At 34.1% G+C, this 72,089-nt stretch overlaps 2 protein-coding genes across 2 annotated transcripts in view; one reads left to right on the top strand and one right to left on the bottom strand.

The window, feature by feature from the left end:
- Positions 1 to 2,302, bottom strand: part of LOC113504082 (protein SCAI) — a 14,371-nt gene extending 12,069 nt beyond the window's left edge. The window contains exon 1 of the mRNA XM_026886180.1: positions 364 to 2,302. Coding sequence (XP_026741981.1) covers positions 364 to 1,293 — 930 coding nt within the window. The 5' untranslated portion in view covers positions 1,294 to 2,302. The remainder of the gene's footprint in view (positions 1 to 363) is intronic.
- A 35,680-nt stretch (positions 2,303 to 37,982) lies between these two features.
- LOC113504214 (succinate dehydrogenase cytochrome b560 subunit, mitochondrial-like) lies at positions 37,983 to 61,908 on the top strand. Its single transcript, XM_026886389.1, has 3 exons — positions 37,983 to 38,158; positions 49,877 to 50,097; positions 61,062 to 61,908. The coding sequence occupies exons 1-3, from the start codon at positions 38,097 to 38,099 to the stop codon at positions 61,346 to 61,348; spliced, it is 570 nt and encodes a 189-aa protein (XP_026742190.1). The 5' UTR covers positions 37,983 to 38,096; the 3' UTR covers positions 61,349 to 61,908.
- Positions 61,909 to 72,089: the final 10,181 nt, after the last annotated feature.

Raw genomic sequence — 72,089 nt, 5'->3', positions numbered from 1 at the left:
AGGAAATGATTAGGTAGGACAGTTTAGTTCAGTTAATAGAGATAAAACTATACCGTGAAATTTAAAGCAGACATTTCTGGCATCTTGTCTACTTTCCAATTTTCAATTCAAATTTCCAAATTTGCAAAAAAGCTATATAAATCTACTTAACGACTAAGAGTCGCATGTTTCATTTGTTACGTTGTATTACTTGTGTCAAAAAGGTCCTCTTAGTACAGACAAAGTAGATTAAAATTTATTTATATAAAATGGTTTATTTATTTTTTGAAACTTATGTGTCAGTATCAGTCAAGTACCAAATTGGGATAAAAATATTATATTAGCTGTTCGAGGAATTTCGTTGAATGTTAATTATTTATTTACCTGTGGCGGTTGTCTGAACGATCGATGAGATGGATCATCAAAGTCTGGTGATGGTTCAATGGATTCAAGTTTGCAAGCAACAAACTGTTTGTTTAATTGTACTAATTGACTTTCTCTGTGTTCTCGCGACTGAGATTGTTTGTTGCGGGCGTTGTCATTGCCTAGTTCTGGCGATTCCACTTCCTGATACTTCGTGAACAAAGTTTGAGCTTCAGTTGTTACACCTGGGAGATGAAAGTATGGTTGGCTCATTGTTGGTTTTAGGCGATAAGGAAAAGATCCAACGGAATTATTATTTTCCGTCAGACAGGCATTACCGAAAAATGCGTCGTTTATATATATGAGGTTCGGAAATTCGTGAAAAGGGTCGATTTTTACCGTCGGCGGCAAATAATCGTAATATGCTGGATAATAATAAGCTAAAAACTTATTATTTTCCAATTTTTTTAAATGACCCTCATCCTCAGATGTAGTTTTTAAGTGTTCCAATATTTTGGTCCAAGAGACCTTTTGCTTTTTTAATTTATATTTTTTTATTTTAGAGCCAACTATTGTTGTTACACGTAGAAGGAAATTGAAGAATAAATCACCTGGTTTAGGTGCGTCCCTCGTAAATTTTGAATATTCTCCTATCTGTTTTCTACGGACTTCCGAGTTTTCTAAATTCCTCCTAACTCTTGTACCTCCATGTTCTGTTACTCGTGTCAGAGGATATCTCTCTAGATCTCTGTTTTCTGAATGACTTCTTTGTCTCTGCAGATCACGTCGACTAGGAACTTGAGTTTTTGGAGTTTTACGTATGGCACCGGTTTTTGATGATTGTAAGTCAGTAGATATCGCTGAATTTAAAGAGACTGCACGCATGGTGTAGAGATCTTCGTCAAGATCTCTATGCGCTTGATGCCTCTCTGACGACGCATTGTAAGGCATAGAAGAGCTTTGGATTGAAGGTGCTTTTGAGGGATTTCTTGGTTGCACGGGTGAGGTGGTCTGATCAGCTCGCACTGGTACACCTTTCGAAATTTCTGTCAACAAAGGACTCTTTTCTTTTGCGTATTTTTCTATGTTTCTTCTCTGTAATAAGGTTCTGTCACTAACTGACCTTTGACCTTGGGTTCTACCTAATTCCTCATTTAGAGGTACAGGTGTTTCTGGTGGAGCCCTGGGTGTTGGTTCGTTTTGTGCTGGGGTTCTATCTCTTTGACGACTTGCTCTCGTTGATACCACGCCTTCCGGTGGTCCGTGACATGACGTAACCGTTTCAACTGGTTTTCTTCGCACTCCACGGCTAGGTAATCCCCTTACTGCGAGCTGTTTTTCTTTTGGTTCTTCTTGAACTGTGGGTCTACGTCCTGCATTATCTTCAGTTTTATGTGTCAAATCTACTCTTGATGTTCTTTTTTGAGATTGTGTTGGTTTCAAGACTGGTCGCTTTGGTTCAGTGTCGGAATAGTCCAGATCTCTCTTGTCTTTGCTTTTAGTTTCTTTATGACTTCTAGAAGTTCTTGTTTTGTGTTCTTTAATTGCGATAGAAGTTGTAACCTCTGCACGAGGGGTGGCACGAGTATCGGATACATGAACTAAGGCTGTCACCTTTTGGTCTCGGCTGGCTGGCAGGCTGCTGGTAATGTCGTGGATTGGCTTTTTTACTGGCTTTGTTATTTCGTCTGTTGTTGTTGGGCTGTCATTTACTTTCTTCAAGTTGGATGTTAATTTAAGAGCTTCACGTCGATGATGCTGAATTTCTTTTAAAAAGTCTTTTGGAGACCTTATTCTTTTTGTCGTTGTCCGGCAGTGCGTATGGCTGTCTCTTGAATCTTCCGATTTGGACAGCCTTACGATTCTAACTATTTTTGAGCAAGTTGAATCGTAAGGAGTCGGAAGGCTATTGCAACGACTACGCCTGGGAGATGGTGATTGTGTTTCTGTTGGAGTACAATCTCACAATTAGGTTTTGTAAAGCAAACATATTTGTATTATCAATGAGAACTTGTTTTACTTTAGTTTAATAGAGGGAATTGCAGGGAAGCTTCAGCGTCTTTAAAAATATTTGTAATTATTTCGAAAAATCCTAAGGCATTTAAGCAAACATGCATTTGCAAGCATAGTAAGCAATGATGTAACATACAATCTAGCTAATTTACGTCAGTCATTGTATTGCAGTGTGTGTTACAAGTGCTAGTCGATGGTGTCGATTTACATGCCAATAGCCAAAAATTATCGTGAAAAGGTGTCAATCAAAATCAACGCCATTAACGTTATCATTTATAAAAATTACAGTTTTATAATTTATAACGTTCATGGAACGCCTTTTGTCAAACAATAAATTGAGAAAAAATAAATCTTATTCAATAAAATACATATATTTTTGACCAAGCAGACAGTTTTCAAATTGCGATAAAGCAGATTCTATTCAAAGAAGAAGTTATACCTGACAAAGCGTTGACAAAAAACTTCAAAATAAATCTTGTCGAAGGACTTCGTGTGACCGACGTACTATTTAGAAGTTCTTCGTAAGAACTTTTGTAAAGAGATGTTAACACTCTGCTTGTTTCAGAACGTAATATTTTAAATAGAGCAAATAACGAAATCTACTCGAGGTACAGTTGGTGACAAAAAGTGACGGACGTAATAATATGTAGTTATACACCTCTAAACTACCTAAATCAGACAGATGAATATTTTTAATTCAAATGACCTTCTATATGGCCGCAAACCAAATGAAATAATCTTTGTTTCAATCATTTACTAACTACTAAATATTCAAAATATAATACAAACGCGAGATTTGTAAACGATTTTAGCATACTTTTTGCGTAAAAGCGTTTCGTAAATAAGAATCAGCTTTTTGTTTAAGACTGTACTTGCATTTATGGTTTCTATACGATTTTTTTACCTTCTGTAATGCCAAATTAAGTATGTGGTTTTGTTATTTAACATTTAAATATCGGGCAGGTAAAAAGCAAGTGCCTGATTTTTAAAGCTGAGCAATTCCTATTTAGTGGCCGGTGGTTATATAAATTGAAGGCGCGTGTGAGGGTTCATAGTAAACGTTGTTTTTTAACAATTTGCAGTTGCTATAAGAGTAAAGTACTGACAGAGCGTACTTTTTAGTACCTTTTGTGACTGGCCTGTCTAGTGCTTCGATTGAGCACTGAGTGCATTGAGTACTCACTTTGTTTAGATATTTGTAATTTATCTATAATATAATATTTTGTATTAAGAAATATATAAGTACTTTCATCAGTTATCAAGACTGTTGTTTGATATTGCGAAGAGAAAGATGTTGTCTAATATTACTATGTACTTAAAATTTTACTAAACTATTATTTAACTTAATTTTTAAGATCAGTCATACCTACAGTGAAAGTGGCAGCACACATAAAGCAAGAAAGTTATAATTATGTTAATGGTATCCAGACACATTAAGGAAGGACAATGAAGTTATTGATGAGACATAAGGAAAACACAACAACGACAGGAGGAGTAGTACCAACCTGGGATACAACATGTGCACTCGAGGTGCTCACAACAACATATACATGTGTTGAGCCTGTCGAGGCAACTCTCTAGCGACGACCGCCTTGTCGCCGCTAGCGTGGGTCACAAACAGTATGAACTAAAGTTTGCGTTTTCTATGCTATACATAGTCCGGTTTGGTGTGTTTTTATTAGACATTTTTATAGTTTAAAACATCACTGCAGACACTAGACACACATAAACATTCATTAAGTTCGTTTTATACTCAGACAATACTCAAATTTAATGTGATTATTGTTTTTATTCTTGGCTCCCATTTCGTTAACTTTAGACTAGACCAAAGTGAAGGTTTCATTCACTTGTGAAAAGCAAATTAAACTTTAGCAAGTTAAACTAGTTGACTTGTTTAACGACACGCTTGTTTTGTAGCTCATGTTTACGTGTCGTCAAATTTGGAGCCAGATTTCTTTAACTTGAATTCAATTATTTTTATATAAATAGAAAAGACATTGGTACTTACTAAAGTCACGACCTTCGTGACTTAATGAAAGCACTACCTCATGCTCTTGAGTATGGTTTGAGTATACGTAGACACGTGTAGATAATTTGCCGAAGCAAAATATCGATCGATATACTTCTTTTAACTCCATTTTTATGATCATTGTCACTTAGATAGAGTACTCAGTAATGGATCAACGAATTCACCACGAAATACTTAACTGGAAAAAGTTGCCGTTAATATGGTTATGAAATGAGTTGATACGTGAATCCTAACGATGGTTTGTGACGTGATATGGACAGACTATTTCTGATTCTTAGATCAAATAGAATATTTGCTTTGACTGAGATATTTAAAAAAATATATGTTTTGACCAGACAAAAAAGGCAAAATTAAGAAAAATGCTACCACAATGTCTTGATATATTTTATTTTAGACCTCACAAATCGCCAAAGGTAATAAATGTTAAGACAAAGTTTAATTTCATTGTTGTTAGTTTTCAAAATACTGAAAAATTCAACAAGTTTCTTTCTGATATTTACAATTACAATTTATGGTAAAAATACCAATAAGAAATTATCGAAAATGATTATGATGTAATAAATAGATAATAATTATAAAATATAGAGTTTTAGACTCACTTTTGGTAGGTTTTCGTTTACGCATTTTGATTATGAATAGAAAATTGCCGAATGAAATGAAATTGGCAACCTTTTGGCTTCGACTACTATTGGTGTTTAGTAACGTAATCTTATTCCATTAATGAGTACTGTTTTTTTTTATATATGTAGTAGGTTTCTATTGAAAATTAACTTCTTCTCCTTGTGCACTTTTTGGAACCAAGTTCCTTATTTTTTATATCTAATAGTTTTCTTCAGATTTAATGTCCTAAAACAACATTTTATTTAGTATCGGCAATTTTTTTAATCAGACTTTATCAACATTTTTTTATTCTTTTTTAAATCATTATTTTTATATATTTTGAGAATGTTTTACACGCGTTTTAACATTACGTTTTTAAAAAAGGTTTTTTGATTTTGCGTCATAGTTTTACATCGGTATATAGGTACGTTAACTTTTTAATTTGCTGTTAACTGAGGTTTGCTCTTAGTCAGCGTCGCCTCTCTCATATGTGTTAAAGTAATTTAGATGAGTAAATCATCGCGGCGACCTCAAATTCCTTTAATCACGAGAAAATAAAATAATGTAATTTAAGCTTATCGTCCGCTTTTATTGTTCAGGTCAAGACATATGAGTCTGGAAGCCGACCCCAATATAGTTGGGAAAAGGCTAGGCCGACGGTGATGTTAAGACATGAGTGTTTGGTCATTATTTTATGCAGTTAACATTTCTATCTCCCGACCTATGATATACTTCTGGACATCGAATTCTGTTGATGATATTTTAATTTTCAGATTCGATTATTGATTACGAAATTTAGTTAAATATTAATGTTTTAATTTTTTGGCCACATTATTACTCAGCGCGGCATTGAAGAATGTTCGTGATAAGCTATTGGTTTTATAAAAATATGTCGTCTGTTTGATGCCGATACTTAACAATTAATAGAATTATTTAGATAAGATTATTAATTATTTTTTTAGGTCAAAAAATTATTTTACTCCTTTTCTATTAAACAATAACTTTGTTTTTATTTATTTAGTCGTAATTCGTTTGTTTGGATCGATACATGATCATGATGATGATTGCATAATGTCAATGGCTGCCATGTGAGTGACGAAGAGAATGAATAACAAAATACATAGTATAGAGATATTTCTTGATTTGTAGAGAAAATAAAATAATACGTTGAACATATGTACTATAATGTAGGCAAAACACATTAATCACACTTTAGCTTAAGCGTGATAAATGTATCGTATTTCTATTGCCGTTTCAAGAATGCGGTTGATAAAATACTTTTGTTCAACCTGACGTCTTTATAGACAATGGGTTGAACAAGAGCCTAACTTAAGAAAGATGATTAAGACAATTATGCGTGTATTGCAACTGATGGGGTGGATAACATTTTTTTTAATTAATTTTGAAACTAATGACATTCCATTCGAAGTTTGAAAGCGAAATATGTTTATTGGCGTTCGTGTTTTTGAACAGACTTCAAAAAAGGCATAGGCTTTTATGCGTTTCTGCCCTAAAGGTAACTAAAGGTATGTTTTTTTTTAGTATACCAGTGTTTTGAATCGTTGTCAAATAAGCATCGAACGAATTAGAAGCGCGTTGTTAATTAACCTCATAAGTTTTAATAACTCCCGAATTACGTGAAATTGAAAATTGTTGTCGATATTAACTTGCCGTTTTAAATGCAGTTAGTACAAAAGCCAAGACATGATTTCAGCGCTAAGCTAAAACTAATCTCTGACTAATTAGGTATCTAATAATTACAGTTCTACTAATTATTAGTTTCGTTCTGTAGGGGCTTGTTTTGACTGCGAGGTAATTAAAACTGTCGTATTATTAAGACTTTATTGAGTATTCCAAAAGAGTTAAGAATTATCTTGTTTAAATATTTTGTGAATTTGAAGGCTGTCTTCGCTATTGAGAAGTATTTAGTTGCATCTTATTAAAGGTTCAAATTCACGTCAAAACTTTACCACAATTGATTGCGGTCTATTCAAAGTGCACAAAAACACAAGACTATTAGATACAAACTTCAAACTTCTTACGAAGAGTCGGGAAATCTCAAAGTTTCCAAAGATTATATCGAAGGTTATTATTAAAGTATTAGTTGCGTAAACTGAACATTGCAGTCGGCAAGAAGTTTAACTGTTCAAGTTTCTTAGCTGTCGTTTTTTGCCGGTAATCAACGCTTTATGTTTATATAATTGAAGGTTTCAATTTGAAAATTTCCTCTTTGTTCAGTTAAGACAACGATCTGAAGCGCTAAAGTTCTGTTTAACTATTGAAGAAGCTAATCGTTTGAATAGCTCGTAGTGATTTACAGTTTTAAAGTACTGCTTATCATATTTTGTGTAAGTACCTAAGTATGGTTCAATTTTTTTTTCTATTTCTTTATTTGTATCTGACATGACATGTTTTGAAGATGAGAGAGATATCAGGCGCATTAAATATGACTTATTTTATTATTATTTTTAATCGCTATCTGTTTTTTTACAGTCTTGTAAAATCTCTGATATTCATTAAACATAATGACGACTGATATAAATTAGAGATTTTGTTACGTTTTTATTTCTGTCTCAGTTTTTCACGTTTCCAATTATTTTAAGCTTCCTACTGAATACACTATCAGATTTAATTACGCTGCGAAAATAATTGCATTTCAGGTGTGCCTCAAAGTGACCCGATGGGTGTTAATTACCGAGTATGCGCGTCACACATTGTGTACATTTCGATGTGGTCCGCGTCCCCGCGCTTTAAGCATAATTATAATGGATGGCTCCGGTTTGGGATTTAAATTCAATTTGCGGATAAACGTGCTGACATTTTCCGAAATTACCTTTTATTTAACGTAAAGGGAGTGTACGGTTTTCCGTTTCATATTAGTTTGTAAACTCTTAATTTTTTATAAGATTATTGAAGATTTGAATTATTATGTTTTATTTTTTAATTATGCCGGTTTTTTTGATAAAGCGCTGTTATTTTTTTTTTAAATTTGCCATTGATTTGTTTTAATAAGAAGCAGAAATAATAACGCGTTTTTATTTTAGTTATTGCATTTTCGTGCCGACGGGATGACATTTTTTTGTTCAAAGTTTTCTTTTTCCTTGTATTTGACGCGGTTTATGAAAAATATGAACCTATTTCAATTCCAAATTAAACTTTCCAGGACTTTGTTGTTTTATTTATTGCGTAATTATGTTGTAATATGTTTTTTCGAAAAAGTCTTTTTAGAATGCGTTTTTCCGTCATTTTGCTTAAAATTACAAAAATATGTCGTTTTTACGTCATATTTTTATACAATCTAATTTCTTATCGTTTTGTGTAACTAGATTTTTCTTTAGCCAGTGTAACAAGTTATTTGATTGAAAACGTTTCAATTACATTCGTTATTCAGCACGATCCGCTTTTAAGAGTTGTTAACCAACGTTGTGGTTCAGCTTTTTGCTTTGCTGAGCTTCGCGCATTGAATACACGAATGTAGCATTGCCCCGTGTTATTACGAGTGTTCAAACTAAGCGTACCGCGTTTGTCGAAAATACGTGGTCGTTTTCTTTCCGTTTTTTTTAATTGAATTAAGTTTTTTTAATTTAGACTAGTGATTTAGTTTGATTATATTTTTTTAGAGTTTAAAAAAAGTTACGAAGTTATCCTTTTAGTTTTTTTAAATAGAAATTATTAGTTAAATAATTATGACATTTAGCGTAAAAATATGGATTTTGTTTGGTAGGTTTTTGTAGTAGTGATATTAGCATGTTTTTTTCAGAAGTGATTTTTTTCCGATATTTTATGTTTTAATGTAGCTTTTAGTGTTATTTTGTAAATCATAATGCATTTTAATTTGTTAAGTATATTTCGCAATAGCCATTGTAGTTTACGTTTTATTAACTTGCGTATTTTTTTGCCGACGGGAAGATTTTTTTTAATATTTCTCGCTTCGCTTCTAAAACATGTTAAGTTTAATTTACCTCTCTTTCTATTACATTCAAGTCTGTGGATTTTTTATTCAGCCATGTCAATTTGTTGATTAAAGGCATACGAGGTTTTATTTGTGACTGCACTTTTTCAAACAGACTATTGAATCATGTTTCCCTACTTAATCTCGTCGACGCGGACGGTTGTTGAAACCAGCGTTGCGGCTCAGCTTTCAGTATAAATGTCAGCACACGCTGAGCTTTGGTCGTTTAGTAGCGGTATGCCTTTGTTGTTTTATTCGCTGTACTTTATATTTATTGCCAGCGCGTCGCATTTGACGTAATCCTATACGATCCATTTCCTTTTGTATGTTATTTTAAAATGAACTTAGTGTTTTCAAATCGAGCTTGCGATCGGGTGCGTTTTAACTTTTTATCTTTTAAGTTACTTATTCGAATAGATTCAGATTTTAGGACGAGTTATTCTTGGACGAATTTGGTACCGTTGAATTATCATTTTTTAACTTAGGGTAAAATTCATTGATTTGAAAATTTTCTCTTTGGCCGACGGCGACGGTTGATGGTTGTTGATTTTACGTAAGATTTTTGAGTTTACATGTAGGGGTTAGTTTTTGTGTTGTAATTGCGTTCGTTTTAATTTACTTTTAAGTTGTATAATATTAGTTTGTAAAATGTGACTTTGCCGACGGCAACCAACTTTTTAATTTTACATCGCGAAATTTTGGCATATTTTATATTTCGCTTTATTTAATTTATTCCGTCTCCTAAATATATAGTATTGAATTTGTTGCGTTTAGAAATTTAGCTGATGTGTTAGTTTCTTTCTTAGGCCACGTATGTGTAGGCGTTCGTTGTATTTTGGTCGCGCCTTTTTCTCTAGGTTTTATATATTAGTTAAGTGATCGTGTAGGCTTTTTTTTACACGATTACATAGTATTTTATTTAATTTGCCGTATTTAAATCTTTGCGTTATGTTTAGTAATTACGATTTGCGAGATTTACTTTTTACGCGAGTTTTAAATTTTTGAGGCATCTTTTGAACTTTATAAATGTTCAATTTAGTAACTGGTTATGAACGAATAACATTATTATCAGTTCTTATCAGATTTTGGTTTTGTTGGAGAATTTCCCAAGTGTCAATTAAGTTTTTAGTAAATTTTGGAGCGTTATAATTTGTTAGGTGCATTGCCTGTTAGTTGCTTCTATTTATTTTATTTAAGTTCATTCAAATAAATTTTTAGTTTGTAGCTTTGCCGACGGCAACTAGTTTTTTTGTATGTGGTTTTCGCGTTGCTGTTTTGTGATATATGGGATTTTCCACTTCTTTTCTTTCTCCAATTTAAAGATTAAACAGTTTTTCAAAAAACCATTTATTTATATTAAATTAATTTATTTATTTATTAATTTATTTATATTAAATATATGAAATATTTAAGAATATGTTGTACTGTTAAGTTTTTAAAGAAAACATTTCAATAGGAGTTTTTTTGAAATTATTTCCATCACATTTCATAAAAAATCTATCTATCTCTCTTTGTAATTTGTAGATATTGCTTCTTTTTAGACATATAAACGATGTCGTTAATTGGAAATCGAGGGGCGATATACCAAATAAAAGACTAGTGTTCAAACTAGACATTAATATTCTTTAACGAAAGAGAAAAACGTTCGCTTTTTAATAATTTGCTTTGCTATCAATATTAACTATCACAAAGAAGGCGAGTTTGAAAAAATCGAGTGTTAGGACCGAACATTGCCTTTACCAATTAATTTTCGATTTTCCAGCGAGACCTGCCTTTGAAAATTTTGTAAAATTAAATTCATACTCTTCCGTTGTAAGATTTTATTAAAATATTCGTAAATTTAAAAATACGTGTCGTAATAAATTCAAGTTCTTTGAAAAAATGTTTTAAGCATTTGCAGCGCATTAGCGGCATTCGTCTTTGCGTTCTTGAGCAGTCAAAATATTTACTGATCAGATTTTTTTGTCAGGATGAATATAATTCTTTCCGTTTTCGAAGGAAAACGCTGGTGAAAATATGTACGTATTTTGTTAAAATAATATTATAGTACAAAAGTCGCGCAGTCAAACCAAAAGCCCTTACAGAAAAATTCAACGATCGCTATGCTGTTAACCAGTCTACTTTAAAATATTTGTAGTAAAATTATTATTTAGCTAAGAGCGATTAAAATTAAATATAGCTTAAATCTAATGTAAAATTATACGAAAATCTAAAAAATAAAATATGATAGAGAAGAAATATGAAATGTATGATAATGCATGATATTTTTGAACTGGAATTGTAAGACCAATTAAATAGCATTTTCAAACATTTTGGTACTAATCTATTATACCAATCTGTATCGGATTTATATTTTAGAATTAAAATTTAGAGATATACAGAAAAAACGTCTTACGTTTTCTGAGACAGGCCCACAGATCGCTCTGCATGGTCAGCTCAATGAGTCTCTTGGTTCCTCTCGAGACACAAACAAAATCAATGTGATTACTGTTTGAATATATCATTCGACGTTTCTTAGGACTGCGTTCCCGAGGAACGGACATGGATCTGTAACGTCTAGCCTTTCTGGTAGACATGGCTGAGCGGTTCTCAAACTTTCGACTTACTTCAAGATGAGTTTTACGCTAGCTGCATGATGGCGGCGGCGGGTGAAGGTGAAGATGAAATTATGAGTTTGATTGTGAGACCCTTCATCTTTTTTATTCTTCAGGAGCTTTTTGTTTTAGTTTTATTATTTGCGCGAGCGAATTAGTTCGGCATAATTTTATTTGACCATTTTTTTAAGTTTTAATTTTTAGTCGGAGTAAAATTTTTCTAAGTCGCTTAAGTTTTTTGAAACCTTCTAAAACCAGGAGATTCATGATTTAAAAATTCCAAATTTAATAAAAAGCAAGATTTTTTGAATTAAAAACCACTGAGAATTTAACACTTGTGATTTTAGGCAAAATTTAGAGAAATGATTTTTGGAGATAGTTATCACGGGGTGGGTAGCTGAGGCTAGCTCGCTAGTTCGCGCGCGTTCAACTCCGAAGTCCGCCGATGACTGGCAAGCCTCGGCGGCGGTGCAGCAAGGTAAGTGCGGCCGGAGGCGGGGGTTGCAGCCACGATCAGAGAGATATTGCTGTTGCATCCCCTCGCTCCCGCCTATAACAATCTGTAACGCCTTCCGCCTTCAAAGTGCGTCGTACACGTTACGAATTTACATGCGATTTATATTTTATTTTATTTCTTGCGATTTTTTTTTCAATATTAAAAAAAAAGAAATGTCGTAAGGGATGATGTATTTAGACATGTCTTTCATGTTTTGGAGGTTTTCTTAGAGATCATTTTTTTAAGTTTTTCTATTATGTTTTTTTATGTAAATCTATTAAAGAATTAGGTATTTTTCAAACCTTTATAAAATCTAACTTGTTTCTAGCTAGTTGTGAAATTAATTGGCTAATTTGTATAAAAAAGAACAAGAAATAAATAAAATCTTAAAATATAAAGGTAGACGTGCGACAAAAAAGTAGTAACGCGTTTTGTAGTCCAGTGTAAAGTCAAACTTATATATATAGTGGAGTAAAAGGCTTTATTCAGCCCCGAGCTCCCATTGGTCGGCTATTAAATGTTAGTGTTTCAGTGACCAATCAGAAAATTCCACAATATCATACGTATTTTGATAGAATTTCAGATTTCTGCGAATTTCCAATTACTCTGTTCTACCTAAATGGAATATTCTGGAAAAGCCGCCATGTTTGTTGTTAGCTTACGTATTGATTTCGTGTACATATAGAGTGCAGTAGGTATATTAATTAAATTAAATAAAATGAATAAATTTTTGACCAAATAGCAAAACTTGGCCCACACGAGGGCTGGTAGGAAGGCATCACGAAAAAAATACCTATATGAAGTTGAAAAATATTTTCTGAACATAAATCATGTTAAAAATGATCCTGACTCTGTATTTCTATCGAAAGATCGAGACTTTAAATAGTATCGTAATAGACTAAGTATCGGATGAATAGGGCATAGTTTTTTGAGCATAAGTGTAATTTTTGCGTTATTATTGAATTATATGAAGTTTGTTGAGGCCCGCGTCCTTCCCGGGTCCGTGTGACATAATTGAATCAAAATTGGACGTTTTTCGCAATGCCGTCGGCTTTCATTTTCCTCATCCCAAAGATTTGGATAAAGGCAAACTAGGATACTACAAAAACTGTTTCGATCCTGTAATTCATTTATATTTTGATTACATAATTAAGTATAAAGAATAAGACACACAACAAAAAGTACCACAGGTAAAAGTACTTTTTATAATGTTATCAAGAATGATTTTGGACTAAAATAAGTCGCGGTAGCTCCTTGTAACAAAGTTTGGCAGCTTAAAATGACTTACATAAAAGTCGCGGCGCTCTAGCGGTTCAAAAACTGAATATTATAGATTGGGGAAAAGTCTTTTCGCATTAGATATGCATGAACTTGTAATAAAATCTCTTTGACTACCTATTGAAAGTTTAAAACTTAAAGACTTATTATTTCAAATTCAAATTAATAAGATTTTCATACAAACGTAAATACGCAACTCAAGTCGGAAAAAGAATTTGCGAAGCTTGCAGTGTTTGTGAGAGTGTCATAAATTTGGTTTAATTGTTTTCAATCCGGAAATTTTGATGTCAAAGATGCATGTCGCTCTATTACGAATAAAATGGATGCCATTAAAAAAAAAATCGTAGCACGATAGCTGAATAGTTAGCTGAGCTAGCTGAAGAACTGGGAATTTACCACAAAATAGTTAAGGCGCATTTAAAAAGACATGGTTTACAAAAAGTTCGTTATTTAGGCTCTTTACGAGTTCATTAAAAGAAACCTAAGGAACCGTGTACGGTACGTACATTTTCGATTCTTAGTTACGACGAAATAAAACCAAACCATATTTGCAGAAGCTAATAGGTGATGAAAATGGGCTTACGTACAACAAGAACGTGTGAAAAAGGTCGTATCGTCGGTCAGGCAGTCAGTGTCGGATCCCGGTTTAACTTGCAACAAGGTGATGTTGTGTCTGTCGTGGGATTGTAGGGGATTTATTATGAGCTGTTATCACCAGGCAGGACTATCGATTCTGAACTCTACTACGAATGAATAATGAGATTAAAGCAAGAAGTTAAGAAAAAGCGGCCGGGATTAATCATAAGAAGGGGTGTGGTTTTTCGTCATGATAACTCTAGACTTCACACATGTTTAGCCATTCAGCAAAATTCAATACTGTTTGGCTGGAAGGTATTAATATTAATGCATGCGCCGAATAGTCCTGATTTTGCACCTTCAGATTTTCATCTATTTTCTTCCTTTTTTAGACAGTGTCAGGTTAACATCACGAGAGGACTTCCAAAACCGCTCGTTGCGGTATTTTGTTCATGTTCCTACCTATATGAAAAAAGTTATCGAATACTACATACTTAAGTTAAATGTTAATTAACTACTTCTATTAAAAATATATTGAAGTCTCTTAACAAATGCGAAAAATCTGTTCCCTAATCTATTATAACCATGTATGCGAATTTAAACCCAGACAAATACCAACAAAAGCGCGGTAATCAAGTCACTTTTTTTTTGTCCACACGAAAGCTGAATAATATTCACAGTGAAGTCGGGCGAGGCATTTAAAACCCGCATTCAGCCTAACTGCATTATTTCGATGAAAAATATACTTGCGCGCTCTAAATAAATGGTCTAATGTCTAACTTTTAGGATAAAGTCTTTTTGTTATCATTTTCTACGATTTACAGAACAAACAAAATTCTTTCGCGTATATTATAAGAAATAAGTTAAAAACAATAAACATTTTAATTAAATAACTGTCATTTTCGGCGTATAACAAGACACCAAGCTTGTGATTTAAAGATATCCTTTAAGGTAAAGTGAAAAGTTTCTCAAAAGTGCGAGTCGGAAGCAAAAAACACATATACGTATATTTATGACCACCACAAACTTATAGATATAAACTTATTTGTCACACAACAAATTGACGGAACAATGATTGCTTAATTTCGATCTTTATAAGTATTTGCTTTTAAAGCGGCAACATCCATACATCATCTGTGAACATTGTAAGTCATTTTAATATGACTTATAATGTAAATCATGGTAAATGAGCTGATATGAGTCTGGTGACGGAAGGATAGGAAGATAGTAGCGCCTCACTTATGTAAGTGAGGCGCTACTATGGAGGCGAAAGGTTGAAAACGGAACTACATATGTATGTAGTTCCGTTTTCAACCTTTCGCTGAGGAACTCTAAATACCTATAAAATTTACAATAGTGCAATGCTTATATACAATTCAGATTTTTTTTAACGCTCTTTATTCTGATTAGGATTTATCCTCTCGTAACAAAATCAACGTCGAAATAAGCGTTGTTTAGGATTTAAAGAAATATGTCCGAATTAAATGATTAAAGTATAAATATAATTATTTAGTAAATCTTCAAATAAAAATTAATAGATTTAGAAATCTAAACACCCACGTTTTAAAACTTTACCAAAATCGGTCCAGTCAGTTTTATAATTGTAAATTGCAGTGTCAACTGGTTTATAGCTACCCTGAAAATTTCATACCGCTAGCTTATCGGGAAGGGCCTCAAAATTGAGTTACAAAAATCTAACCGGTATCGCGGTACGGCAAACAAACAAAGAAGAAAAGTGAGTGTGTAAAAACGTGGGAATATAAACATACGTCGCGGACTTTTTCGTGAACCTTTTTATAATTCAATATTGTAGAATATAATTTAGATCTAGTTAAGCCTAGTTTGCAATTTAAGTGAAAAGGAAGAAATTATTTGCGATATCACATTATAAACCACAAAAATAGCTGTATTTCTCCATTATTTAATAAATGTTGCTATTAGATACATAATTAAAAACCTACCTTTCAATAAAATAATAATTAATATTAACCCTGTCGGGCACGTAAAATCTGTGGAGAGAGGAAGAAGGCTTAATAACTATTTAATCAAAACAATATTGTTATAAATGAAAAAAGTATCACTATCTTTTTAAAAATCACATCACAATTAGTTGCACAGTTTTAAAGATTTAGGCGTACATAGGGATATAGGGACAGACAAAGCGACTTTGTTTTATACTATGTACTACACATACACTTTTAGATACATAGACGCATATTACATAAAAGTTCCGAAATATTGTTGCCGTAACGAAGGCGCGTATCAAAATACTAGAACAACAAAAGGCCCAAAACAAATTCCTGCATTCTTTGTTTTTTGGTTCGCGGTTTGGTGTTTCAAAATAATAATTGTGTTCCACGGTCTATGAGGATGGGAATCATACAGAACCCCCACCTTGCATCAGATTACATACTACCTCAAACTGCGTGCAACTTTTGTTAAGCTCTTTACAGTAGGTTGCTGCCGAATACCCTCCGGTTATACCTTAAAAAACGTGCATACGGCACGAACACGTGCCTGCAAAGAGTGCTCTACAATTACAAACATACCGACTCTTTATAATCGCATATAAAGAACGAACGAACGAAGAATTTAAGTAAATAAGTACTTAAAATAATACCATAAAGATTAAAATTGTGATACACGTTCCTGCCTTAATGATTGTACCGATTTAAAACATTATTTTATCATTACACTAAAACATCAGCAATTAACAGGGTTTTGATTGAAATCCGTAACCCGACAAGAAGGGGAACTACGAAAGTGAACCGCGGAAAATGAAGCTTATTGAATCGAGACAAACGCACAAAAACCTCACTTTCAGTTGACAATACTAAAAAAGTTAATAATTTATTGTGATTTGATATGAGATATAATTATGTATTAATTTGCACGAAAAAGAAAACCTTGTTCCCAAAACGCAGCAAGCAGAGGTAGTAGTAACGACATATTGGCAACAAATCGTCAATCTGTTTTATTTATACAACTTTTACTTTTTTAATAAGGAGAAGTTTGATTTGTCGAAGAGAAAGAAATATATTTACTTTGAATACACTCAAACTTTAAACATAGAGCATTAGAGTTATGTGAGTATATAATTAATTAGTTGTCGACATAACGTGTCAGCGAAGCCAGCCATTTAGGCACCCTTGTAGCCGCGAGCGATGTGCAGCGTTAGTGCCGATGCCAATTTACAGGCTTTCACTCAGGCGGTGTACTGATTTAATGGCCCTCAATGCATTAATAGGTATTAGTTAGCAATGAAGGATGGGATAATCCACGCTCCGTCCATTGCTATTCGACAAGCGAAAAGCTGCTTAGTAGCCTAATTTGATTATCTAATTTGAATTTTGAGTTATTGATAAAGTATTATATTTTCTAGATAAGTAGGTACTCTTAGTAAGTACGCTTAGGTACTTAGCCTCTGTTATAGTCTTAACTTATATAATAAATAAAACAATTTTACCTACGCCTCAAGAAATGAAGTTCAAAAGTCTTTATTTCTCTCATATAACATTAAATTACTAAATTACATGCCCCGCAAAACCGTTTACATGGCAACTATTAGACAATTAGACGATATTAAAGGGCATCTTAAAAACAATCTGAACGTAATATAGTTTTTCGAAGGATCAGTCGTGATTTCAACCTCCGAAATTGATGACGCAAGTGTGTTGTACATAGCTACAGTTCTGTGACGTATGACAGTTTGATAATGATTGAGATACACTGCGCGTGTAGGCTGTGCTACAAGACCGGGCACAAAGACGGTGCGAGCTTTGTGTCACGTTAGCACTTAGGACCGTCTCGGTATCAAAGACTTTGCTGATAGTTTGTGATATGTATATCCTAGACAGTGTTAGGTCCGAAATAGTTTTAATGGAAGATGTATCTGAATTTACTGAATGTATTTAATTAAAATTACGCAAAATTTTGATGAGGCCTTTTGAATTCCTTTAAGACCTTAGACATCAATGTTATTTATAAATAACAATATTTTAAATGGTTTTCGTCGTCTATCATTTAATCTAATTTATTATATTATGTTTGAAGATAGTTTTTTTAGCCTTATAAATTCTTTTGATATATCTCTTTGATATATTGTACATACTCCGGAGTGTGTACAATATATAGACGGATTAAGACTATGTCCATGTAATATTTCATATCAATTGCTTTAAAGGTTTATGAGAAAACTTAAATGCCAGAGTCGATCGCACCTATATTCTTCGAAACCAATAGCTATTTTATGGAATTTATAATGATGTACCAACGTCATGTTATATTTTTATATCGGTTTCGCGTTTATTTGATAACTGATGATTTTTAAATCCGCGTAACAATGAAGAGGTATTTGTTTGATTGTCATTCGTAACTTTACATTAATACTAACTTACTGCCATGTAAAGTTTTACTATAGGAGTAGGTACTAGTACACGAACATACCTGTTCGGAATTCTTCTCCCCGTGACTTTTCAATGCCGATAAGATTGCCCGCAATTTTTGAGTGCTGTTAAGACTTATGTCTTTCCATATCATTTCATTTCGCTTACGTGATAAGTTCTCATACAATAAGTCGCGTTAACAAACTTTACCGATAGGAACCTTGCTTGTGTCAGCAATTATTTTTTGTGTCTATGCTACCGAACGGAGCTTACAAAAATAAAAGGCTTAGCAGTTGAGCTGCCAAAGGCGTAGGCTCCTGACTCCTGACTTTGTCTGGTTATTGTCTTAATTAGTGAACTAATGACTTGAGAATTTTGTTTGTCAATGACTTATTTTTGTATAAACTTGTGTGCAGATCACGATTTCTTTTACTTGTTTATTTAAGTAACTGTTTCGACAAGTTTAAAGATTTTTGTTCAAGAAGAGATGACATACCTTATTCTCTAGCAGATTCTAGAGAAGAATCGATGATCATGGTGATATCATAGGATAGTTTCATGAAGCTTACTCAATACTCGACGATCGATTATAATACGGGTACTACAAAAGTTAATTACCAAAAATAATGCACAGAAACAGAAAAAAGCTATTTTCAGGCTCTATTTTGTGAAAATGACATTCAATTGAAATTAAATTGTTATAGTATGAATTTATTCTATAACAAAAAATAATAAAACTCTCGTTCTTTTTCATCAATAATATATCCGAGGGCAACACAAAGCAAAGGCTACCTATCAATTGTGACGTCAATTTAGTTCTTTTCACAGGACTGTCAGTTACAATTCCGATACAAACAAAAGGTGAGACAAACCTTTGTAAATCAATCAAAACCGCAGTCCGTGGCCAAATGCAAACGCTAAAAGAAAAATCGCGAAAACAGGGAACGCACACTCCGACAGTGGTATCGATTTATAGACGCATTGGACGATACGCTTCACTAGAGCTCGGCAATTTTGATGTCAGTCTCAATCATCAATGAAAATTAACAAGAACAGCGGTACTTAGAAATTGCATTGTCCGTTTAAGAAATACACACTGTTACTAAGCAAGTTTGCTGTCTGTAACCAAATGTTAAACGATAAGTAAAGACGACCTCCGTGGTCGAGTGGCGTACGCACCGGTTTCAAGGTGTCGCCAGCTCTGAGGTCCCGGGTTCGATCCCCGGTCGGGTCAATGTAAAAATTCACATTTCTACATTGTCTCGGGTCTGGGTGTTTGTGGTACCTTCGTTGTGTCCGAATTCCATAACACAAGTGCTTTAGCAACTTACTTTGGGTTCAGAACAATGTATGTGATGTTGTCCGCATTTATTATAATTTATTTATTTATAAGTAAGTTCCACTTTGTGTTATTGTATTCACCTGAAACTTTGCTCGCGTAAGTATACTTTTACTAGGCGATCGCTGCATAAAATGTGTCTTTCCTAATGTCGGACTGTTTTTTTTTAGTTTCACCCTAGGTTCTTGAGTTTATGAATTAGGCACACGGCAATTCTTAAGACGTTTTCTAGTTCTGAATGTGTGTAGATGGAACAGTGTATGACCAGCTTTTTACTTCAATTTGGTTACAGTAAATAACCATAATAATATGAACTAGACACATGGTGTCTTCATTTCCTTATTTTTTATTATTAGCAGTAGTATTTACCTAGTATCTCTTTAATTTAACAGTTTACCTACACTATCAATAATTATAAAACAAGATTTGGAAAGATTGTACAAAGATACAGTGTATCTTTCGAGGTATTTTCAGAGATGAACGTAATTTCTCTTTTATTGTAAGTTACAAACAACGGTTTTGTAATTTGCCATCTACTACTTTAAATCTCAAACATTTCGAACGTAAATCATTGTCAGGAAAAGTTGTTTCAAATATCAAAAAGCTTTCAAAATTTGTACGTAATGCCTGTATTGTATGCATTTGAGAGGGTGGACGGGGGAGCTGGTTTAAATCCTATGTTCGGTAACGCACGTATTGTTGGAAAAGCCCCGTGTCCGCGCTCCTCGGTGTTCGCTATGTAAGCTTCACAACCTTACCAAACAGCTGTAACAACTCCAGTGTATCGAATTTATAAAGCTAGCTCTACACGTTACTGTACACCTCAGTTTCATCTCTACAAACTTGTAAGTGTGTGTGTGTGTGTGTGTGTTGTAAAACTGTACTTCTGAAGCGCATATTGTCATGGAAGCGTTTGGGAAAGTTATGTTTATATTCTGTTATGTAGTCGCAATTATGTGTTTTAGAATAAGTTTGTTAAAATGTATTGTTGTTTTAACGAATTAAATATTTTTTTTAGTTTTTAAATTCATTATTAGTTATTACAATAAGCGATTCGGTAAAACTTGAATTGTTAGGTTTCTCTCTGTAACTCTTAAAGTTTCTGTTTCTCGAATTTAATGTCTTGCACCGAGCTGAAATCGTAGGCCTCAGATAATTTTACGCAGAAAATAATTATATTAGATATTGTTGCACAGAAGAAGAGTTTGTCATATTTGAACCTACGTAAACAGTTTAGTTACAAATTACCGTTTTCGATAAATTAATAAAACTAGCAAATTCCTTTATTTTATACACAAATTACATAAAATAGTATAGTAAAAGGTGCTTGGCGAAATTGGCTGAGTTTTAAATTTGAGAGTCCCCACAAATGCATTTGCCGACCTTTATTTTTAGTACTTATTGATACGCAGATATACATCATGTGTGAAAATGTCAACTATGCAGCTATCATGGTTCAAGAATCTGGTAACAGATGGACGAACGAACAGATAGTGGTGCCACGATAACAGGGTTACAGGATTTCCCTTTGACTGTAAAACACTGAAAAAAAATACAAATGTGTTGCTAATTCCATAACAAATCTCTACCTACAGACCCATAGTATAAGTGTTGTGATACTGGCAGTCAACGGGGATTAATCCAAAGAGATTTTTTCCAGAACATTCTTTGCATCACAAAACATCGTTTGAGGACGTAATCGTATCGGTCGAGTCTGCATCAGTAGTCAATTAATTTCCTTCCTTTGCGAACCTTTGAATTATGCTTTCCTTGATAAGGATTGAGGTTAGAAATTCCTCTCATTATTTTTCCTACAGACGGATGAAATAAAGACAGAATTAGAATCACCTTCTCTTCTATTTGTTCTAGCATAAGGTTAAGAGCTTTTGACTTATTTAATTTGATACTTTGCTGGTACAGCTGAAACTAGTTCGTGATAGTTAAATTTGTTAGCCCTGGTTTATATCTTATACCAATATTATGAAACCGAAGAATTTGTTTGTCGGTAGACGCTATTAGAAACCATTGGACCAATTTGAGTGTTAGATTTATTAAGAAAACTTCTAAGATACTATACTATGGTTAAATGAATCATGGCAGTATATAATATGGAAAAACTGGGAAAATATGCGTGCACCGTAATAACATTACTCCTATTTTAAATATTCCCAACTTATATCTTCTTGACTAAGTCGCGCACAACACGTTATGGATATAATATACCTATAATGGACGATAGTAGAGGTTTACAAGTGTTAAGCTTTATGGATGTATTGTGCACTAAGAGGCACGGAAAAAATCTAAGAAAACAGTACAGCTTCATAAAGGATGACTCAATCTATACTATACTAGTATATAAAGCTGAAGAGATTGTTTGTTTGTATGTTTGGATGCGCTAATCTCAGGAACTACTGGTTCAAATTGATTTTTTTTTGTGTTAAATAGACCATTCATCTAGGAAGGTTTTAGGCTATGTGCCATCACGCTGCGACTAAAAAGAGCGAAGATACAATGGAAAATGTGGAAAAAACAGGGAAAATTATTCATCTTCGAGGGATTCCATTCAAAAATTCCTAACTTATATCTTCTAGCCACGAGGACAAAGTTCTAGTTTATCAGTTTTGTCATATCACAAAAAAATTTACAAATGTAAAAGCACAGCTTTTAAAACTACGTATTTTCTCTGTAAAATCTGTTATCTTTGGAATCAGATCTCAATCTCAATAACACAGATCTACTTTTTCTACGAAGCTTGTTTGTAATGAAAACTAAGAAATTTGTAGATCAACGAGCATTTTATGCCAATGAAACCGTTGAAAAGCTAGTTTGAAATAATTTAATCTCATCTATTATTTCCGAAGCAAATCTAGACAACAGGCGAGGTGTTAAGTAACGGGATGTATCGTCGTTCACCTTTAAAATTCATTTTCAAGATAACTTGAGGGAGTTCTTTCTACGCGAAATTTATTAGCAAGCAATCCTCCGATTTGCCAGAGGTTCGTTAGCAATACTCCGTCACAATAGGACGCGAAATAGTATTGAGTTTCATAATGTTTAAGTATAAATCTGTTCGTTGCTTCGACTAATTATGATTGTAACATTCTCTTTATTATTTCACACTCTTTTTGCCAGTTTGACTAATTGCCTTGATGCGTGGGCTTCATTAAATTTGCACTGGTCCAGTTAATTCGTATTTTGGACAGAATCGTTTCTCTGGTACGGCTGAAGCAGTATCTCATATCAATTGATAGTTATAAATATCATTCGAAATTAATTTACGTTCTGGACACATTCAATTTGATCGTCAAAGGGTTATTTTAATGCGCATATTTTATTCATCGTAATCCCTGTCTGTTAGCGATGATATTTTCTCGAATTCATATTCTTTCTTTTGTTAGTTCGTTAATTGATTTACAAATACAGACCATCTGCGGGCTAGAGTAGTCAATATTTTCATTTTCGGAACACGTTTAAGGTTATATACCTTAGATTTTAAATGCTATCAACGTGATTTTAGGAGAAATAAATTATTATGATGCAATTATTTAGGAAAACTGTCTTTTTCTCACAAGATTAGATGAAATATTTTTAAGATCAAGGCCAATCCTTTAAGACCAACAGTCAAACACACAGTTACGATCTTGGTAAGTCCAAAGAAATTACTGATAAAATGGCGATTTTAAGAAGCAAAACATAGAAGGCAGGACATAGTGCAAGATTGTTTACAGATGACTTTGTAACTGGGCTTTTAGACGAGAACCAAATGGACGGATAAGAGCTATATGAAACTCTGAGTAGACTAAGAGGCGAACGATATATTATGAAGGAGGTGATCCCGGTTTATGAAAATGTCTCTAGATTCCTTTGTCTGCAGGGAGGGCACAAAATGCAAGTTTAAGTTTGTTATGAATCCTAGACGTGCACTCACAAAGTGCTCTTAATCAATATAAAAATACGATTTTCCCCCTTTTCTTGTGCAGGCTATCATCGTCCATTAAAAAGCTTTTTATGCAGAATAATTCGATTTCCCAACTACATTGTTTAAAGAGTTTTTAAAATGAAGCTTTCACCCATTATTAATGCAGGAAGTTTTGCATTTTTACATAAGTAAAACAATATGTATAGCGAACGTAAATGATGCTCTAGTTTAATACAAACTCTGCGTTAAATAAAAATAACAGGTATATATGAATATTAAATAATCAGAAACGAATATCATGAACAAATTATTAAAACACATTTTGTCATCTTCTATTTTTAGCTACCATTTGATAATTCAACCGTTACATATTGCCATGCTCTTTATATTCACATTATCAAAATCCCTTTGACGCGGTTTTCGAAGCCACATCAGTAATTTGGTTCGTTTGAATCGGACTTATCCATTTAAATTTCAAAATTTCATGTCAAACGTCGAAAGCACGTTATTCCGCAACCGCACACGCTGTCAATAGGCTCTTCGCGTATTTCGACAATCTGTTTTAGTCGAGGTATCATTCAAACGGAATGGCGTTTAGCTCATGTACTATAGGCTGACATGCATTACCGAGGCATGAATATAGCAAATTGGAAAGCGACATTCAGTAGTACATTTTGATTTCGTTACTGAATATTTAGTTGTGGGTTTTTGTGTGTGTTGTTCTGTATCAGATATGTTTTTGGATGTCGCTACAAAACTGCAGCGATGTTCTCTTATAATGAAATCGACGGCTCAAAAGTACGTTGTGGCAGAGAAAGAAAATTGTTTTATGTTTTTGCAAACATAAGTATTGACACATAAATTTCGATTGTACGTTAATAAATTAATGCATGTTAGTATAAAGACACAAAGTCAACTCCTATACTCATACAATTACAGATTTGTTTTATAGGTTTAACTTAGGACACAAGTTTATGTTAATTGGTTTGTAAACCTCTCATCTGAACCATAAGAAACTTAAAGGAAGACTGTTGCGGTTGAGAAAGCGCGTCGCCGCTACTCCGAGTAGAGTGTTGCCTCTCTCTTTCATAACTACTAAAGAACCGCTTGCCGAGGTGGTGTTCCTCAGTTAGCACACTCCGTTTTATCGGCATCACGATTCAATTACCACACTATGACACTAATGGTTATCGTTTTATCCTCTCATACGATTCCAAGGCTCTTATTTTTACGGAACACGTGCTCTTGGGTAGGCTACGGTTTGCCGCGTAATTGGAGAGTCGTGGATACGCTTTAATGACGGTGAAGGTTAAGCTCGCCGCGATAAAAACTTTAAGTGATCAGATATGTTGATGTTGGTTATTGAATATTTTTTATTAGTCTATTGATGAATTATCTCACAAAAATTTACTGTTTTAACAACTCAAGTGGATAGTAGACGAAGAATAAGTGTAAAATATGGCGTTAAATATAAGTTATATGACGATCTATGAATAATAATGGAACAAATACTCTGAAAAATGATACATTAAAAAAACGTATGTCTCAAAATATTACTTTACCCACATTAACCCCGCGGTCTCTGTTAAAGAAGTTTGTAGATCAAAGTGCATTTTTCTAAAGGAGGCAAAACGCGAGTAGACGCACTGACAATAGAAAAGGAAAATGCTAATGTGATACATAATATCACACGTCATCACACTATTTTATCGCTGACTAGAATCTTGGTTTAGAATACAAATAACCTATTCCCGTACTGGAAGTCACAAACACGTACCCGTTTAAATGTCAACAAGTCATTAGTAATATGCATAATTTGGGTAAAAGCAAATGGCATATGATTTCAAATGCAACCACAAAACGTTACATTTTGCAAAATGAAATACGCAGTCGATATTGTATCATATCATAATAGTCTGCATGAAACATTGGGACTAATTGAAAAGGTGGATTAAAATAAAGACTGCGTTAAAATGATGAGCCCCAAAGCACTGCAATTATATAATTGGAATATTTTTAAACTCTCTTACCGGACCTCGTCGGCTCCATTAGCGAATGGACGGGAGAGCATTATCGATTACATCCATACACTTCATTCAATTAGACTGTCCGTTTGTTTGTACAGAATTAAATGGCGATTTCAGGTGATATTTTCGGGCAATCATTAAGGAAAGGAGTGAAATAAAAAAGTATTCAACCAACAAGACAGAATATTGTTGTTTTTTTACAATGCCTATTTAGGTATTCGAAATTTGAAGTTGAAAGAGGTTAAATAAAAAATAAAAAATAAAAACCTTTTAAAACACATCTCAAGATGCACATGTGACATGGAAGTGACAACAATGCCAACCGAAATAAGTTATACAGGTCATGTTTTGAAGGGTCGAACCGCGATAAAAAGCTAGCCAGCCCGAAGCGCAATATAAAGGATTATTTGGGATGCATATCCCGCGCGGCAGTCATAGGCTTTTTTTGCGTGTATCAAATATAATTAATCCGTGCCCCGACAATGCTATATTGAATATCATTGGACTTTTATCTATTGTTTCGGTTATTTTTGTATTCGTTTGTTTTGCCAATTAGGATCATATAAGTAGATTTCTTGCTAAGAACCAATTAGCGAGGTTTATAAACAACTATCTTGTGTTGGCTTTCACGTCTAATGGGTGCAGGTAAACAAGAGAGGCCGCAATCTGATCAGATGTTTGTGTAAGTCTTGATTTCTATGACGTAGGGAAAAATAACATTGTTTGTCTTTCTGGATATTTTCGGCAAACTGTGGGTAGAGGGTAAGCTTCTTTTCTCCTAATCAAGTATGTAAGAATAAATAGACAAGTAAAAATAATGTGTCTTGAGGCAGCAGAAGAAATAGAAAACATGAAGCGAAAGTTAAGTTCACTATTCATCATCCGATGCGATGTCAAATAGTCTAAACCCGTGTTAATTGAATATTAAGTTCGACGTACGAGCGCTTATGAAGCAAACACCAAAAACATGCCGCTTGAGGCTATAGAAACCTATGGAAAATAAATTCAGTACGCAGGGGGAGTTATTTCGGTTTTGGAAGAGCTGTCCAACATTAATGACCCTCAGACATATCTGTTTATTGGCGGCAGAGAGGTCGTTTTACCTGGTCGCGGGGCAGACTACCTTGCAGTGTTATGTGTATACGGATATCAAATGAGGGGGACGTATGGTGGAGACCCTGTAAATTACAGAGAGACTTAAAAATGCGCGACCTGTGAAATAAATTATTTCGTCCATTATTAATATTGAAAGTTTTCTCAGATGGCTGGACACAGTCAATATCAATTTGTCGAATACGTTGTATAATATCTCGTTTGCGATATTGAAGCTTTATGATGTTATATCTTGGAGGCCGTGCAGCTCCAATGTATCGGTGTGATTTTATAAAAGTTTGAGTTTTTTTAAATAAATATAGGACTGACTTTTTAAAAGATATATATTATCTTTTAAATATATATATTATCTTTTTTATTAATCTAAGAGACAAACGGTGAAGGAAAATTATGTGACAAGTACTGGATTCCAAATGTTAGAATCTGAAATTGGCAATCCGCAGTGAGCTAGCGTGGTGATCAATGCTTTAAACCTTCCGTATACAGACAGAGGCATGTGTCCATCCGTAGAACATACAAAGGTTGATATCATCATTATGATGACACAATAGGTAACACTATTTTTGTTACAAGTTACAAGTGGTACAGGTATCTAGGTACACAGACAACGTGTTATGTTTATAATGCCGAAGAATGATGATGCGAACTTATTGTATGTTGAGTCCGCATTTATTCTCGAGTGCGAGCGACGCTACGGACCCGCGCCATGACTCGCGAAGGTGGATGAAGTGATATCAATATACTGGGAGTAAATTAAATAATTATAGAAATATGTTCGCACTGAGGTATTTAATAATTGAGTCGTACAAAGAAAACTAAACTATAAAACTTAGAGAATTCAGCAAGCAAAGTCACGAAGCAAAGCTAGTGCTCAATACATTAGCGTCTCGTCTCATTTTACAAAACATCTATTAGTCTTATTTACGCCTTATTCCAGTAGACAATGGGAACAAAACATGCATTAGAGGCTTTTCTTGATCATGTGAAGGCTTTAGAAATCACCTCCCGTCTAGATTAGGTTTCAGATCTTAGTGTTTACAAGAATAAGGAAAAATCTTTTGTTTGCTAAAAGGTACCTTTTAGTAGTTTATCATGTACTAGCGGCGACTTACGAAGATAATGGGATGGTATATATTGCATGTGATGTGTCTAGTAAGAAATTGACTGATATGACAACTTGGTTCAAAATTAAATATTTGTAACGCTTAACGTACTTATATTAATAATGATTTACAACATATTCTAAGGCACACTTCATAAAATAACGTTGTTTTATAGGACAAATAATAATCGTAATTGAGTCAACCTTAAACTTGCGGAGGTGGTCGTTTCAAGCAAAATCCGTTTATAGCAGATTCGGCCCTTTTTAAAGGCATATATACAAAGACAACGGTCTAAGATGCAGAGTATTGCAGAGGCCTTTAAATATTACTACCTAATTTTTTTGTTCAATTGAACCTTTTGCCGGGAGAAGGTCCAATTGAACAAAAAAATTAGGTAGTTCTCGAAGTAGAAAAATATATTACTATATTACTCGAAATACATACGGATTAATAAAAATAGTTGTGGACAACCTTTATGACTTTATACTTACTATGAGTAAACCTACTTTATGACTAATCCTACTTACTACTTAATCTATATCTATACTAATATATAAAGCTGAAGAGTTTGTTTGTTTGAACGCGCTAATCTCAGGAACTACTGGTCCAAATTGAAAAAATCTTTTTGTGTTGAATAGACCATTCATCGAGGAAGACTTTAGGCTACAAATCATCACGCTGCGACTAATAGGAGCGAAGATACAATGGAAAATGTGAAAAAGCAGGGCAGGTATAAACCATGACATCTTCTACCCACGGGGACGAAGTCGCGGGCAACAGCTAGTATGAATATAAAATTCAAGCCACTTCGAAGGATTCTGTTTAAAACTAACACAGTGTTACAAATTTTGTAATATATATAATAGGGATAAATAGGTATTGAAAACATTTTCAACAAGTACCTATCATCAGTAATTATTGATGTTGAACTTTGGCTCGACCTCGCCATCGCGTCCGCTGTATACCGGGCTTTCGGTAATTATGCGTGAGCGAATCGTTATTCAACAAATAATTTTGAATCTACATCACGAAAGTTATTGAAATAACTATCATTCAAAATGGGTAGACGTTACCACTTTTACGCGTAATTTTAAGCTAGTTGGAGTGGACTGGCTACCCTGAGAAGAAAGGTCGAAATAAACGCAGGTATCAAACTCTTCGAAAGTCCAGACAATGTAGTTTTCCATAATCTATCTATCTATATATAAAAATGAATCCCTATTTCCCTTGGTCACGGCATCACGCGTGAACGGTTGGACAGATTTCACTAATTCTTTTTTTCTTGTATTTCTTATTGTTAAGACAAGGTTCTTATAAAAGAAAAAAAAAAAATTGAAAACCCATATTTAATAATCCTGTTTCTTGTTACGATTGTGATTTTTTAGATCCATCTCCGCTCTCGATCATATAAAGGTTCCGGAAACGGGATCTACGTATTCTTGCGGGTAAAACCGCGAGACACAGCTAGTAAGTATATAAACGCAGAGCCTTTCCTGAAAGGCTTTTGGAATACGCTGCAAGTACTTTAGGCATTCATAAACATGTCTCAATTGGGTCTATTGCGGTGTATAATCCGATACAGGCATGTCTTATATGGCGGCAAAGTAGCTCTCCTCAAAATGTAAGAGCTTAATAATTTCATAGCAACATGATTTGAATTTAACTCATGAGAGCGCTCGGAGTCTATGTTGTGCAGATTTTAGAGTAACTTAGTACATGCTTAAGTCAAACACGTAACGTATATGTTTAAGTTTCTTGGTAGAGTATAGTCTAAAGCAAACAACGTGTGGTTGTGGTCCAGCTTCCTGGCTTATAATAACTGGATATCAGAGAACCCTTTGACCAGTGTTTGTTTGTGACGCAGGCGAAGGAATATGTCTTGGACAGGTAGCGTTTTGGTGATATACATTTCACAAAGGAAACTGAGACTGTTGTGAATTCTCAGGCTGCTGGGATGCTGACTAAATTTTGGCAACATTATGAACATTTTTTTTCTCTCTCTTTTTAGGTACTATTTTGGATAGATTTCATTGCGGGTTCCAAGGCAGTTTTGTAGTTTTTTAGTACGCTTGCCGGGCTAGTCTTATAAAAACATTAAAGAAATTGCTGAAGATCAAGTATTTATTTTCAAGTGTGTGCTAATAGATAAATTGGTATATTCTATTAATAGTATTTTCTCATAAAAATTATCTTTTCCCTTTGAAAAAGCCTTGTTGTGATAACACTTATAACACAAAGTTGTCACTAATTAGTTCGGTAGCTACCGTTCGTGTCTTTCGACAATTGTGTTCAATTGGCGATCCCGCTCGGGTTCACGGGAATGTCACAGCAAATAACGACGTAAAATAGGGGAATGCTTCCCTCCGCCAAAGCCCGTTTCAAATTATTAACTCGCCAATATCTGTCATATTTTCGATATCTAATAAGATATGACGTGTGAATACGCATTTGTATTTAATCTACCAGTTTTATAACAATTTTTTTCCCTTGAAAACTATAACACAGAATAAACATTAAATACTATTTACAAAGCGTCAAATAAGACATCTTCATCCCTGCCAAAGGCGGAAAACGTTGGCGACGTTGGATGGCAATGCTTATTCTTTGAGTAAAAAACAGACCAGCCTTCTAATCACGGGTGGAGCCAACTAAACACTTTGTGAGTTTTTTATAAAGTAAAAATCATATCAAAAAAGATATTTAAATGACAATTATGTTTAGCATGAAATCCTATAACTACTTTTCTTGATCAGGATTAAAAACTTTCAAAGTACCGCGTCATACTTGTCCATTTTGAACGGTGAATTCTATACAGATTCAAATTAGACAAAATCATTGCGATTAATCGGAACAAATGGAACAAGGCAACATGGGAGATATATTTCACTGATCATACGAAACGTCTAGTTTCACTATGACATTGGGATCACCGTGAGCCTGAGGTCCTAGACACCACCTAAGAATACATAAAATAAAGTGTATAGTAGTGTGTAGTGAATTTTAGAAGAATACATTATTTTCGACTTACTTCGTCTCATCAGTTTGCGCTCATGTTTGTCGGTACGTTTGAGCGATTCATAGGAGTTAGCGTTCGGAGAAATGTAACTTGTCTACAGGCCCTGTTCATATTCAGAAAAATGACGGTATGAATTGAACATGGTTTTAAATTTATAGCTATTGAAATTAATCATATTTTTTTAACTAAAAATAAAAATATTCTCAATTAAATATTCATATCATAAATATTATAAATAATTAGTCAAAGACTTAGAAATGCTACCTTGATATGACGTAAACATACACTGCTTGTATTACTGAAAAAATCGCTGAAGTATTGAAATAAATTTCAAAATACGACTTTCGTAGCAAGTGCCTACAATTTACAACGACATTAAAACTTCGATTACTCGATATTTTTCTATTAGGCCAAAAATCTTACTTATTAATAATGATTCTACATCCATTCCTCTACCTAATTCATATAAAATTAATTTCGAGACCAACTTGTAAAAGGGAGAAAACAATTGAAAAGACGATGCGTGACACACGTCACTCTGTCACTTCCAACTATTCTGGTAACTTTATAAGTAAGTAGTCAGTGGTGTACCTTCACACCTTATAATTATATTGTATAGATGTGAAAGCAGGACGCCAGTCTAGGCCTCATATAACGGGGTCTCTTTTCCCTGCTCAACTGCGAAGAGGTAGCGTTTGATCTTCGGGTTTATTACTTTGAGATGTTATATGATTGACTGATGCTTTAAGATTTAGTTATAATGTATATAACTTTACAAAAAGTCACGTTGGTACTTGCCTGCGTTAGGACCGAACCTGCACCTCATGAATAAAAATCTTTAGGACAAAATTTTGTTAATATTCAATATTCTTTTATCAGTCATGATTTTGTAGCTTAATGTAATTAGCTCTTCCTTTTTCACTAGAGGCAAGATTGCTAAAAAGTCTATGAATAATGGTCGCTTTAAAACTTAGCGCCCTCAGTTCATCGTGTCCCCAAATTACAGATGTAATAAAAGTTAGGAAGAAAACAATCACAGTATCGTTCAAGGTTGAGTCACAACAAGTCTGTGATTCGGTTTAAACCCGAAGTAGGCCGGGGATACCCGAGCCTACCCCAACTCTCTTAACCTACTGATCCGCGGGTCAAGGACAAACGAGGGTAAATTTGAAGGTTCATCTTTTATCTCCCTCTGTGTCAGACAAAAACTTATCTATATCCATAGCAATAGAATCCGTTTTTCAATGATTTGATGTTATTGGGTGACAATTTAGCATTTGTAGGTGATATTTCGGTTTCGTCTACAGTCAAGTATTGGATAGAGGAAATATGGTTTTTTGTAATGTGCGTGCGAATACAGGGAAATCGATAAATGAGTGAACATTGATTTTTTCTATTTATTCCACAACCAAAGCGAGTCAAAAACAAATGCGAACGTCAGTTCGTCAATTAGATGATAAAAAATTGCTGGAATTTTCTCTGTAGACATAAAATACTGTAAAATAAGCCATTGAAAGTAAACAGATTTTCAGGCAAACACCATTATTAATATGGTTGAGCGAAAAAATTGTACATTGCGTTAGTAAAATTTCGTCATTCAAAATCTTGAGAAAGCTGTGTTTTCCTTTAGTTAAATAGGTTATGTGTTTTAAAAATATTTAATTAAAGATGTGTTAAAATATAAAATGAAACAATATTGAGTCAAAATTCTATCTCCTATAACAGAGCAACATTCTGAACACTTCAGAAGAATATTAACTACAAGCAGAATTGTGACAAAATATAAATACAAATCAAAGCTTAGTAGCACTTTAAAATGATTTCTGTTGCTGAATTTGTGTCATTTATAATACACATCAATATAATTGCCTTCAAATGAACATTAGTCGAATATATATCGAAATAGTTACAGACGTAAGTGCCCTTTCCACGATTGACAAATACAGATATCCGCTCAAAGGGCCGGTCAGTTGCTTTGAGACTTGCGACCATTGCTGGTCCTATATCAACATTGCAAGTAATTAAATGCTGAAGCCTTCAACGTACTGAGGATGTGTTTAAATGGACGTTAATCTTAGCACTGAACTAGCCTAGCTGATGCCTTCGTCCGCGGGGCTTTGTAACGTAATAATGTGACTTATAGTTTGGAGTTATGTTGATAGTGATATCTCCGAAAATGTTGAATGACGTCAAGTGTTCGAAATTATATTATTTATGAAATTGAATGAGGATTAAAACTATTTTATTGCAGAATACACTAAATTGAAAGATAGACATACGGTATGCCGTTTTTTTTTGTAAGACTCAATTTAATATTTATTATACTAATATGAAGCTTATAGCAAAACTATTCAAAGTCCATTACTTTTTTTCTTAAAGTCCCTAATTTCCAAATAATGCGGCATTTATATTTAAAGGGACTATTCGATCAATTACATCTTATTACAAGCAAATTTCATCTAAGATCTTAACTCATTCGCCTTCTTACACATACATACACACAATAGTGAACGTGATGCTTGAGATGTAACGGTTAACCAGATTCCATCTACCATCAAGCATAATGGTTATTAATTTAGGCTCGACGTCGAGCGGTCTGCCAGCCAGGGTACATAAGATTTCCTCCGATGATCAACATGAGGTCGATTAATAGATTCCGCCTGACGAAATTGTGTCCGGAAATCACGTTTCACTGTGATCATGATGGAGGCTGTATTTACCGAACGTGTCACGAAACAATACTGCAGATCTGACCAATACCAGGAATTTGTTATTTGCACCTCAAACAACCGACTGACAACCACGAAGTCTAGCGTTATCCTAGTAAGCCTTAACAAACAAATAACTTCTGACGTAGGCTTTGATGTCTGATATGGTTGTAGACGGGATTAAAAATCGTATGTACAATACGAAATACAGTTCTCTCTGCAGCGTGCAACACGGACAGTTTGTGCGGGGGAACATTTGGAAAATCAATGGATTTTGGTTTGGATAGTATGTGAGTTCAGTTTTTTTAATCTTCAAAAAATATCCTATCCTTAGCCGTTTCGAATCTTTTTCATTGGCTGTTCGTTCATTCTTCTATTTCATAAGAACATTTAGTCTTAAGTAGTAAATTTGTTCTAAGAAGGTTTTAAAATGTATTTTGTGCACTAAGCTGAGCTTATGATATTCGCTCTGTAAATGCAGCACAATAAAAATCGTGTTGAAACTTTATTTTACAAAATGCAACATCCTGCTTTGTCACTGCCTTGTATATAAACACGGGAAATCGTATTTTCTCGGACATGTTTCAACTTCCTTTCAGGTACTTTAAGGTTTTATGTAATATTAGAACTAAGACATTTTTCATTTCCTTTTCTATGTTGAGAGCTTTACAGTAAGCTTTTAAAATGATAACTACATTATTAAATACTAAATCTTTCCATTCTTCTCTTTCGAAAATTTTATCCCAGAAAAATCTATTTTATTTTACGAGAAATATGGTAGATTTTTGCGAAACGGTATATATCAGCTACTTTTATTCTAAGTCCTTTGCAATCATGTTTGTAAGTACCAACGCGTGTTCTTTTATCTGAGTTCTGAGTAATATTCCCCGCTAATAACCTTCTATCGACATGAGCAGCAGCGGGAGCGTACGAACAGGAGCAAAATGAAATTTAATGAATGCTAATAGGAGATACCTCATGCTAAATGTTTTATTTTTAATTTTTACAAGCTGATTAATTTTCCATGGTCAAAAGAATTTACGTCGGAGTCTGGGATTTATTATTTTTTGTATGATATCAAAGGATTTCCTGCTTATGAGTCTGTGTGTGCTTGAAATATTATTTGATTTCTTTACCTTACCTTGGTTTTAATTTATTCCTATCAAGGATATGTGTACACATGATTAAGGTAATGATGAGGGGTGAATACTTTGAAACGGTTGGCTGGGAAAACAATAAAAAGTATGAACCTTTGAAGGTAAAGGAGCGACAGACAAGTATGTGGAAATGTTTTTAACTTGATGCGTTTAATGTATTTCTATATGTTGTTGGCGTTTATGTCTTTGTCGTGCTCTTATTAATAGATACTGTAGTTGTTGTTTGCTGGTATATTTATGTAACTTTAAAGTTTAGTATGTGTTTTTATGACAAGGCTATTAACGGGATACTTTATTTTCATGCTACTGGTATTATTATCATCATTATTTTTGGCCAGTGGCAGCACAGGATATTTGCGTCACATGTAAATTACCTGAATGTTTTTATGCATTCATTTTCCGCTAAAGACGTAATGTCAAATTATCTTGAATTGTATTGTATCATTAATCTTTACCACCAATTAGTCCTTCTACTCCAAACTCCAGACGACGCAAAAACTATTTTGAGGGTATACCCGAAAACGCATCGAATTTCTTATGTGATAGTAAAGGGAGGCAACGCAGCATAATAAAATTAACTAAATTATGCAATATGAAATTCCTACAACTGATCACTTGTCACAAAAATATATAATATATATAAATATACCTATCTCAATAACCGTTTGCCTCCGACAAAATATTAATTGCGTCCAAACAAAACGAACGTATTATAAAACTCCAAAATGCTTTCGACCAAACTTTAGTCCGATCATTTGTAAACAGAACTATTACTAGTTAAATACAATACAGGAGTAATTAAATATTTGGTTGTTTCTAATTAAAATGCAGCGTTCGGTTATTTGAGAGTACTGCTTGCATGTGACGGCATCGCAATTAGAAGACCTAATTACAGTTGGACTGGACATACCGACGCACACACGAATATATATATTATGGTAGAGTCAGCGGCAAAAGTCGATGGATCCCTGTTGGTTCGGCCTGCGGTTAGTTCCATGTCGGTTTTTGGTATTTGGGATTCTGTGTTTCACTGCGTCAATCATATGTCGTTGTATCTGATTGTTTTTAAGAGGTTTGTGTAAAGTTTTGGGGTTGGTACTGACTATGTGGATGCATGTATACGGGTGGGATACTCTGATACATTTTCACATCTTCAAATAGTTTTTTTAAGAAATAGGAATAGGAAATACAACATTTTAAACGTTGTTATATGAAGAAGATCTCATTTATTGCTCATGTGAATGCTTTTTCTTCAATTTAGTCTTATAATTAAAATTAAAAAGTGCGAGTTAAGTTCGATAGTTTTTTTCTAAAAACATTTTTTATTCTTCAATCTATCGGATGTAAATGTTGCAAGCACCTAAAGTTTCCGATGGGTAAGTACAAGAAAACGTCGGAACTTCTTGTTTCAAACTTTACACTTGAACCATAAAATACTGCTTGCATTTAAGACTACTCGACGCGTAATAACTTAAGCCAGCTTAGTTACGTTGCTTCAAAAATACACGTCTGTCTTATAAGTATTCTCTCGCCTTCTTCAACATTTACTTTCAATCCTATTTCAAACTCCTTTTATAGTAAATATGAAAATAATCGGATTACATTGTTATATTAGAAAATGAAATCGAAACCGAACCGAAATCCAATTAGCTAAAACAATGCAACGTGAAAATCATTTACAAGCGATGGCAAATTTCGTTTGCGAAAACTTCTTACTTTTGTGGCGAATCCAAAATCCAACAGTCAAAAAACATTGATTGCTTTCGGGATTCTAATTTTCTCACGCGGTGAAAAATAATTGGCCAGTCACAGAGTTTGTAGTTCCTGCCGATGGTGTACGAGTGTTCCGTACGTTTCGCTAATAGCGGCCCGCCGAAACGGTGTAACTACTTTTGGGAAAAGCAACGAATTTCATTTCGCAGACTTGAAATTGAATATCAACGTTTTTACACGATCGAGCTTACTGTTAATTGTTAATCGCGTGAATTGTGGTTCGGAAATTGTTGTTAGTTTATGATTAACAAAATTGTAATAATTGATCAAAGAGTAAAATAAGATAAAAAACTAGTTGTAAAGGTACCTACTCATCAAATTAAAACACATTATTTTTGTTTGGGCATATAAATATCGATTCATCATGTATTGCTTATCATTAAGTACTACTACAATATGACGAGTCCAATACATAATGTAAAAAACACATTAAGCTGCCATATTATGAGAATCAAAGTTCGAAAGCAAACAGAACGGCAGACAATTAGATAAATGGACATGTTGAGAGAGCGTAATTACGTAATCCCTATTAACGAGACGCGATTTCACTCAGCAAAGAGTGTGACGGGGAACGGAACGGATTACAGGAAAAAACAGGCAATTAATTATCTCACCCGCTTAAGGTTTCACTTTGTTTTCCAACTGATTTAATTCATAGCGAGTTAATTTATTCATTCATGTAAAGGTCATTTTAGTAAAATGGGAGGACAATATGTGATGGGGTATTAACACAGGTATTGCATCAGGGGATTAAAACTCACGCGTGGAGAAATTGAATTGCAGCGCCGTGCCATTAGCGTGCGCGTTAAGCCGTGCGCTTTGCTTTTAAATGATAATGTAAGGACAACTAAATCAGAAAGTTTATCATATGTTTAAATGGAAGGATAAATGGAAGCGGCAAGGGGAAAGGATTGTGTTATTACGAGCGGATGTTTCGGAAACAAGTTTAAAGTAAGAGAATTCACTTGACCTGTGGGATATTACAAGGATTTTATCGCGGTTTAATTTTAGATTGTAATTCCCGACGTTCCGTTACCTTTGCAGGTATTATGGCCACGGGTATAATGAAATAAATAGTACACTCGTAACCTCCATTAGTAATAGAATAGTATAATTTATTTTTATATTCAAATGAAATAATAAAACAAACAGCACATACTCGTAATAGATTAGAAATGCTTGTGTCGACGAGGGTCTGTAACGTCCTAATGTAATTTCGATCACGGCATCTGCTGTGGGATCAATGGGATATACATACATACATACGCTCTCGTAATAATTCGATCGGAGGGCAAGTCAGACTAGACCGGAGTGAAATCAGTACTTGACGATTATACCTGTGATTACACCGCCTGTTTCTGGCTCTATTTAATAGAAAAGGAAAAATCCCCGAGATCTATTTTCGGCTAAACCGTACTTGGAACGTTTGTAATTGTGTTGAAGATTATAAGATATTTATATGATTCCCCATTGTAGTCAAGGATATCAAAACTTTTTACAGCTTATTAATATTTTCTTTTCTTATTGAAGTTAAAACCTCTGTACAAAAACATGTGTATGACGCATCGATCGCACATTTTGTTTTTAAATCCTGACAGATATTTTTTACACCCGAATGAATTTGTTACAACAAACGTATTGTTATAAAAAAACTTGTTGTATTTGATATTGTGATTATGTATTTTAGAATAATTCGAGCGAATCAACACATTTTGATTGGGTTTTGCAGACATGAGAGGTAAGTCGATTTATTATATGTATGTAATTGATTCAAAGCATTTTTGCGTCGAACGAAATATTCATAATAATATTTAGTTGCAACATTGCCTACGGAATTAATTGGGATTACAGCGGTTTGAAAAACTTTTTTGTATCCACCACTGTATGGAGGCAAGCGGCTACGTCAAACAGTGCATATGTTGGTATTCGTAAACAGACGATTGTTTGTCTCCAATGAGCGTTCTCTCTAATTGGCCAGGCATTGATAGCGTCATACCCCAAACATAGACGTGAATGCTCCAGCAGGATTTTAGCGTCTGTATCGCTGTTTCATCGCAGTTTCGGGACTCTTTGCGTTCAGTCGCTTTGCAGAAATCCGAGGTTGTTAGTGGGATGTATTTCTAATACCGATTTGCAAAGATATTTTTATTTCTTCCTTTTTCTATAAATGCTGTAGCAGGCATAGATCGTTAAAATAAAATAAAGTTGTGTTGCTAATTACAAAGCATCTTGTTCAAATTATTCAATCCTTGAGTCGTGGGGAGTTCAAATTTTATGCACAAAGAGCACCCAGACCCAGAACAAGCATTCGTCAATCACCGTATATTTAAGTACTAGTTCTACGCTGAAATCAAACCCACGGCACTTGGTCATTGGCAACGTGGGTCTCTCGACTCAAACTGTTAATTGCACTGATGTTAAATAGTCGTCATTTTGGACTCTAACGCAATATATAGGCAAGTATATTATATGAGGATATATTCATATCCTCATTGTAGGTTTAAAAATAAAGTAGCAAGTTAGACACATGATTACAGATCTCTATGAAGGTGAGATACCTCTATGCAGGCAACTAACTGTCCTAATGTATCACGGATCGGCCTACAACCTGTCAGTACCGATTATCTGCACGGATCTGTACCGAATTTAGCATTTGTCAGTGTAGGGTGACCCCTTCTAAAGTCCTGCATACTTAGCATTGGTAATTTCTTAAATACTTTGTTGCGGAAAAATAAAGAAATACTTAAACTGAATTAACATAATTGAACGAAAAGATTACGAGACATTATTCTATTATTATAGATGTTGCATTTTGCGCTATGAATACCACGCCAAACTGGCTGCTTAATTGACTACTGAGTCAATTAAGCTTCGATCCTTCAGTTGAAAATGCAATTGAAAACATAGATTTCTCATTTTTACTCTTTATCATAAAACTCAGGCTGCTATTTTTAGGCGAAAATATCTCTTCGTCATTTCAAAGACATGATAGGTACCAAGAAAGATTGCTTTTTTTGAACGTGTAGTTTTCCCGTATTTGTCGGTATCAAAAATGAGTCCTTATTTTTACCCTTTACTACAGTATCGTTCCACCTGCCTGTTTCCGCAGGTGTATAATTGGTGTGCGGCTGTGCGCGGCATCCGAATGAGTATTTGCAAAAAGCGACTCGATTGCCTCGTTTGTCGTTTCAAGCGTGCTGTGTAAAGTGTACCATCGCTTAAGCTTCTAAACGCGGCTCGTCAAACGCCGATACTCAATGTAGCTAGTTTTCTTTGACGACTGTATTTAGGTATCTGGCGGAAAAAAGCGCAAGCAACGGTACGTTTATTAAAAATTCCCAATTAAAATCCCAATATAGCGCTCACAAAACTTGTATACGGCAGGGCAGATTTAAACTGAAGTTATTTTAATAAAAACTATCGTAAACTCATATTGCAATTAACAGGAAACATAACAGATGCTTTGTTGAGTGGATTCAATAATTGGAATATGAAATATTTTTCGAAACTCAATCAGACTCACTTGAGTGTTATGATATTCATGCCGATTGCAATTAACGGAGCACACTGATAATTTTATTGAATGTGAACATGTGTATTATACGTGTAGATGTACATACTTAGGCGTAATTAATATGTCCAGTTTTAAAGTGGATAGAATGCGCCCAATCGGAATAAAACAATTCCTTTTTTTTTTATTTAAGTGCTTCACATTCACGTTTAGTGTTTAGTACTATTAATAAAAAAAAATGTAAAAGGGGTAATAATTGATATTTGAAGTTTACGTGCCGGGTGGAGTTTAACGGTTGAACCAACTGCGACGCATATTCGTCTTTCTTTCGAAGTTGATTCAGTGAATACTTTTAGGGATAAATATTAGTATGAAATTTTGCGTATTGTCGAAGGTGTTTAATGTATATAAAGACGAGCTGACCCAGCAAACGTTGTTTTGCCTAATAAATTATTTCTAATTCTATGTATATTTCATGCTACAAAAAATAAAATATATTTTTTTAGTGTGAGCAACCCTTAACACTTTGGGGTATGACAAATAGATGTTACTCGATTCTCAGACCTACTGAATACGCATATAAAATTTGGTAAAAATCGGTTTAGCCGTTTCGGAGGAGTACGGTAACTAACATCGTGACACGGGAATTTTATATATTAGATAGATAAAATATATAATTAGATTTTATGAGGCTTTTCGACTGATTTATGACGTGAAATGACTACCCCCCCCAAAACTATTTTAATTAAATGGGTTCTCTTTCCCCTTGCTTCTTGTTTTTTAATATTGCGCACATATTAGGTGTGTGCTGAAAATTTGCTTGAGATAATTTTCCATCACGATCCGATGAAATTGATATTACTCATCTAGTGTATGAAGGAACAGGAATCGTGGTTACAAGTAAGGGGCCCGGCTTGACCAGTAATAGGAGTTAAGCCCCTCTCGTCCGTGTTGGTGTGCCGATGGGCATACCGAGACCCCACCGTGCCTCGGAAATCACTGTAAAGCTCTCTACAAAAGCTGTATTCAAACATGTAGTCTGCCGAAAGTGATCAGGTTCCAGTGAGCCCGGTGTGAATGTCAAATAGACGGTATCCTTTGTCGGCGACTATGCGCAGCGTTATAAAGTGTTGTCGGTTAGGTACCTACTACGTTTGTACGGTCGCGATTTTTGTTTGAAGACCACTGTTTGCTGCCAGTATTTTGTTGGTCGTTCAATCTGGAACTACATTTCTCGGCCGATAGTAAATTAATATTATGTTCTTATTTTGGTAATTATCGTATTGATACAATATCTTCGGTCTGACGGGACTCTCAGTAAAACGATATTATTAATCTTATTATTGATTGTCGATAAGTCATTTCTGTTCTGACATCCACACTGTGAGATATTGTGTATAAATAAGCAGATAGAGTTGGTTTTCAAAATTTATAATTCAGCTAAACTGGACTGTCGAAATTTACCCAAATAATATGTGGGATGTACTGACATAGTTAGTGGCGAAAATTAATCAGTTTCGCGGTCTTCTAAAAATATTTTTTTCTTAACTATGTATTTTGTAGTGTGCTTATTAGTTAACGTCGATTCAAGCGATAGCTCTACGAAATGTTTTTCTTAGGTTATCGGGTATTTTCAAGTACTTCAGACTCACGCGCAAAGATACTCAGTCTTGAAATTTGGATTTATGGATTGCACACATGTTCGTGCTTGACCTAAGCGGGTTCGAACCTGCGGCGCGTCGCATCAACGTCTTGACGAGGTTACCCATACAATTTGGATATCCGTGCTGACAATAATGCATAATATTTAAAGTACATGGCTTTCTACTTTGTTAACATCGTATTCAATTAATAAATGATGCAACTATTTGATAAAATATTTTCAGCGTATTCCCGTAATTCGAGAATATTGTATTCACTGGAAATTGTTGCGGATTAATTACGGATAAAGTAATCCGTAGCTCGAACGAGGGGGCGTTTCCACGTAACCATTGCACTTTGTGTACGCCCACATATATTCTGTAACTCCGCCCACTATGCTTGTGTGTTGACGTCAATTTGTACTGTACTATCTATGTCGGTGTAACTCCACAAACAGGGTGTTCAGCAAACACTGCGACGCTTTGTGGGGGATGGTGGAGGGAGGTAAAAGCATTTTTTAATATTTTATACTAAAATAAGAGAAAAATTGAAACCTGCAATTGGATTTTTTATGCACAATAATCAATTAAAGTTATTAATAAAGACATACTTAGTAAACATTTTGTAAGGTGTTCTTCTAGCAGGATTTAAATACAGAATTAATAATTTACAAAAAACTTATTCCTCTTTGATAAACATTGTATTGTATTGATGATTTTGATTTTGATTGTATTACAATTGAAATAGTATCGAAGGCTTATCTGAACACTCTGTATAGTAAAATAGGATTCGTCGAAATCATTTTATCAGATGCCAATTTGCCTGTCACTGGTAAATGAGATAGAATATTCATTATCAGGCTGTCACATCCTATGAAATTAAGCTTTGAATTTAATTCGATACGCCGGTGAATTGGCATAGGTAAAATAACCTGATAAATAGTATAATATTCAATTATTGTATAACAAAACCTAGTAAACATAGAGATCTTAAAGAACTCCGTTCGCTTGCGCTCTACGAATCCGTAGCACTTGGCTACGTCGTAGCTGTATTTAGTCATTGGCCGTATTTATTTCTTTGACGCTCATTGAAAGGCATTTAGGTGTTTTACAAGCAAAAAAATGATAACGACTCTTTTTTACATATTAGTGAATAACACTTGAGTAACAATAACCGAGCGATCATTAAAATAAAGTTTTCGTTAATTTTGGTAATTGTCGCTAGATTGTGTTTTATCCATTTATTAAAGGTACATATGTTATTAAGTTAGTATTCAAGTCGTTTCGCCATAAAAGCCTAACAAATGAAACTGACATTCTCATTTACCAAAATAGATATGTATATGGCTGTATATGGCATTCTTCGTGTTTCGTTCAAACAACATTCGGTCAAAAGGCTAAATGTCGAGATAAACCTCCATACAGCTTCTACAACATAATTTAAATCCACTGTAACCTTGTAGCATACAAAACCAGGTGAAACGTCACATACAACGCAACCAATTACACCACACGGGATTTTAGCTATCAAACGATGAAAACTGCTTGTCATAATTCTCATCCCTTTAAAATAATTTTGTAAAATAATAATGAATAGACTTATTACTACTAAAAACCGTGACAAAGACTTTATCACAAAGAGGAAATACTTAACGTACTCCACAATGGAAAGTTTGGCAAGTTTAAAATAGTAGCGAAAGGAGGTGACACGGCTTACACTGTACCGGGCGAGCACAACCCGCCACGGCGCTGAATTTCAGACACTCCTGTAAAATAAATGTTTTTGTGTTTTGGGTACATTTGTACTAGCTGCAACCCGCGTCTTCGATTCTGTAGACTAGGTTTGCGATAATTTAGGTAAAAAGTAAAGAGTAATTTCTTGATTAACATTACTACCAAACGATGTAAATCATGCTACGATTAATAAGAGCGAAACAGCTACGAGTGAGTAATTGCAGGCGCTGCGTCGTCAACGTTCATATGTAGTTACTTAAAAATCAAGTATGACTGTATTCAGTTTCAAGCCGGTTCAAGTAGGTTCGATTTAGCTCGTACAACATTACCCCGTCGCGTTTTCGTTTTATAAATTTTGCATTGTTTGCTTTAACTCCCATGAACACACAATATTTAACGAAACACTTGTACCGCAGTATTTATTGATCGCATCCCGCTGTTATCGTATAATTCTTCACTTCGCATATCCAGCTCCAACAAATATGGCCGTCTATACACGTATAGACTAGCCTTCAATGCGTGCGTATAAACTCATTTTTGAAAGGGTGCGCTATAAGCCTGTATGCTGAAACGAAACGCTTGTCTGCGACCGCTCTTATTCGTTCAACAATTATGAATCTATTCTTTACATGATCTTCATAAAATGAAGCCTGACTAGTTTTTAATAAAGAAGTAATATCGTACAAAGAGTACGCCATCGATAAGACACCTTTAGGGACATCTCAGAATCCATAGAAGTGGCAATATTATGTTCCACAAAGACGGGACTAATATGCATGTGACTAGGATTTTAAGCCATATTAATATTCTGCAAGACTCTGTGAAGGAAACGAGGAACAGTATTAGTGTATACAACTATATGTATTAGTTAGAGGGTATATTCAATTTACGTATTTTGACTAAGGCTTTATTTTTTTTGGAGATCGGTCCGATCGACCCATAGTGTAGTAAGTCGTCCGTTATGGTGCATTCAAGTGAATTGTAGGATGTTAATCGTGTCCTTTAGTGTTATCCATTATTTATATCATTTCTTGAGCCTCGTATTAAGGGACGCATATTATTTTACCAAGACAGGTAATTTTAACGAAAATATTCAAGAGTAGATGATAGATTTTTATTTTCTTACAAATAGAAATCATACAAAACCCTTTTGCCGGTATTAACACCTTACATATTTTAACATAAATTCCGTACCCATCTTCAAGAAATAAAATTACCCAAATAGCGACAAAAACAAAAAAGTTCAGGGACAAAAAATCTTGAGCAATTTGTGACATTTAATTTTCGATAAATTCCTTTCTTGTTTATTTTAACAATTAAAGGTCACAACGTTTAAATATTTTAGATGTTATAACAAGGATCTTCTTCTAACCTACTTTGTTGGTACCGGTAGAATTAATTAGCGTAAAGATCACAGCATATATCATCTACAAGGGATATTCCAAGTAAAGGGAGGATCAGGTAGAGTCTACCTGAACCTCCCTTTGAGCCTAGCTCTAACGAGTAGGTAACTGGACTGAAGCTGCACAATTTCAGATAACGTGTAGAAGGGTAATATAATATTGTTGTACTAGCCAGTTGTTTATATATAAGCATTGCTATGCGATAGCTGTGATGTTGGCAGTCCAGCCAGGAACGTGTCCGTAACTAGCTCTTGTGTTATTATTATTATGTCGATCACCAAAAGCACGGAGCTCCTCCAGACTGTTTGATATCAGATATGGGCAAAATCCTTCGCATCTTGTCCCCTTGTAATATACATATATATATATATATATATAGTCGTTCCGGACGTCGGCGAAGGGGTAAAATATGATGATGCAATCTTTAGTGTAGGTACAGTCAGCGCCAAAAGTCGATGAACAGAATCAACTTTACAAAACAGCTGTTCACAATAAAATGCCATAAGTTATAGTCGCAACTAGGAAACAAAATAGAATGTACACCAGAAATTTACAAAAGTCGTTAAACACGAGTATTTCAAAAGTATCTGTGCACTAGTATTCCTAATGTCGCTGAACATCATTCTATCAAAAGTCACTAAACAGCAGATAAAACAAAATTAGGCTAACAAAGTATATTTTTAATGTTGCCGTGACTGTGTTAATGTACCTACTTTTGACGCTCATGTTGTTGAGCTACTTTTGGGACAGTGCTTGTTGTATCTATCTATATCAATAGAATTTATAACTATAAAAATGCTGGACCGATTTTGATACAATTTGAATGGAGTGACATTTAAAAACATGGATATTTAGAATTTTTTAATCGTACGTAAACGTGAAATGAACTGATACAACATGAAACGACAATTAAACACCACTTGAAAATCGAATAAACCTGAGGTTAACTAAACGCGACTGAATCAGTGATGAAAAGAGAGGCCAGAAAATTTGCCGGAAAAATTTACTAAAACATGATTTTTCATTCTCTCATATTTTTACCAAAAGTGAAACTCAATTTTTTCCATCGGAATATGAATACAATGAATCCCTTATTAGTAGTGGACATTTAAATGATGTATAATATTTTTTATTCATTATCCTTCCATGTTAAAATTTCAACTTTAAGGTTTGTAGGAAATTTGAGTGCTTATAAAATACCCAAATTAATTAATTAACGAATTCATATTACACACAAAGGCAGTCGATTGCAGATCTCCACATCCAGACAATTCTTCCTTTACAAATACTTGACACGAGTTGTTCTCAAACCTTATTTCCTCCCCAACAAATACCTGGGACTCTGTTTGTTCACCACAAGCTCATACAAAGCTAGTTTTTGAGATGACACCTAATTAACTAAAACTAATTAATAGTTAAGAGAAACCACACGGGACTTCTTTAAGGTTTTAAGGATATTTCCTGTTTTACCTATTAAGTTTGAATAGAATCGTCTAGTAATGATGACTATCGCTCTCTTACTTCGCAAAAAGAGATGGTATCGATCGCGTGCAAATTGTAATCGCCTTTATAACAGGTGCAAGGGAGAGCTCGACTGATAAGTGAGGGGTAACGTGCGTATTGCCTAACTATGTGTATGTACTCGTATGTGGGGATGCGTGGAGGATCGAATGTCAGTGATGGAGTACCAAACTAACCCTAGGTTTAGGTAAAATCTTAGGCTCTCGCTCATTATAACTTCGTAACATTTCATCATGTTAAGTGCTGCTTAATCTTTCTCACTTTTTAATTAATCATGAAAATGAAAATACGTTTCAATATATTTTGGGAAACCTAAACTTAGCCAAATACTCTATTTCACTTTTCGCTTAGGCGTAGTTATCCTTTATGACTACATTAATTATCAGATAATTTTTAACGGTTTTATTAGACAACTGGTTACCAGCACGATAGACGACTTCTACTAAATGTATCTGTGACTATAATTACACGCATCGTCAAGGGCGACGACTCGGTGTAATGTAGACTCGGCCACAGTAGCACAATTAATCACAGTTCGGTATTCGCGTGAGACAAAAATTTTGATATACCCAGTACCAATGTCTTGAAAATCACAGTTTTTTCTTAATTTTGGTTTCTTGTAAAAGATTAAGTAACCTACTGTGTGTCATAGAAATAAGCTATTTTTGGGAAAGTTAACGGGTAATATATATATTGGGAGACATGCGATAAAGAATCATAAGGAACGATAATTGGTCTTCATGATTTTTTTCTCACAGAAGCCAGATCGCTTCCGTGAAGCCATTCTCATTTATTAGCATCCATAAAGAAGCACAGAATTAAAGTAGAATTTATGAATTCAGTTTTACAGGATAAAGAATTTCTACAAAGCGAAAAGCTCAAAGATGATTTTCTAGAAACACGCCTTTTATTGAAATATTTTCATAGCAAAAAAATCACGATTGTCAGCAAAGAGTTCGATTGATGTCCGGCCATATTGAATTTACTGCGACAGAATAATGGTTAGTCGGAATCGCGGCATTCCACTATTTGCAGATATTTCGGGGAATTTTCGTTGCTTTGTTTTTGATACGAATTCGTGAAACCGGACGTTACTAGTTTATAGCTATAGCTCTGCACTTGCTGTGAGCTTGTCCGCGGTTTTTCGTTTTGCTTCGCAAAACCGGTTTATTTTGGTTTCCTTTCATGAGGTGGGGTGACACTATTGCGATGTTTTCGCTTAGCGTTTTTCATGCTTTTGTCTGCTCAGAGAAAAAGAGATTACAGAAGCAGTTAAATATAGTTTACTTAACATAAATGCTTCTTTATTAATTAAATGAATACATGCGGCTACACATTGAGAATAAGAGGGTTTTGCGCTAAATAACAAATACTTCGTATTGTTAGTAATCGTCATAACTTAATACATTTCCATATACCATGAAAAAATTACGGGAAGCATTTTGTCATCAAAAAATATTACAGTAAATATGTATTCATAACCAAATCCCAGAATCTTTTTAAATAGAAATCTAAATGCATAAAAGTTAGGTAAGGAATTTAGTAGTAGGGGCTATGATATTTTCAGACAAGCAATTAACAAAGGAAAATAGTCTTGCAGACTGCCAGTGACCCCTTAGACGGAATATTGACAAATCTTTTTTAGACGAGCGATTCAAACAAACTAGTTTGTAGGCGTCGCCGCTTCGTGAACGATCATCGAGTGCACAATGTTCACTTCCGACCCTCGTACCATCTTTCCTCTGATAATGTAGCCGCTAGACAGCGAACCCCCTTATATTAATATAGCTAGCTACGCCAGCGACTTCGGTCGCTCGGAAAAGTGACTTTATCCAGTATTTCTTGGATAAATCTTTTGAACAATTTTTCAACGTGATTCTCTTAATTGGTATAACTTTTTAATATGATTCGATTTGCATTAAACATGCCATCCTTAGCTGACTTCACTGAGCGCTCAGAAGCACAAACAAGAAAATGTAAAGAAATATTTTTATCTTCGTTATCGTTTGTAGATATCGCAATAAGCATTCTTAGAAAAAAATACCCAGGTATTTAGACTTCAATTCCACTATTTTTTTTTCAATTTTTACACATAAACTTTACGCAAAGTAATATTATAGTATTATTGTTGAACTCATCTAGCAATGTTGCTTAGTTTACGGTAATAATTTGATATAGTCCCTGCTATAGTAATGTTTGTGATGCACTATAGCCATCAATTATTTACAGTAATTAGTCATACGCGACAGATCGCGTCGCGGTCTAATGTAGCCTCAACTTTAGGGTCGGGTAATGTAAAAGTTAAATTGTCACATGTTGTTCTAAACACGGTTATATGCTTGAGGCGAACCACGTGACATATCTTGTAGTTGGTTTTGATCTACTCTTAGTAGTTTGATCTTAGCCACGCTTTTGGTTTATGTAAATATTAAGATAATATGGATCTACTTTGTCTTATCTTTGAAGAGAAAGAAGATGATAGAATTTTGATTTTTGTTCAAAACATACATCAACTAGTAAATCCAATAATGTTTGTCTACTCTCGTTGCTAAAAGACAAGGCAAAAATAACGAAGCAATCTGCATCCAAAGGCTTTGTACAAAGGCTACCTGAAGTCTCATAAGTAACATTAGTACGTTATCCAATAACGTCTGCCTCATACGATGCCTTTGTGTAATCTAACTCTTTTATCAACGTACGTAATAAAAATTCGCAGCAATAATCTCTGATGCACGTGCCTCCAATTTTGATACACGTGCCCCTTCAATTTTGATAGCTGCAGTTTTATTCTTTTATTAATATCTGCGCCTCGCTTTTGTATCCGCCTAGTTTTTTTTATCCTCGATTTACTTTCGACTTTGCATCGCATATCTCGCATGAAATTCGGGTAGATTCAGACAGGGTAGTTAAGCAGGTATACGTATCAATTTCCATGTTTTTTGCCTCCGCCCAAAATTTTCGCATTCATATGTCCGTTGAACATCAAACAAATTTGCAATTGAGTCGTCTCTATATTGGAGGTTTTGTACGAACTTGCTTCTATCTGTTTAAGGAAATGCAAATCGAATATTCACGAGTCTTTTTATTCCTTATGTCTGTTAACGGGTTGCGCCGCCGTCCGAGTCGAGATCTGAAATGTCTTTTTTGTGTTATGGGGTGGTGAGCAGTAAACACTGCAAAACTGAACATGTGTTATACCATGATGCGTACCTTTTGAAGTCCGCACATGGTATAGGTGTCTTAATTATATCGGGGGGAAATTGCTTGCTATCGTTAACGTGATTTACATTTGCTATGCAATTAAACTGTAGTGTGTGGTACCTTGATTTTTCATATGAATAATTCGTTTTACTCATACCCTATCTGGATAAGTTTAAGTTATTCACGTGCCTACAAAATGTAGGTAATGTGTCTTGGTGTAATAATAACTTAGCCTCTACACAGCAATTTTACTGTAACAGTTTACACACGCGTGTTCATTTCGCGTCTCCGCTTTGGCTCGTGGTTAAGGACTCAAGAGATCGTTGCAAAAAGTTTTAGGGAAAACCGTTACGTAAATCAAATAATTGAATTTCTCCTTATAAATTATTCTTAAACTCTATGCAGCGTGATTTCCTATATTATTTCCAATTATTTTTTATTTCCAGACTAAACCCAATACGCGTATCTCCCGGGCTGCTAGACATGGTCTGTCACAAGTCTGGCGGTGGCGGCGGCGGCCACCAGATCAAGTACATGCCGTACGTGCCCCTGTGTGACCAGGACCACGACCACAAGAACATGAGCCTCAAGAGGCCGATGTCTCCGCACCTCACAGTGTACGCGCCCACCCTGCCCGCCATGACCTCGATAGCGCAGCGAGCGACCGGTATGATATCATATGAAATAGATATGTACCGTCATTTTGAACCATTTGTTTTAGTCATCTAGGCATAGAAAAGGATTGAGTCTAATACTGTTTCTGTTTCAACCACGATTACAGTTAATATGTATTAATTACATAAGGTAAAGTGAGTTGAACCTTTCAATATTCATCATAATTTTATAGTAATAAATAGTGATAAGTTTATTTATTATTATTGCAACAGGATTTAATGTAATGTGCAATCAGTCTTAATACAAATGTTATTCGTATGAGTCATCTTTGTCACTTTTGAGGTGCCGAGTGCGTTAAGTTCAAGCTTATTTTGTTATCAATCTTGAAAATTACTGAACAACCTCTACTTTATAATTATATTTTTAATGCAAATCGTTGTGCTGTTTTAAAGCGTTCTCGCTTGGTTCTGGTCAATAGGGATCAAAGGGGCACCCCGTAGACTTTCACCGGTAGGAATTCGGCGGGCGATTTGCGCGGAGTTAAATAAGCCATTTCCGTGTTCATTATTTTCGAAATAACTTCGATCTATTTTGCATCGTTTGGAGAACATATTATGCACGGATACAATTTACTGACGCCCTTTTTATAAATCTCTTAGTTCTTTTATCAAACTCTTTATTCGATTCTATTGTAACAACTGCGGTGGCTCCCACTGGTGACTTCCTAAGTAGCGTTTGTTAAAACAGTGTCGAGTCATAAAAGACTTACACTTTGAGAAAAATATTTTTTCTCGCAAAGTTTTGACGAAAAACTTTGAGAAAAGATGTTCAGACGTTGCAGATGGTAATATTCTCACAAGACCTGAATAAATCCCTCCATTTTATTTAAACATGCACACTATTACAGGTAGGGTGTACAGAGAGGGTGGAATATTAAGCCTCGTTCGTCTTACTTAAAATTATAAAAGGCGTAAGCTCGGAATAAAACATGATCTAGACACGCTAGGTTATCCGTGTACTTCTTTATTTATTAAATTGAAACAAACTTGAATATAGTGTTAAATTAGGCGGAAGCCATGCGAGCAAACTGATCCAAATGTTTCATTTAGATTACAGACAAAAATCGAGTGTTTTAATAGTTTTGCTATAAACTTTATTATAATTGTTATCTTTTAATAGGTATATCGTTAAACGAGCAGTTTCTTTTCATGTATAACTTTAATCTCGGAAAGAGTTCCAACGATTTACATGAAATTTTGCAAAGATCAGAAGTACGGGGGTGAAACCATCTAGCTAGGATTTATTTCTGAAAATGTGTTTACGATGATAAATTTCATCAATAAATAACTTAAAATTATATTTTTAGTGGAGGACATATATCACAAATGTGTCTTTTGAGTAGTTCTAATGTTACTAGTGAATACAATTAAAGAAATTAATTTATGTGGCAAAGTATGTAATTATTTTCACAATATTTGCAAAATAAATGTGCGCGTATTAACTACATACTTCTAAATCTCACTCATTATTTTTAATGAGTCATTAGTTGTAGTAACAAATCTGTAGTTCATTATTACAATCAAAGTCAATATTTAATTAAAATGTTACATGCTTATTAGGTCTGATTACTATAATTTGAGTATTTGTACAATAACAAGAAATTTTAATTACTACTATTATTTTACAGTATACAACAAAAATAAGTTAAATTTATGACATAGATGAACATTTAAAAACTGAACATAACTATGCAAGAGGCATTATTATAACGACGATTTCTATATTTCCTAAGAAATAATTTTAAATTGGTCCTTGATGACTTTCGAAATAAAACAAAAAAATGGATTGAAAAACTAGTCTATGAGTAGACAAAAACAACGCTACACATGAAAAAGACTCAAATCTACTGACTATTTGACTCAAAATTACCAGTGTGACTAAAGCAGAGTCGCAAATTATCACAACTCCAATTAAAAATAGAACATGTCCAAAGCTCCTTCTTGAAGCACATTTTTTGCAACACGACATGACCGATACAACAACTGTTATAAACACAAATAAATTCAGCACTACAAAGAAATACATTGTCAACAAAATGGGTCCTTCTACAAAAAAATTTGGAGTCAAAAGTACACGAACAAGCCATTGATCAATAGCCGTAATTACAGAGAAAATATAAATTACGAACGTAGTTGCGATTACCTTTCCATTGCTCATTTTTCGAGTGTAAACTAACACGAGTCTCAAATAAGCTAGCAATGAAGAGAACTCTCAACAAATGATGGCTGAGTATGTAGTCCAAGTTCGGGTCGAAATTTTCACATGGTTGAAATTTTGAAAAGAACATGTGTAATGTGCCGCATAGTATCTGATTCAGGCTGACGTAATTCTGAAGCGAGCGCCATTGTGGTATGAGGCACCTAGACAGTATTATCGCCACGGTACACACTATAGACAAAACTGTACCTGACGATAGAAATATTTCACCAAAACATTGGTCCATGATCACTTAACAAATCTTTTAATTTTGATATTAGATACTTTCTGGCGTTTGGTTTCCCAAGCATTCAAGTCAAACGCACAAAGACGGCCAGACTTAATGCAAGCATTAGAGAAACACACATGGACATGCCCTTCGCATGCCGTACGCTGTGAGTTTGGCGTAGCGGTATTCAACTGGGCTATCCGTGCCGTCAGAATTCTAAATAGCAAAAGCGCCATTAATAAAAGGTGAATTCAAATGATGTTAGTCCACAATCCGAACCTATATAAAAATTGGTCATATTAATTTTGTTGTATTTTGATATCAGCTAATGAATAAAGCACTAGCTGTTGCCCGTGACTTAGTCCGCGTGATTATAATTATTTTCCTACCGAGTCATGTTAAATCTGTGATGCCTCCTAAGATATTCTCTGAAATTAATTATGTATCGCGCAGCTTTGTTCCAAATGAAACACTTTTTGCTGTCTTTATTAGTATAGATTGTTTAAATGCAATACTTTTTAAACCGTTACTAACTAACTAATCAAATGTAAATTACAAAATATATCGAACTAGCTTCTCGCACGCGGTTTCGCCCGCATCGATGTGGGTTATATCGCTATTCCAAGAGAACTCTTCAAAAGTCCGGGATGAAACTATCCTATGTTCTTTCTCAAGATCAACTCTCTCGGTACCAAATTTCATTAATATCTATTCAGTGGTTTAGACGTGAAAGCGTAACAGACAGACAGAGTTACTTTCGCATTTATAATATTAGTAGGGATTGGTCATAATTAAAACATGATATTACCTCTCAAATAATGTTACCTCTCAAAATTTAACTAACTCGTCGGGCAAATTTTATCGAATTTCTATTCGAAGGTTTGAATAAATTTGTGTTCAAACGTTTTCACAATGATTTTGCATTTATAGAATTGTTTTGGTGAGGTAGTTAAAGGAAAGCGCATGGATGAGAGTTTGTATTGATTCAAATCCATGATTTAACTTAACTAAACCAAAGTAGAGCTAGGAAATGTTTCATAATTTTCTCTTTAATGTTTCTCTTAAAGCTCGAAGAAGACGGGATTATCTCTGCTTAGTCTTAAAAGCTTTTAATTAGCATTTTGTCGTGTCTAAGAAACGCAAAATGTTTTATATTAATTATGCCTTTAAGGCAACATTTACGTGAACTTTATCTTTTCATTTAAAGAAATGTCCAAGTTTTTCTATTGTCTTTCCTTACGGCTTTCTAGTGTATAACTGTATAACTATCAACAGTCAAACGCGTTTATTATTTTTTGTCAAACGTAGACGGTTATTGGTAGATAATTTCAGACTCAACGGTCGCTACAAATTACAATGCGAATTTGTCGAGTGCTCACAGAATTAATGAATTGCCAAAGGGTTGCGCCCTCTCGCCTGCAACAGAACGAAAATGTCCAAAACAATGGGGAGATTTCAGTACTATTGTTATACTATGTTCGCTAAGTCTGCATTCATCGATAAGGGTGCCTCATTGATCAGATTGCCGGACATGATTTTGCTTTTACCACCTTCAATTCAAAGTCCGTTTTAGCTTGACACGTCACAGATAATTACAATTAAAATCTTAATTCCCGATGTGAGCGACGTGCGTGACCAACGCGTGTACGCGGAGGTGCCTTTGAACAGTGCATAGGTACTACATTATCAAAGGGGGAAATAGATTTTAACATTGACGGATTATTTCGAGTGGACTTTGATACTGGCGAACAACGGTAGCCAAATGAGTTTCGCGGGTCTATTGATGTGGTTTTCAAAACTGCATTTTCAATCGAGGGGACCGGTACGAGCGCGAGCTTTATAATTACTGCACGGAGGGAATTTGATCTTTGACTAAAATTGTTGCCAGATTAAAAAAAATACATATTTGTTATTTTACGTGTACAAATTCATTGACGTATTACGGATCGTCCTTCATCTGATTTTAATTTAATACTGTTATACGGAGACTGACTTTATTCAATTGCAAAGCATACTGCGACATTTAAATTTAAGAAAACCTTGCAACGTTTTTCTTAAGTATAATTTGCTACTGTCAAACATTGAAAACAAAATTCCCAGTCATCTTATAAAATTGAAATGTGTAATAAGCCTTTGTGATACTTCAACAATTTACACTGCTAGCAACTACAGTGTGCTATCACACAGGATTGTTTCTAAACCGGCATCAATGGAATCTCAAGATGTCGCTGTGTTTTAATTACCTACCTGCCTCTGTGTGCGATGCGCTATGAGTGCGTGTGATTGTAACATAATAGCTAAATTTGTGTGACAGAGACCCACAAACAATGTATCTAGAACAACTTAACTGTATATTTAGGGTTTTGTTTAGTAGGACGACATATTTCAATCACGCTGTAAAAGATTAAATAAATAAATTAGAAAAATATTTTAATAATAAAAAAGTGAATAATATGTCTTTGAGATAATAGGTACCATTAACGAGAAATAAAAGAATATACCTATTTCCTTATAATCTTTTCCTCTTATGAGTTATTAATAGAAATTATACTTATGATCCTATTATTGAGATAGGCTTTCGGAAATTAATTTTGTTTAATTTAAAAGTTACAATTATTTAATGTTAAACTCTATTCCAATTGTCTAATATCAAAGTTACTTCTAAATCAATAAATTAGATAGTGTGTTTTCAATATTAACATAGAAAAATATTTTTATTATCTATTACAGTCTTTTATTCGTATTTCGATATACAAATAATTTGTAAATACTCATAATGAGCGCAAGAATTCAATGTTTTTGATTTACCAAACAAGTTTCAAGTCTAAATCCATTAATCACATCTGTAGTATGTAAATTCACAAAATTCTCTTTCATAGATGGATGGTTTAAGCAAATAGTTATTTCGTAACTAAAATTTATTTCATCCTGTTCAAAAGGATCAAATTACCGACATGAATTCGAAAGCGGATAAACGAATATTACTTTATTATCTTGGGTGGTTTCAATCAGATATATTAATAAACGTGTAAGTAAGTGTTCTGAAATTGAACAGTCTGAAAACTTTACCGCTTTTCATTTAATATCATTTGGGATTCGGTAACGAAATTATAGAGTGATGGATTTTTAAATTACGTGTAGTGTAATTTAAATTATAAAATGTTCTGTAAGAAATATAGCTGAATTTATATGTTAACATATAATATAATACAGTGTAGATGTTACAGTTTAATAAGACGTCCTAATATTTCAATATTTACTACTTACAAAATTGCGAAACACCCGACGGTAAAAACCTCCCCTACAATTTTTAAAAGGCCCGACTGATTTTTATCAAACTTGTCTAAGAACTCTCGCACATAATTTACCTTTAATATAAAACACACTAATTGATTTTTGTTAGGAAGCTATGATACCACAGGTAGAGACAAATCACAGTTAGACCCGCTTACCTACAACGCGTATCTTTGCGTCAGGGGCTAAAACTTGAATGTAAAAAGCAGTATATCTATTAACAATAATTGTCAAGAGGAAGAAACGAATGTAGAGATAACAGCCGATAGACATGTATCGGAGAAGAACACATGTCGTGCGGCCCCTCAGTGAATTGAATACGATCAGGAGGGATTCGGTTGTTATTGGGTTTGAATACCGGCCCCAGCGGATATTTAAATGACCGATCGGAGCTTTTACGCGTGACATGTCCGCGGACATACAATCACTTACATATAGTGCGGAAAGAATCCCATTCATCAAATATATGCATATCGATGGTTTTTGAAAGCCTCTAATGGACTTGCAAATGAAATTTTTTAAAAGTTTTGACGCTACGAAATATTCATTAGCATGGATGTTTGCTTTTATTATTAATGCTGAATCACGTAACGTTACTCGACAACACTATCGGTAATCTCTTGCGTTTTGTTCTTATTTGTGACGGACGTGATCGTTTTTAACGTTTGCGAATTCCGATTGTACAAGCTCTCCCTATCTAGTCGAATTGCATTATGCGCTCATACGCTTTTTACGGACAGTCTTGTTTTTGCCGAAAGGGTTATTTTTATTGCAGAGAGCTGTTTAAGTGTTTTGTAAATTGGTGGTACTGTTCACATGTCTTTTGGTTCTTAAATTCTTAATCGTATCTCCGTCTTAAAGTTTAAGATTTCGCTACATATTGTGTTTTTGTGAAGTTCATAGTGTCAAAACAAGAAAAAGATAATATATGTTGACATAAAATCTGCTGTTCTTTCAATCTCTCAGTTATACCGCATTTGTTCCTAGCTCATGACCATTTGTTTTACTTTAAAAACAATGAACCCGTTCTGTACCTAAAATAACCCGTGAAAGATCAGCAAACTTCGTATGAATTTAATTTTTGTGCCTAGTGTTTGATTTTAATCTCTTCGTTCGGCACGAAAGTAAATTTGGGGTTCGCGTGGTGACATATTGTAAAACTCGTCGTTTCCAAATTGTGAACGAGAACTGTTATGGATATCGTACTGGCAGGTTTTTTGCTTTGATACGGTTCTTGTTTTTTAATTCTTCATGTAGATACAGTTCTGCAAAATCCGGTATATTCCTTTTTTGTAGACTATTGGATTCGATTTTGGTTCTGCAACGTATTGTTAATTCGAAAACCGACATGTACCTAGAAAGACTAACTAAGACCTACTTTAGAAAGTTAAAGAAGGTATTTGTCTTCTTTTATTTAAGATAGAATAAAATCTACCTGAACGCAAGGTTAATCAGAACAATTGGTCCTAATTATGAAAAAAAAGTTTCTCAAGTTGAACGTTATAAGTATTAAATGTAAACTCGGATAATTACGGTAGACTATAAATAAGGTAGATGTTTTGACGTCAAACAAATAAAAAGCTTGGGGCATTGCTTCCCCTTAAGCGCTGCATTTATGGAAATAAACGCTGAAAACCCTCGATTATTTATTTTAATCACCGATAATATGAATAGATCAAGTCCACTACGGTTGAGTTCTGAGTTTCGTTGCAAGATAATTGGCTTAACAAGCGCTACGGAGCGTCGTGTAGAAATTATTCAAATTGAATATTTCGTCCACCGACGAGACAGTTTCATAGGTTTTATTGAATTTTACGATGTCGATAGAATGATCGATGTCGTTAGATTTCCTATGCGCAGATCTGTTGCGCTTAATTGGGCGTAGTTTTTGACTGATTCTCCGGATTATCTGGTTATGTCGCCCGCCACTCTTTATCAAAGGGTTTTGTGATTTGGCACATACCGAAATCTAAAACCCCGACGATTCCCGTGTTCCCGGTTTTATTGTTCGTGATATGGAAAATGATGTGTGTATGTAATATTATGGAAGTTTCGTATCCATTAGGTTCTAGTAATAACAAAATATTAGCGTGAAATTAAGTTCTTCCTGATTTCTGGGTATGAGCATAGTTTCGTAAATTTCATAAATTTATAATGTTACTCACGGTCTCGTATGACTTCGCCTTGTGTTGGCTTTGTTAGGCAATGTTGCAAAATTTGAGTTTTAAAGTCGAGATATAGTCAATTTAGTCTTTGAAGCATAGTACTTATGATCAATTCGTAATAAATTATATGTGTTGAACGCTATCCAAAGCTAATCAGATTGACAACGCAACGCAACGCGAGGGATCTTCAGGGAGGCCTACGTCTAGTAGCAGACCTTGATAGGCTTTATTGATTGATTGACTAATTTGTTTTGGCTTGACAGAAAGAGTATTTCACTAATATTCTCAATGAAAATGTTACGATTTGCACGATTTACTTTTAGTTCCTTGAATTTGTCGGTATTGGTAATAAAATATATTACTTAGTGTAACAGCAATTGTCGTGTGATTTTTATCATTTCTTCTCAGATACAGGGAGTTGTGCGCCTTATATCCTGTTACGTCACTTGCCGTTCTAGAAAAGGTCCATTTTATTGCAACTGATCTCAAACGTGATCTGTTTCTTTTCCACTTCATGCACTCAGTGTTTCATAATAATGGTTCCAAGGAACAATCATATAGGAAGAAGGACATTTCCCTTACTTTGTTACAAATTACAGATACAGTTCTAGAAAGGATGTTAGGATCAACGATTTAATATCCGGTCTCTATAAAATTACACTCCAAGGAGCCTTTGAGAAAGTCTTTTAAAAAAGGTTGTCTTCTATTGAAACTAGTTTTTTGTTGCAGTTTCTCTTAATGTATAGGCAATCCGAGTTTAAAAAGAGTTTTGTGGCGAATTGGGCGAGACAAAATGACAAAGATGAGTCTCATAATTTTAAGGATAATTTGTACAAGTAATATGGTACTACATTTATGAATGATTTTGACTTATGAATTTTATAGTTATTAACATCTTAAAAAACATGTAGATAGGTTTAATAAATACTTTCTTGTATCTGAAATTGTGATAGTATTAAGATTAAGTAGTGTACAAGTCAAGTCAGTTTCAAATACGTGTGGGTTTCGTCTCTTAAATCCAAAGTAGCCAGACTTAGACCGACATGAGTTGACGACCAAGAAAACGACAGATGGATTGTGTTAAACACGATATGGCTGCAGAGTGTTTCTTCTGAGATGACGTCAGATAGAAAGGTGGACATGTTGCGCCGACCCCAAATAATAATTGGGATAAGGGCAGGGGAATGAATGACTTGGACGTTGAATGTTGAGAAGTGCAATTCAATATTAAAATTCTACAACTAAATTATAAAGACGCGTCACGTTGTGTTTCTGCGATGGTGTCCTAGACTACACAATCGATTTTAATCAGTTTTGCATATCCATCTTGACTGATAGGACATTTAGATATATGTAGTTATTTTTTGTTCGTTTGCGGGAAAGTCGTCCCACGGAATATACTGCCCCACTTGTGGAGAAAATAGCCTCTGATATATGGCCCATATATCAGAGAGGCTACTTAACAGAAGAATACTGCGGCTTTAGGCGTAGTGGGCTAGCCTTGTGTGTCTGGTTTATTATCGACTGCTAGGCGGTACGCAGTTTGACTACTCAGGTAGGTTTACCATAAGTATTTAATTACCCATAGCAATTGTTGGATGTCACTCAGTTTTTAATAGATTTTATTATACCGTGACCATTCTCCCTTTGTATATGTGCAACGAGGAGGGGCCATGATTGCTTAATAATAAAATATCTATGAGCAAGCTACATTAACAATATATTTTATGGAGCCGTGTTGAACACAATCAAATTTACACTTTTTCGTACGCATTTTTAGCAGTCGTTAACCATATTTTACCATATTTTTTTATCCGAATCAGAGGCAATGGAATTATAGCCGTGTCTATTTTTGTCCATAAATGCATAGTGTATATTAGAAGTCGTGACGATTGGATCGGGTGCTTTTTTCACGAGTTGTACCTAATAGTTTCTGAGTTCGACTTTTTCGTTGATTTCTAAGCGAATTCCGTCTTGCATAAGGTTTTTCCTCATAATGCCGTGGCTAGTTAAGGTTCAGGTTCTTCATTGTTGTAGGCATATTTATTTATTATTGTGTAGTTGTAAAGAAAATAAAATCGAATAAATGTATCTTGTTACTAAAATTAAAGGTGAAGAAATAATGTAAAATTGATAGTAAACAGAATTAATTTGAATATAATTAGGTTGTCAATTCATCCAAAGTTAATTAATTTGTAAAAATCTCATTAAATGCTCCACAAAAGCAAAATTGAGATTTGTGTAATAACTTCTATAAAATATCTTCTATTTAACATTATATATTATCTAAAGCTTTGCGTGATTACGCAGTTGGTGTGCTTATTGTTAAATAAAAGTGCGTCTTTTAAATGCATTCGTGTTCGCTAAGATAACCACTTAAACAAGTTGGTTATTTATGAAAATGAAAAAAAATACATATATTTTTGCCTCTATGACTGCCGGTACTGTGAAATTAGGACGCAATGTAAAAAAACAAAATAATACATTTTAAAAGAAATTTTAAATGTTTTATCAGCTTCCATCTCGAACAAAGGCATATACATAGATAGTAGTAATAATAAATAGTAGATACCCTTCAAAGACTTGTTATTAAATGACATACGGTTAAAGATCAAACAAAATTACTGTTCTGAGTTTCTCAGGTACCTAAATAAAACCTTTTTTATGTCCACTTTGAGTTCACTCAGACCGTACATAAGCAGTGTCTGTCGACATCGTCGCTTCATTTCTTTTGACCATCTCTCTTGTTTGGGCGGTCAAAATATGAAAAGTATGCTAGTCATTGTTTCGAATATACATATTTACTGAATAACACTTTAATTGATAAGATTACACTGCATAGTAAATCACAGCTTACCCTAATTTGCCTACTGTTCACCTCCACACTCTGGCTGCAGAAAATTGGCTCAAATTTGTAATTGAAAAGCTTATGTTTGCCCTTTTAGTTTCGCACATATATTATGATCGCCACATATTTAATATAATCAATGTATTGTCTACATCAGCCGTATAAAATAAAGTAATGAAATGTCATATTCATTCGATTAAATAACAGTTAATAATTGGTTTCAGGGTCGATCCTAACGTTCTACGCGTTGAGTTTGGCCTGCGGCTCGCTGTTCCTGTCCAACGGCGTCGAGACCTACGTGTCCATGATCCAGAGCCTCAACCTCGGCAGGATGACGGTACTCGTCCTCAAGATCATCCTCGGAGCACCTTTCGCCTTCCATTATTTCAACGGCATTCGATACGTCATTTGGAACACGGGAAGAATGTTAGAAATGAAACAAGTTTACGACACCAGCAAAAAAGCCATGGTGGCCGCCGCCATAATGACAGCGTTCTTTGCTTTCATCTAGGCAACACTAATGTTCTAACATCTGTATTGTAGCTCTTAAAGCAGAGTTGATGCCTTTGAAGAAGCGAGATGACGATATTTGCAGTTTAGAGCTCTCTCACGCTTCGACGACGGCAGCTGTCCTGCATTAAGAGCTAGTACAGACACTAGTACTAAAACATTTCCTAAAACATATTTTTTTTGTAATGTAACTTACGATTACGAAAATATTAGTGTTTGTGAAACTGTTTATGCTTTTCATAATCAAACAATTGATATGTAACTATTTGTTGATAACCTGAAACTGTATATCGCTAATTATGACAAAGCAAAATAGTTTTAAGACCGGTAACGTAGGTTGTAGGGGTTTTAAAGAGACGGAAATTTTGACTACATTATTTTTACATCATATTAAAATAATAGTTTGGCAGGCATTAGGATATATTTTTCAAAATTGCCTGTAATTTTAACAGAAAAAACTGATAAATAATGATAGTGATTTATGCTATAATTAATTTGGAAACTATTTTTTAATTCAAATATAATGTAAATGAATAATAAACTGTCTCAAGTATTTATCTAGTCGTGTGTTTTTTTTTGTATTCAAACACCGTTTTAGTTGATTATAACAGACGTATTAACCGTTAATATTATAATCTGTAAAGTCAAGTATATTTTGTGCGATCAGATGCCAAAACTATAAACGATACATGTATATACTTTACAGGTACTTTACACAGGTAATTACTATGCTTTCAGCCAACGTTCTTTAATAATTTTAAGTACCCAAGTTACTAAATGTTCTACAACTCATAATAAACCTGAATAGTCCTTTTGCCGTTATAATATTTAAAATCGGTATCAAACTTTGCTAGGAACCTAACTTGAGTACACTGAGTATCCTCTACTATGCTTATCTAATCGCTTATCAACAGGTCTTTCATATTTTCCTAGACATCCTCTACTAATGTATCAGGAGTTTGATTTCGCATTCGTGTTCGGCTGCAAATATAATCATAATAAACGTACTAAAAACAGAGTCAAATTACGGAAAAAGATATATTACAATATAAAAAGGTTATAGTAAGTCAATGTTAAATTAATAGATTTAAAAACCTAAACGTTTTTAAATGTTCTAAAAGTGAGAACTCTATGTAGAATAAGAAGGCACGCCATTCAAATTTTATAGCTGTAAATTGTATTGTAATCGAGGCTTCCCCGAAAATTTCAGCTTGCTAGTTGCAACGACGAGCCTGACCGACAAACAAACAACAAAAGAGATTGTATAAAAACGTGGGAAAGAAACAAACTGTCGTAAAATTCTGCATTGTCTTTTCAAATATTTAAACTTTGTGGTAAAAAACTATTAAGTAGTTTTGAAGCCTTTCCATTGTAACAAGAATATAAAAAAATCTGGTTTGTTTTCTATAATATTATAATATGGGTTAACATTATTCACCATGAACCACAATACGCATTATATCTTACGGACATTCTCATACAATTTTCTCAAAATTCGCGTAAATATTTTATTTTTATTTTATTAGAGAAACGAACAGATATAAAGAGTCCCAATAAACAACACCATGTAGTAATAGTCTGTTGCAGCGGCTACCTACTCGACACACCATTCTACTTGAAGATTCTCCAAATAACAATTTTGATGAATTTTATGGAGTTAGCAGATATAAGTAGCCTATATTAACACATAGGCTACTTTTACATAACTGCAGGAGGAAAATAACGTGTTTGCAGAAGTAAGTAAGTATTTTATATAATGAATTTGTTGTTTTTCAATGATTATAAGAATCAAAATCAAAAATCAAAATCATTAGTTGGAACAAAAATTAGTGAATAACATTAATTATGCGTTAAAAGCCACATTAATTATTAAAAAACTGTGTCGCAAGTAGATTATAAAAATATATTATGTTAAAGTTTTGATTAATTATCTGATCTATACACAGGATCTATATAATGATCATATTTCATTTGAATGTCATACAAGTTTTTTTATTTACTATTTAAGAACTTTGTCGATTAGCGACAACACCGTTCTAATTATTACAAGAAGCTAAAATCTACGATACAAAAATAAAATAAAAAAGATCAATTAACTTCTCCCTAACCTAGTCCAATGTCATACAAGTTGTATAAAACGAAACAAAGATGGCAATTTGACTTTGACAAATCAAGAACTGATATAATCATTTCATCGGCGGTCAAAAACAGATAAAAACTTTGTTTGTCAGTTTAACCGACCTATAAATTGTGCATTTTAACCAGAGGTGTCTATTTATTTTACGAATGAGTTATAGCCTATCTGACACTTAAATCGGACAATGTTGTACAGGCGCCAACAAGAAAACTCAAATTATAATTTAGAAAATTAACTAGAATCTGGCTAAAGGCTGTTCTATATTTTGCCCAAAGAATTAGCATTGCCATACAACGTGGCAATGCAGCCAGCCTTCTGGGCACGTTTCCCGACTTTGGCAGGGATGAGGATGTCTTTTTTGACGCTTTGTAAATAATGTATATTTTTCTTTTTATATTGATATAATTTAAAAAATGTAAATATTAGTTTAGTTTAATTTATTGTAATAAATAGGTTGAATGTTTAGAAATAAATAACCTATATTATCTACTACTAGAATCAAAATAAATTTAAATTCAAAATTAGTAAGACGGTCTCCTATTTCATTTTCAAAATCTGCGTTGTCTTCTCAACAATGTCGATAAGTTTGTATTACAATAAATATGTCTCAATTGCAATACCTGCCATATCATTTCAAAACGATAGTATTATGCTTCTCCGTACGAACGTTTCGCGTAGTGACATCTATTATCGACTTAACGCATAAGTATCGTTACAGGAAAAATGTGAAAACTGCAGCAATACTTTTCAGGTACAACGCCATCTATATTTTTCAGACTGAACTAAAATACTAATGCATTCCTGAACGAAATACTAACAGTCAGTCTTTATTATAAACAATGGCGATATTACGATAATAATCATTTAGATTTACCTCTCCTGATACAATTGAACGGAGTTTTATAATTCAACATTTTTTGAACTTAATTAGGTGCGTACATTGTTTGCTTGCAAAGAAAATTTTTATTCGGATGTTTACGATTAGTTGTCAAGAGATGGCGTTAATAAGCTCTCGTTGCGGAGGCAGTGAGGGGTGAATGACCGCAGGCGACGAGGGGTTATAGGTGGCCGAATTTTCTCGCAACTTTCTTCCTATAGGACTATTTGTGGTTATGGCTTTTCTTGTGAATTGGGCGAATACGCGTTGTATTACATAAGATATAAGGTGTTTTTATATTTTATTTCGTTTGACTGTAAAGAAAATAATATTAATTTTTCATTGTATATTTTTTATGACGAGTCTCAAGAATACGGACCGACAAGATTTACAAAGTTCTGCGAATACAGAAGCAGTGGTCTTGTTTAGTACTTCTTTGAACTGGAAAAAACTGTCTAACTGTTTTCCTCTGATTACGTAAAGGAGAAAATTATAAAATTGTTTTATTATTGTAATTAAATGCTTTTTCTATTACAGATTTGCATATATTTGTGTTGACACAGTGGCATACTTAATTCTATAATAAAACTCACGCGATTTCACAAGAAGCGTGTTATTTGTATCATGCTGAATGCTTGTCGTTTTGATTTACTACTTTGAGTTAAATATATGCCGCAGTAAAACTAGAAACTATGAAAAGTTGTATTTTTTATATAATACAAGGTTTGCCAGTATTTAAAATAAACAAAAACGCGATCTCTACGAGAAGCTACAAAACAACGATACGAGCTACGTGGGTCTACGAATCGCTACGAACGTCTACGCTTAGTTAAAATCGTATTCATTCATCCCAAAGAAGTATAATATAAAACACTAAATGGTTATGAAAAGCGAACGGAAATATTTGTAGTACCGAGGAGTGTCAAAGTTCATAGAGACCGACAAAAAACAAATTATGGATGGTTATATGCAATTGAGTCTCATCAACACTACAATTCGCATGGCTTGGCGACAAAGTGCAGTGCAATTGTGTCCGCATGATAGCGACAAATATAAATCAGGATGTCACCGATTCACGATGCTCTTGAGCAGCACTTCAACTCATTGACGGGTGTCGGCTTGGGGACGAATTAGACCAAGTGTTAAAGATCGCGTGTGAAGTGCCTAGCCACAATGTATAGAGAGAGCAGACATTGCAATAAAATAGTTGGAAACCAAAAATTTGAAAAGATATTAGTAACAGTAATCATTGTATATTGAAGTGAAATATATATTCTTATCTCTAGTGTTGGACAGGTGATGGAACTTGGCAAGTGAAACCTTTAAAATATTAAAAATGAAAAAAGTTCAGCGTGATATCATTCCAAATACTTGCGTATACAGCACGGTACCCATATACTCATAGTATTGTTGATTGTCTTACGTATTGTACGGAAAGATATCTTGCGGCTGAGGAGTTTGTTGCTCTATTTCTTGTCCCTCAACAAAATAAACTAGGAGAGTCGTAAAGGGTGGGTAATCATTGTAATAAAACTCCAAAATTGTGCTAACTACTCAGGTGCCTTCTTTTAAAGTAACTGGTTTTTTAATTTGATTTTAATAATGTATCTGTTTTCGCACCTTTATCAATAAAATATAACTCCTTCATATTAATACTCAATGGACGCGGTTCGCAACAGAATCTTCTTGATCGGAACGGACTTGCCGAGAATTGACGGCAATTGATAAATTACACGTGTATTATGTATCGCGGTATTATTTGATTGCTTTCAACACTTGATGTTACCGATCGCTTAGCAACAGAATTCTTTGAGAGGATTGGTCTTTTGTGTCAGATTGTTGGCTGTTTGTATTGCTGTACTTGGATTTGTTGGTGAATAAATTGAAAAATAGTGTGATATTTTAAGGTGAGATAATTGGTGTTGATTTTAAATTAACAATGCTTCTTGCGTCTTTCTTGAAATGTATGAAATATATTGATTTTCAGTAAAATTTAAATGGAATAATGATGCATGTGACGCATCATGTATTTTGGCTAGGACTTGGTTTCTAATGCTTATGTAATTATGAGTTCCAATTAAGTGACTCAAAAGTGTAACAAGACGACTTTGTCTCTCAGTGACTTTGTGAAATTACTAGAAAATGATTGTTGACCAAAAATGAGGAAAACCCCTTTTTTACCTCCCTTGTAATCTTCATTACGAAACAACATAATTATCAATGCTTTCGCCAGGTACATGAATATATGAGGTAAGATTATTGGCGGCACAGGAACGACATTCTAGTTCACAGAATTTTAATATGCTATAGAAAAATAGTTTTCAGAACAATAGGCTTTACTTAGAATTTTAAATTTAGTTCGCACGGAAAACATGTCCTATAATAATTATAGTTAATAACCGTTTTACGTCATGGAAATTTACAGCTTACAAACTTTGTTTAAAAGTGTTACGGCTAGTTAGTCTGTTATAAAAATTTGAACAAAAACGATTAAGATATTATGCTTATTTATTTTAATTATATTGTATTTAGATAATGCAGCTAAATTAAATTAATTTAATCGCAGCATATTGTATTAAAAGAAAACGTTTTTAAGTATTAAGTTCCAATAAAATAAATCGATGACTGTTAAATTTTAAAAATATTCATTCGATCATATTTTACAATCATCTATTTCAATATCAATTTTGTTTTTTTTTTGATAATTTCAATGTATCAAATTGAAATGCAGTTAAAATACAACTAGCCTTTTAGTTATTAATTTAGTATTTCCTTGAACCAAAGTAGTAATACTAAGCTTCAACTTTTAAAAGCTGTTGTCGAAAGTTCAGTTAAAAATCTGACCTGTATCTGCAAACTGCGAGCAACGTCTTCGCTTCAGGCTCTTTGAAGAAATAGTTAGTCGGTTCCCATAGACCAATGAGTTCTAGTAGTCGCGACGGGAGCCTATAGCTCACTGCAAGACCTTGCGAGATATCTATCAGTCTGTCGGCTTAGATAATAACTCGTTTATACATGACGATAAATCGGCGGCGATAGTCCATTTCCATTAAATTTAGGAACTACATATATTATATCATGGGATGATTTGCTTATAGTAAAATATCTTGAGAGGGATTTGGCTGAGGTTAAGTATTGGTAGCATGAGTTACAAAGTGTCCAAGTAAATTTAGCATAATAACAAGGAATCATAGGCTATAGATAAGTACAAGTATAGCAAAATCAAAACCTAAGGAAGAATACAGAGAACAGTTGACTTCTAAAACACTATCTCCTAAAGTTATTCTGCAACAGTTAGTAAATTAAGCATTTCTAAACATATTGCATCGCATTGAACGGAAAGTAACAAAGCAAACGTTCGTAACGAGGTGTGTGTTCCACGTCTAGAGTTACAAACTCCAACTTTTACATCATAATTAAAAGTTAAAAGTTCTAGAACTAGTTTATGTTTCTAGTTCATGACTAAAACAAATGTCTAAACTAATAAGTAGGGGTTCAAAACACCTAACAGGTGCAGTTTCAACTTCGTCAGTAATATAATTATTCACTCTCCCAATTATGTCATGAACTCAATAAAACCATGGTAAAATACAAGATTCTAGTGAGATATAGCATCTGAGTCTGATAATATATGTGAAATGAAACTTTAAAACATTTACAATCTTGTTGTAAAATTTTAAATTGTAATGCACTTCGAATACACAAGACCAAAAATCCTCTGCAATGTTGCCGGCTGGTAGCGTGTGACTTTGACGTTGAATGATTGTTCTAGTATTTTTTAATACTAAAATTCTGCCTCATCTTCATCACTACAATTCCTGTAACCCAGGTTCTGCAAAGATATCTAACGACATCTAGCACTAAGCTCGATTACACAAGGAAACAGTTGAATATCTTGAAAAATGAATTAAAAGTGGTAAAAGTAGTTGTACAAAACACATTTTCCTAGAACTGTGAGCAGAAAACAAAAATTAAATTGTTCTTTAGCAGAAAAACGGTATCATTCTGTTAAGCCCAGTCGCGGACAAAAATAAAAATTGTATCCAGAAAGCCGTTTTCAGTCGTTCTTTGGATAACTGTTATAATTGCAAAAAAGGTATCTAGAATCACAGACTTTTCCCTGTAGCAACAGGATCATTATAATAAATAACACAACACCCGTTCAATATCCAACTTCCTGTTAACACATATTATGATGATACTAGTTTCATTATATTCACTGTTTACGGATAAGCAGTGATTTCCGACACAATAGTGAAAGCGTCCAGCTATTTTCCTTAAGAGATGAAAATATATATCACAATTGACTACAAAGTTGAGAATTGGCCAAAATAAGCAGTAGGAAAAAAAAATGCCGGTTAACTTGTGAAACTGAGAGTTCCATCTAATATATATAAAATTCCCGTGTCACGATGTTAGTTACCGTACTCCTCCAAAACGGCTGAACTGATTTTCACCAAATTTTATATGCATATTCAGTAGGTCTGAGAATCTACTAACATCTATTTTTTATACCCCTAAGTGTTAAGGGTTGCTCACATTAAAAGAATATTTTTGTGTTTATTTTTTTATAATGTGGCATTAAAAAATACATAAAACTAGAAATAATTTATCAGGCAAAACAACGTTTGCTGGGTCAACTAGTAATATATAAATATGCTAAAGAAAAACGAACCAATTGAGTGATGATTGATGACCGTGACCAACTATTGGTTAACCTCGATCCTTTTTTTTTGTGAGAGCGACAACAGAGTACAACATTTTTGAAAATTTCAACTGTCTAACTATTACGCTTCATAAGACACAGTCTGGTTACAGATGGACGGAGATGAAACGGCACCTCAGCAATGGAGTTTCCTTTGGCGGTTTTGGTATGGGACCTTTAAATATGTAGTTTCGTTAAATGGGCTAGTAAAAGTCAAAGCACATTTCATTTACATGAAAGCGATTAAAAGCTATATTTACTTATAGGTACTGTGCCTTTTTGTAAGTCGTAATGGTTAATTTTGGTGACCCTAGATGAATGTAGGTAAAATCTCAGATAATATGTAGAATCGAATTATCATATTATGTTTAGTAAATCGTATCGCACAATGTTAGTTGTTACTTGTTAATTATTTGACTGGTTAGTAACAGTAGAATATGAGGCAGTATATTCCAGAGACATTTCTTATTTTTACTTAATGTCAAAGATTAATGTCGTAACTAGGGGTAACCGACGGTAACCGGCCATTTTGTCGTCAATATGTCGATAGAACCATTAGCCATTAGCAACGCAATTGTGTTAATATCAATCTTAAGAAAATAAGAACGACAGCAAAAAGGAAAAATGTATTTTGGGTGGTTATAAGATGTACTTATATCTTTCTATGCTAAAATGAAGCACTTTAAACCGATCAATTTGCTTGTAATTTAGACACAAATAAATATCACAGTAAAACACGTAAATAAAACGTTTAAATTGTTGCTAATAAATTACTCAACAAAGTTCACATTTTATTATCATACGTATTTACGTCCAATTGACTTCGAGTGACTTTCAATCAATCATTTTTATGTTGAACAATTGGTTGAGTATCACCATACAATTCATTTGTCATGTTTTTGTTAAAAAATCAAAGGTTAATATTAAAAATACAGTGTCGACTGTTGAATGTCCTTGGTATATGAGGCAATGTCAGTCTGATTCTCGACAAACTGCAATGATGCTTGGCTCAGATTCAAATTGAGTGGTGTGTTGGTCTCGTGGTCAGTGTCTCTGACTACTATGCCGGAGATCGTGGTTTCGATTCCCACCCAGATAATTTGTTTTGTAATTTTTTGTTGTGTAACTCTTCTGTGTTTGGGTGTATTTTTTCTATAGATAAGTATCTTTATCAGTTGTCTAGTACATATAATACAATCTTTGCTTTTTAATTTGAGATGGCTTTGTGTGAACTTTATGGAGTATTATAAAAAACAGGCACATAATTCATAGAAATGAGATTCCTACCGTCGTTGGTCTTACATTAAAATAAAATTGAAAACCTCCTCTGTTTATAAAATGCTATTGCTTTCAACTAAACAAAGTCACGCTTTCTATCAAGGGTAGTCCTCAAGGGATTGCGAATTAATTAGTTCACTTCAATAGTCAATAAAACGTTTTATATTTCCACTTAATACCTATCGAGAAACTTAAATACCAGTTTCATTTTCCGACATACATTTTCAATTTGAGTCGTCTTGCGCTCATTAAAAAAGGATGGATGACAGTGCAGTTTGTACCCAAGGGTCTGAGCGACGGTCCCGTAATAAATTTTGAGTAATAAAATGCTGAATAATGTTATCACAGAAATGTTTCCGAAACTAGTTGACCTAACAGTCGTATTGAGTAATTTTTGTGATTGAACATATTTTTTATCGTACTGGGCACTGAATTCGTGCATTCTGCATTTGTTTAAAAAAATGCCTGATAATAGTATTTATTTTTATTAGGTACATTTGTACAAAAGAAAGCTCGTCTAACAAAGTGCAAAGTTTTGAGGAACTCTGAAAATATAGAGAATATCTTACAGTCGCAGCTGCGTCAACTGTGGGATTACATGTTTATTGCATTTTAATTGGAAATGCATTCAGTATTTAACTAGTCTTGACTTTCTCGCTCCGTGACAATATCTCTGGACGTGACTTTTTACAATCGAATGACAATATTGTGGAAGAAAAATTTTATCGTATTTTTCTAGACTTTACAATATGAACAGCTGCTTCTACACCGACTAAGTGTCAGATGTTAAATCTTACTATATTTTATTATCCTACATTCTTCTTAATTTGGTCTCCAACCATATGAAACCATATGCGGAAATTGGAAAATTATTTATTGAAGGACAAATAAGTAAAAATAAATATTTCTTTCATTTTATTGCTATTAAGCTTTTAACTGAGGATAAGTTAAAATATATGTTTGACATTTAAATAGAACACAGTTGAGATTCTAAAGACCATTCTTGAGTTACGAAGGTTATTTTTTATGATGAAGTGGAATTTAGAAGACCAAGAAGACGTCTTAGGTTTTTTTACTAAGAAGCTTGATTATCTTTGTGTGCTTTGCATTTGACGGAATATTCCGAGAATGGCAATATCCGGAAATTTAATTTTGATTTTTCTACGTAGACTCGAGGGATTGAAATTTCATTACAGGAGCGTAAAAATCCAGGGATTTAATCCCAGTAAATGCCAAGACAAACGACTTCTACGAATCTTCAGAAGTAAAGCAAAACGAAAAAGATATGATGTAGCTATCATTTTTTTTATCCGTCAGTATTCAACTTATTTCATCATCAAAATATCTGTAAGAGTTGACTTGTATAGAAAATAACTCATCATTCGCTAATCTCCAAAAAAAAAACCGATGACAATTTTACTATCACTAAAAAACTCACCCCGAGTGATACACTTTAGAAACATCTTCAATAATTAACAGACGGATCAAAATATCCCACACTAACCCTTCACTGCCACCAACAATGACTTGCGACCACTCTTACAGTTAACCCTCCAATGAAAATCTAACTTTTCCACCACAACTCACCACAACTTATAAATTCAGTATATAAGGTAGGCTAAACGCTGCCTGCCTACGATATTAGTCGTCATCGTAAATGCACCTTTGTAGCAATCAAACGTGGAATTTAAAAATACATTTGTAATGAGCCATTCAAGCCGCCTGTCAAAGCAGGTATCGTTTGA

This window comes from Trichoplusia ni, chromosome 21 (assembly GCF_003590095.1).
Source record: "Trichoplusia ni isolate ovarian cell line Hi5 chromosome 21, tn1, whole genome shotgun sequence".
Taxonomy (NCBI): domain Eukaryota; kingdom Metazoa; phylum Arthropoda; class Insecta; order Lepidoptera; family Noctuidae; genus Trichoplusia; species Trichoplusia ni.
Note: the sequence above shows the minus strand (reverse complement) of the source record. Positions and strands in the feature narration are given on the sequence as shown.

Coding starts and splice junctions, on each gene's coding strand:
- LOC113504214 (XM_026886389.1), top strand. CDS start 38,097: ATGTATTTTAGAATAATTCGAGCGAATCAACACATTTTGATTGGGTTT. Junction 38,159..49,876: donor GGGTTTTGCAGACATGAGAG/GTAAGTCGATTT, acceptor TTTTATTTCCAG/ACTAAACCCAATACGCGTAT. Junction 50,098..61,061: donor GATAGCGCAGCGAGCGACCG/GTATGATATCAT, acceptor AATTGGTTTCAG/GGTCGATCCTAACGTTCTAC.